This window comes from Pan paniscus, chromosome 4 (genome assembly GCF_029289425.2).
Source record: "Pan paniscus chromosome 4, NHGRI_mPanPan1-v2.0_pri, whole genome shotgun sequence".
In the NCBI taxonomy this organism is placed as follows: domain Eukaryota; kingdom Metazoa; phylum Chordata; class Mammalia; order Primates; family Hominidae; genus Pan; species Pan paniscus.
The window spans coordinates 70,061,895-70,133,983 of NC_073253.2; the positions used below are offsets into that span (position 1 = coordinate 70,061,895).

The 72,089-nt window shown below is 36.7% G+C and overlaps 1 long non-coding RNA gene and 1 other non-coding gene across 2 annotated transcripts; both read right to left on the reverse strand.

Moving 5' to 3' along the window:
- Nucleotides 1-8,627: 8,627 nt before the first annotated feature.
- Nucleotides 8,628-8,789, reverse strand: LOC112440010 (U1 spliceosomal RNA). The gene has a single exon (XR_003028220.1). It is a non-coding gene; the product is annotated as a U1 spliceosomal RNA (small nuclear RNA).
- A 1,897-nt stretch (nt 8,790-10,686) lies between these two features.
- Nucleotides 10,687-37,867, reverse strand: LOC130541523 (uncharacterized). The gene is made up of 4 exons (XR_008955581.1): nt 37,591-37,867; nt 36,472-36,593; nt 11,300-11,374; nt 10,687-10,973 (listed from the first exon to the last, which is right to left on the reverse strand). It is a non-coding gene; the product is annotated as an uncharacterized LOC130541523 (long non-coding RNA).
- Nucleotides 37,868-72,089: the final 34,222 nt, after the last annotated feature.

Below are 72,089 nucleotides of genomic sequence, written 5' to 3' on the forward strand. Positions count from 1 at the left end.
ATCTATATTCCTGAATACTTACCAAAGGTGGCAGATTGAAGGTGAGAATCAACAGCTATAGATTTGGCATAATGTAGGATGAATTTGCAAGATTACCTGTTCATTGAAAGTCATTGACTAGGAGACCCAGATTGCATTCTGGCTGGTTCCAGATAAATTTTCCCATTGTGGGCTTTAATTTCCTAACCATAAAACAAAGGCTATAGGGAGAGGTAAAAGCGCTGGTTTCTAAAGTTCTTTTTTTAAAATTTAATTTAATTTTAAATTTTCAAAAATTTTAGGCAAATTTCATTTGGATGGTTTCTAAAGTTCTGAGCTCTAAAATTTCATGATTTTAGGACAATTTTGTCAAAATTTTCTGTTTTGTTAGCTTGCCTCTGTATTTAAAATTCCACATTCAGAGGTGATTTTGTAAAACTTATGTTGGGGAGGGACAATAAATTATGGCAGTATTAGCAGAGGAGTAATTTTTATCAGGAAGCTAGCTACAGAATGCAGCAACGTGCAGGTGAAGCTTGGAAAAAAATTGAGCTCATAAAGTACAGTGGCAGGGGATGATTTCTCTATAATAACCTGAGCCTCAAGGTGCTGGGTGTTGAGAAATGAGTAGAAGGCTGAGAGATGGAAGTCCCCAAGGCCAAACCTATATTTATGTTTTTTCAAAAAGCAGTGTGATGCTGCAAGGAAATGGAACTTCCAGACAAAGTTGCTGTGGCTTAGATGACTCACTTCAAAGGTACAATGATCAGTTTCCCCAGGATTTATGCTACTTCTCGGAAGAGAGAGAATTTGTAGAAAAAAAGCTGATGAAAATTTAGAGATCTGTTCTATAAACCTAAGAAAGGAAGGAAGCAAAAGATGCTTATGATTTCATACTACCTTCTGTAGGTTTCACAGATTTGAAATTTGAATCTACATCAAAGAAGCTGAAAAGAAAAAATTAGTCAAGGCAGATGAGCAGATCATACCACACCTCTGCCAGCAGCACCAGAAAATGAGGAACATTCAAAGTGATACTTGGGCCCAGGAAGAAATCACTTCAGTGGGGGTCAAAGAGGAGAGGCTGTACAGGCAAGGGGCCTGGGCCTGGTATCAGATAGATTGGAAATGAAACCTCGCTCTCCCCTCTTAACTGTGCATTTAGGCAAGGGGCTTCACTTCTGTAAGTTTCAGTTTTGTTCTCTGTAAGATAGGGGTTGCTATGTACTCCTTAAAGTTGGGAAGTGAAATGAAATAACTTGAGAAGAACGAGATATCACTTGTTTTCAAAGAGTTGTTACTCATATCATTAGCAGGAAGACCCTGTCCTTAGGTGGACACGTTACATTTGAAAAATGAAAAAGTTCTTCCCAATAATACTGGTTAGTGTGAGACTAACACCTCAAGATTGGCTTTGCTAGCTTCAGTTCCCTCTCACTGCCCTCTTGACAGAGGAAGAAGTGAGCCATGAGCAGGATTTGCCAGTGTCTAACGTTCAGGCATGGAGAATTCCACGTAAGGGCCCAGGATCTCTAAGTTTCCAGAAAGTTCTGGGAGATATTTCACAATCTCAACATGATCCCTTGGGCACAGGATTCTCTCTCCCTTTACATGCGTTAGTGAAGTCCAAATTGTGGTCTAATATCACATACATAGGAAATCCCATCATGTGAGTTTTTAAAATGTGAAGGGGCAGAATTCTGAAGAATTATATCTTAGACTATGCACTCTTCAGTATGAGTGAGTCGCATGTGACAATGTGCTGACAGTGATGACCTTCCATTTGTGTGCTAAAGTGACTTCCTGTGCATTAGCAAGGTTGGAATTAGATTATTTGAGTTGCACTTTCTAAAGTTCTTTATGTCTTACACATGAATTGATTGTGCTTTCCTATACTTCTGAAGCCATTTACCCTACCCAAAAAATAATTTAAGCCAAGTGTTACTGTCTCTTATTGCAAACAGAACATACGATTTGCACAATGAGATTTTATTGCTTGGCGTACATGACTTTAGCGTGCTTTAGTGTGAAGTAAGTTTTCCAAGCCTAGAGGATTTGGCATGTATAAGAGATTGAAGTTTTCATTTTAGGTACCCCCTCCCCCAAGTGTCTCCAAAGATGAGGGAGATGATTGATACACTAACAGATGTTTTGTTAACGTCACATTTCCAGAACTCTTCTTACTCAGGCTAATAGCATTGCATCTGGTTAGCTGTACTTACCCTTTTCAGCTTGTAATTTTCCTTTCGCTAAATTATTATTGACATCAACAAGAGGCAGACTTCCTCAGTGTTGTGTAGAACACTGAAGCATGCCTAAAACAACACAGGGCATAGAGATATCTTTTCTATTTATTTAAATTTCAATCTCTTTTGACACGAGGTCTCACCTTCAATCCAAAACACTTCAGCCTTCCTGGCTAAGAGGGCTAAATGTGCCCAAGGCAAAGAAGCTGCTGTTTTCTTCTCTTCCGTGTTTCTCACTTCCTTCCCCTCTTTGATTCTATAGTGGGCTTAATGGTAGCCACAGAAAGCTGTGTCTGTGTTTTATGTCTTAATTCCTGGAACCTGTGAATGTGACCTTATTTGGTAAAATGGTCTTTGCAGATGTCATTAAATTAAGGATCCTGGGAGAGGGAGCTTATCCTGGGCTATTCAATCACATGTATCTTTTAGGGTACAGGTGCATAGGAGACACACATGGAAGAGGAGGAGGCAATGGGACTGCAGAGGCAGAGAGGACAGTGATGAGGCCAGAAATCAAGGATTGTCAAGATCAATCAGAAACTTGAAGAGGCAAGGGGAGGATTCTGCCCTAGAGCTTTTGGAAGAAGCATAGCTTTGCTGAGAGCTTGATGGTGGGCTTCTGCCTCCAGAACTGAGAGAGAATGCATTTCTGTTGTTTTAGGCTTCCCAGTTTGTGTAATGGGTTGCAAAGGATAGTAGTATAGCTCCTTTTCACTTTCTTTTCTGCCTCATTTCAGTTTTTCTATCCTTTTCTGCATTTGTCCATTTATCTGTCTCTCTCTCTCTCCCTCTGTCTTGTTGTACCATTGCCAAGACAAAGTACATAACAATAATTAATGCATGTGGGTATGATTGGACTTTTTTGCAAAGTTGATTTTGACTGTTAAGCCAACTGACCATGTTTTCAATATTAATGAAAATACAAATTACTTGGCAGTTTTGTTAAAAATGCAGAATCCCAATGTCCACCCTAACACATTTCTGATTTTACTGGTCTGATATGTGACCTGTGAACCAGTATTTTTTAACAAGAATCTGGGGGATTCTTTTATAGATGGCCAACAATCCATACTTAGGAAAGATTAAAGTAAGGCATGGTTCCCTTTGTCTGCTATCAAGAACTGATGTATATTTGTGGTATAGGGTTGTCAGTCTAAAATCCCATTACAATCCAGGAAGTAGTGCCTATAGAATACCAAATCCCAGGCCTCTGTAAAAATATAAGTAACCTGAAAAAGATTTAGTTAGACTCACATTTAACAATTCACAGTGGCTAATTCAAGGAAATGAGGGTGGTTCCTTAACCTTTGAGTAGAAAGCTTGGTTGGGGAGGGGTAGCATAACATTTCCCAGCATGTTCCTTATTGCCACTGCCTGGGAGTGGATTCTAGACAGGCCTGGCAGGCCCACGTTCCCACACACTGGGCCAATTTTTGTTCCTGGCTCAGGGCTGTGCTTACTTAGAGGGGTAATGGCTTTGTCTGTTTTGCTCCTCAGTGGGATACATCTCCCATCTATTTTGTTTAGGAACTCTAAACACAGTCCAAAGGGAAGCTCAGCTGTGGAACTCTGAATAGGATCTGGCTAGAAGCAGCCCCAACACACTTTTTTTTTTCACTCTTCTCATAGTCGTTTTCAGACCTGGGAGGTTTTTCAGAAGACTTGGTGCTGCAGGCTGTTGCCTGAAACCACTCATCAAGGAGCATGTCCACCTCTTACTTCTTGGCTGGCTGTAAACTCTCGTACATTCAGCACAGAAAGTGGAGGCTGAAGAGGGTCATCAATTTGTGCCTAAAGGAGGCCATTGTTTACCCCTTATGAAAGCAATGGGAAGCAGAGTCTTTTTCTCCTACTTCCCAGAAACAGAGTAAGCATACCCTTATGAATGAGAAATGCTGGTGTGTTAGGCAAGTTTCTTATAAGAACCCCATTTCATCTTGTCTTTACTCTTTCTGGATGCCTTCAGCTTATACTGCCCTTATCTCTTCCCTACCTCCTGATAGCTCTCCTCAGATATTTGACATGGTTTCCTGATGATGGCCTGTCTTGACTCATTGTTTAATTGCTGTGCAGTGCTCAAACTTCTCCTTCAGGCAAACAGAGTAAACACACAGCACATTCTTTACAAATTGATTTAAAGTCTTGGTCTCTATAAACATGCGTGTGCAAGTATCTTTTTTGCATAATGACATATTTTTCTCTGGGTAGATACCCAGTAGTGGGATTGTTGGATCAAATGTTAGTTCTACTTTTAGTTCTTTAAGACGTCTCCACAATGTTTTTCATAGTGGTTGTAATTCACAATTGCAAAAATATAGAACCAACCTGAATGCCCATCAATCAATGAGTGGATAAAGAAACTTTGGTGTATATATATGATATATATATCATATATATATATTACATAGGCTACCAATAAGTGTCTGCTGTCCCCCTAAATTATACAATTACCCTTTTAATTCCTACAAAATAAAGCTCATATACCTACTAGGATATATATATATATGATATATATATAACACATATATATGATATATATATAACACATATATATGATATATATATCATATATATATGATGGAATATTACTCAGCCATAAAAAGGAATGAATTGTATTCACAGCAACCTGCATGGGATTGGAGACTATTATCCTAAGTGAAATAACTCAGGAATGAAAATGAAACATAGTATGTTCTCACTCATAAGTGGGAGCTAAGCTATGAGGATGCAAAGGCATAAGAAGGGCACAAGGGACTTTGGGGACTCAGTGGGAAAGAGTGGGAAGGGGGTGAGGGATAAAAGACTACAAATTGGGTTCAGTGTATACTTCTTGGGTGATAGGTGCACCAAGTTCTCAAAAATCACCACTTACTCATGGAACCAAATACCACCTGTTCCCCAAAAACCTATGGAAATAAAAAATTTAAAAATAAATAAAGTCTTTGGTCTCTTAAGAAGCTGAACTTTAAAGTATGGTGTTTCCTACCTATTCATTAAACAGTGTTTCTCAAACTTTATTGGAAAGATTTGTTATAACAGATATCACTGAGTCACACTCCCTGAGTTTCTGATTATGATTCTGCTAGAATTTGCATTTCTAACAAGTTCCCAGCAGCTGCTGCCAACCGTGGAACCACCCTTGGAAAATCACTGCTTTAGGGAATCTATCTTTTTTACTTTGCTTTATACTTTCTGATACAAAAGCTTCTATTTTATATCCTTTGAGAAATAAAGATGTCTTTGTTTGCAACTCAATTACCCAGAGTGCAAAATGGGTGATAAGCCAAGCAAATGTGATAAGTACTTCTCTAAGTGTAATGATGCTTTAAAAACAGCCAACCATGACTGAGTGCTCACTTGCAAATGGTGGTTCCTTTGCAACTCGGTAGGCTGCCTCAGGTGTCATGCTCAGCTTTCCATCTCCTGCTTTTTGGCCTACAACTATTTTCCTATGGGCAGGCCCTCAATCTCAAGTTACATGTTCTGACCACATTCCATTTTGTTTTACTCCAATCCTCAGGGAGCTATCTTCAGCATACCATACCTAAGGACTCTCACGGATTTGAGAAAATTTAAAAATCGTCTCTCTTCCTCCCAGTGTCAACTTTAAAACACATGAGTATCATGTGCTTTAAAGTATAATGTATATATACTCATATAGTATAATGAGTGTCTTAATGTGTATTGTGCACTTTTAATTCCAGGCAAGACTCTTCAGGTTAACATTACCTTCTTATTCCTATCCTCATAAGTGTTTGTGAGCTAGATTGCAGAAAACTTGACATTCAAAAGCCCTTGCTCTTTGAAAGAGAAAACGTATTGTGAGAAAATATACATTCATTTTGATGAATGAAGCAGAATTGGATGAGATCAAAAGTTTTGGTTAATCCGTACTATTGTGGGACATAAGTACAACCCTCAAAGTTTCTACTATTTCCAAGTCTTTGTTCCTTGTTAGGCTTCTCAGGGCAAGTTTGATCCCTGGATGAACCTGTCCCCTCAACTTCAATGTTATCTGCTTAATAGATCAGACATTATAAAGTTTCTTCTTTTTCCTGAATTTCTATTGAATCTAATGCCTTTGTCACTCATTGTGCAATGTCTGGCTCTTCATTCTTTGCATGTGGAGACTGACTGGCCTACCTCTCTGCACATAGTAGGCTTCACAGGTATAAATTTGCAAATGTTTAGTTTTTTTTCCCTATCATAAGATTAAAATGATCAAATAATGAGACTAAAAGAAAACAGAGAACTAACAAAGAGAAAGACTAATATTGTAATTAGTAAGCAGAAAAGAAGCAAGAGTCTTTAAAAAAGACATCTTGCTTGGAATAGGTTGTGAAAACAGCTGCTCCAGAAACTACCACTCATATGTCCAGAACTAATAAAACTATTCTTCAGCTGTTTTTCATTGAAAAAAATGAGAAGAGGAGATTGCAAAACAAAAACAAAAACAAAAACAAAAAACTGTGCACAAGTAACTACTCCAGACGAAGCTCCGGGCATTCTAAATTCTTTGAAAGAAATACACCCTAAAAATGTCATAAACGAAATCTCATCTCCTCTTCCTTCTCTCAAATCCTTTACATCTCAAGATAAAGTAATACAAATTTCAGACTTGTAATGCAGGTTTTATTTTTATTTCTAATCATTTGTAATTAGGGAGATTTTTTTGTTTAGTACAATCTGTCCGGCCAGTAACTTCCATGTGCCAAGCATAGAGTGGCGTCCTTGGGCCTGTAAAAGGGAGTAGTAATTAGAACTGGATGAATCCCATTTGACAGAATGGTCCGATGTCAGGTCCACACCCTTGTTCTTGAAATTCAGAGAAAAGTTAAATTGGTACAAAAATAAATTCTCTTGAAACATTTCCTCCCTGGACTTGACATTTTGGTGCTCGGGTTCTTTTGATGTTTAGCACCGAACATTGAGGAGTAAATAACAATGGGAACCCTTCTGAGAACACCACATAAACATGGTAATTTATAAAGCAGATGCTGCTAAATGCCCAGCAGTCTGACATTTTAGACTGTTGTTGGAGGTTGGAGTGTTCTTTATGCTCTTGGGTTGCAACTGCAATGTTCATCACCTGCTCTGTTAACTGAGGGTCTGGAGTAGTAAAGACATATCCCGTCAAATGTGAAGGCTATCTTACATTTGGCACTGGTTGCACAGTTCACTAACAGAGAGATTTAAACTGTATATGTTTGTATGCCGCGTGTATATAGCTTAAAAATAACAATTACAAATATAATGTGCTTGAGGTCTTCAGAAAAAAAATATTTAAAAAGGAAAGAATGCCAGAGCTGGAACGCTCTTAGAGTTCATGCTTTTTTTTTTTTTTTTTTTTCAGCCAGTCATTATAGGTTAAAAAAAACTGATGTCAAGAAAAGGAAATGATTTGTTCAGGGCCTCACAGTTTTCTGCCACTTTCTATTTAGAACCCCAATGAGATATCAGTGACTTTCATTCTCTGCTGTATCATTGCCAACACTTTTTAAAAATGAGGCAGAAAAGAGGGCCATGAATCAGGCTGAAGAGTCCAGATGAAGAGGATTAGTTGTTGCAGAAAGAGCTGCATGTATCAGAAAGAACGCCTGTAGTAGTGGCACAAGGGTGCCTGCCCCATCCTGCTCAGCTGGAGCCACCACCAGCGATTGCTGGTAGAAACAATCTGCACTGTGTCCAGGGAAGCATTTCTCCTTCATCTCAACCTTATGCTTGTTCCCATTTACCAAGATATCTAAAGTTGTTTTTCCCTCCCCAGGGTCAGAAATGCTTACTCCCATTTAAGATGAGTTTTTAAAAGTTGACAACTCCATGTCCAAGACTAGATAACAAAACTCTTTCCCAAAGGTCAAAATCCAACAGAGCAAATCTTGCTCATGGCACAAGGTGGGATTCTGATTACTTTTTCAAAGACAGTGAACCAAGAGTGAAATGGAGGGAGGAGTCGTGCAAACCAAATGCAGACACCCAAAAAAATAACCAGACTGTCAGAACCACAATGTGGACCTAGAGCTTCATTCAGCAGTTTTCTCAGTCTCTCAAACCTTTGACATTTTTTTTTTTCTGACCAAATGTAGGAAAATAAGTCTCCCAGAACAGAGAGCAGAATATATTTTCCAAAACATTAGATTAGGCAGGCTGACTGGGGATCAAAGCAGCTCTTAATGGGATATGGGATTAATGATAAGGCTCTCTAGTAAAGAAAAAAAAATTAGCTGAAGTTGAATTCAAGGTCAAGATAACCTAACATTATCCTAGAAAAAGTTAACTTCCTCAATCAGTCTTTGTCTGAAAGGTTTTGAATAAAAATAATAGCATGCAATTAGTAAATAGATATTTTAGGAATCCCCAAAGATTTGAAGACATGAAGTTTCTTTTTTATATCAAAAACATTAGGGTAGAGTGCAAACTCAGGTCCCCACTACCATAAATTATGCACTCCAGCATCTCACATTTGGGGGAATATCAGGAATCAGCACCTCGGAGGCAATGGTTAAGCCTCACTCTGGGAAAACCACCTTTGTGATCATGGGATCTCTCCTGCCAGGTAAATATTACACATGAGGTGCCTTGAAAAAAGAAAATTTAAGAAATGAATGGAATCAAGTACCTTATCTCGTAAAAAACTATAATACTATTGAGTGGGAGGAGGACAAGAACTGTGTAGAAAAAACATTCTTAAGTTGGGAATATTTTAGTATGATGGCAAAATATGAATGAAACTTAACCTTGATAAAGAAAATGAAACTACGATAAAAGAAAATATTTTATTTTTCTAGGGTTAGAGTTCACAGAATATAGCAGGCATCTGGGAATATCTTCCAGTAAGAGAGTTCATGGGAAGTATGTATGCAAAGTGATGGAAGTTCCCATTTACTGGCACTTGCTGTGGGTCAGACTCTGGGTTACGAGTTTACAAATGATACCTAATTTAATCCTTAAAACAACCCAGTGAGTCAGGTGTTTTCACTTGTATTTTACAGGTAAAGAAAATAGAGGTTTAGAAAGGTGAAATAACATGTCTAAAATATTACAGCTAGCGAGTATAGGAGCTAGAATTCTAGTTCTTATCTGTCTAGCTCCAAACTTTTTACTTTAACTGCTGGGTTGCTGTGTCTGTATCCCTCGTCTTCTTTAACCATTTCTTCTTTAACCAAGTTCAATCCAAACACCTATCAGAAATATCTGTAAATCTGGAAAGTTAAACCAATTCTTTATTTTATTTTATTTTTGAGACAGAGTCTCACTCTGTTGCTCATGCTGGAGTGCAGTGATGGGCAACACTGCAGCCTTCACCTCCTGGGCTCAAGTGATTCTCCCACCTCTGTTTCCTGAGTCGTTGGGACTACAGGTACACCCCAATATGCCTGGGTATTTTTCAGAACTTTTTTTTTTTTTTTGGAGAAACAGGATCTCACTATGTTGCCTAGGCTGGCCTTGAACTTTTCAGCCCAACTGATCCTCCTGCCTTGGCCTTCCAAAGTACTGGGATTAGAGATGTGAGCCACCATACCCAGCTAAACCAATTCTTTTACATTTCTCTGGGCTGGATTTGATAGTTACTAATCAAAACACTGTAACCCTGAAATAGATTGAGATTTAAAATACATTTAAATTACACAATGTTTTGCATATATATGTAAAAATATGCATAGCTTACCATTTAAAAAATACAATCCATCTAAATTTTAAAATTTTCTAGCATAAGCATATTTATATGAGATTACTGTTTTTAAAACTATGTCATGCTTTTCATCCAGCTTTAGTGTTTGCTAGCATAAGCATATTCATATTAGATTAACATTCCATTGGGTTCAAACACTTGCTTCAGCTTCAGTAAATGCCTGTTAGTCACATTAGAAATCTGTTTTTGACATTTGCTATTTAACAAGCCCATTATTTGGCAAGTATTTTCTTAAAAGTGGCCAGTTAAAGAACGTCTGTGATTTGGGTAGCTTGTCTGAATAAATGAGGTTATGATATTGCCCATAATCAGCTCAAAACTAAGCTTATATTTTATTTACAAGTTGGCAGTTGACACCAGTCTGATGAGAAAAATGCTTCCATTGGAAAAATGTGGGCCAAATATTGAAGAGAAGCAGTTTTTTGTACATCTCATTTGGATACAGCTTGAACTAAAGGGCTCTCATTTGGCTCTGGTGATGGGGGTTCATGGTTCACCTTTAAAACTGATATGGTCCTTACCAACCTCATATTCTTTACAAAATCTTTGATCAGTTTGCAATCCCACTGCATACTCAAACACATTGGTAAGCTGACTATCATGCAAGTACATCATAGTATTAGAAAGATGGGTGATGATTTGGTCCACAGCAGCGGGTAACTGTGTCCCCTGATAGGTACTGGGTAAAGGATTACAGAAAAGGTGTTATGTGCTCTGGGTTTGAAGGCTTTGGAACACGCATCAGGAGAGCAAAGCCATGCATCAGAATTTACTTTTGAGCAATTTTAATTACGGTTTTTGTTTACTTTTCCAGTAGAAATTAACTGTTATTTGTCCTTTCCACACAGAAAACATTTTATCCACTTTCCCCACTTATAGAATGTATGTTGGGCATCCCCGGGCCTTGTCTCTCAGGCTTTTCATTCTTCAGACATTCCAAGCTGCTGGAGACTTGACTGAGGACCAGGCAGGATGAATGATCTGTGCCAGGAGGCAACATCTTCTTTTCACGTGGCCTGATTTCAGGAGAAAAAGCAGATTCTGAAGAACTGGCCCTGGAAGTCAGCATACTGCAAGTGAGAATGATATTGTTAAATCCACTGACAACAACTTAGCTCTCTTTCCATTCCTCAAGTCACTTCTTATCCCTAATGAGCTCACCATAGCCATGAAGCTAGACTGTGGGTACTAGATTATCATGTTTAGCTTGATTAAGCCTCAGAGCCTAATGATGACTGCATACTTCTACCCCACCACTACTGGCAAGGGAGATCCTGTGGGCACATCCATACTCATTGTATTAGTCAGGGTTCTCTAGAGGGCAGGGTTAACAGTATAGATGTATATATGAAAGGTAGTTTATTAAGGTGTATTGACTCACACAATCACAAGTTGAAGTTCCACAATAGGCCATCTACAAGCTGAGGAGCAGGGAAACCAGTCCGAGTCTCAAAACCTCAAAAGTAGGGAAATCGACAGTGCAACCTTCAGTCTGTGGCCAAAGGCCTGAGAGCCCCTGGCAAACCATTAGCATCGGTCCAAGAGTCCAAAAGCTGAAGGACTTTCAGTCCAATGTTCAATGGCAGGAAGCATCCAGCATGGGAGAAAGATGGAGGCCAGAAGTCTTAGCCAGTCTAGTCCTTCTACGTTCTTCTGCTTTTATTCCAGCTGAGCTGGCAGCTGATTAGATTGTGCCCACCCAGATTGAGGGTGGGTCTGCCTCTCCGAGTCCACTGACTCAAATGTTAATCTCCTTTGGCAACACCCCCACAGACACACCCAGGATCAACACTTTGCATCCTTCCATTCAATCAAGTTGACAATATTAACCATCACACTCATCTTGTAGATTAGAAGGGCACACTAAGTTCTGGATTATGGTTTGAGAGAAAGATCACTGTTATCCTATTAGGTATATGAACTTTATTTTGTAAGAATTAAAAGGGTAATTGTATAATTTAGGGGGACAGCAGACACTTATTGGTAGCCTATGTAATAAGTTTACAATTTGATTTTGTGATGGAGGGAAAAACATTTTCCAGTTGGGCTTGCTTTTCCTGGCAGGACTACGCTAAGGGATCTCAAAGCAGTTGAGATTTACCTAACAACTGTGGTTCTTTGCCTTTTTTCTACTGTAATACATATGCTCACATATGAAACCATTTCATAGGTGAATGTGGATTTAGACAGTTAAATTACTGTTGGAATAAAATAGATTTTGGATAATGCATAAATGACATCCCCTAGCTTCTAATTTTTTTTTTCCAAAATTCCTTTGTCACACACCTGTGTATCTCAACTTCCCAGATGAGGAGAGATAAATGTAAAACAGTAATGGTCTTTTTCTTTGCCCACATAGTGTTTCTGGCCTAGTCTGACACAAATTAAAAGATCAAGGACAGATGTCCAGTGACGTAAGTGGAGGAGATAGAGTGGGGAGGACACATTAGTCAGTATGTGTTTTCTTCTTGGGATGAAAGTTTTTGAGAAACTAAAATGTGAGTTGGAGGGTATATTGAATGATGCCTCTTGCTAGGTGTACCCATGGAATTCTTATTGTACATATTTACATGTGAGGTGTAGCAGAATAAAAAAGGTGGAAAATTACTATTAAATGGATTTGCTTTACAATGACCATAATCTCAAGTAGTGATGTTACAGTTTTGTCTTTCTGGATTTGTGACAATTTGGGCTTGTCTTTAGTAAACTATTGATGGGTCTGACTTGGTCTTGTGACTGGCATCTGGAGAACAACGTAATTTCAGACATTCATGAGAAAAGAAAAGATGTTGGAATTATATATAAAAGCAGCCTGAGAGTTTGACATTCTTTTTTCCTGTTAGTACATGGAAGCATAATTATTTGAAGAACAATATTTCAAATATATGGTCCTTTGAGTAGGAATGCTACTGTGTTACCCATAATTTTTGAGATTTTTTAAAGCTAAAATTAGCAAAGCTTTTTGGTTTTTGTTTTCAGCTACTCTGAAGACAAGCTAATTTTTCTCTTTCAACATATATTGCATGTTTACAAAGGCCTTACCTAGTATTGCATAAATATGATGAGAATTGGAGTTGAGAGTCATGAAACCTGAATTTTATCATTAATTTATTTATCAATTATTTATTAAGCCCCTATTATATGTTCTGTATTGAGAAACAAGGATGGATTAGACTAGTTTCTGTCGTCAAAAGTAGTAAAACCTTGTGGATTATAATTATCTATAATTGTGAGACATCTGCCCACCTCATATAATAAATAAATATGCATAGGTATGGGTTCATAAACGCAGTTTTGTTTTGTTTTAAGCTTATATAAATAGTATTCTGAATTTATCATTTTGAAATTTTGTTTTTGTACTTATTTTAAATTGCTGTTATTGTTTGTTGTTTAATTATTGTGAATTATCCCCTTATAAAAATATATAAATATATATTTATTTCTTTTTTGATTAGTCGGAATTTTGATTGTTCCAGTTTTTGCTGTTATCAACAAAGATGTCGTGAATATTCTTGTCCATGTCCCTTATGCCTATGTGTGTTAAAGTTTCCAGGAAGAAACTTACGTGGTCATAGGAAAAATGCATTTTCAACCTTATCAGCTAATGCCAAATCCAAATTGTTTACCAAAGAGCATGTACCAATTCACGCTAATCAGTAGCGTAAGAGAAGTAAAATAGCCTCTTATTGCCAGACTTCTAAATTTTTTGTCAGTTGAATGAAAATCAACTAGTGTCATATGATTGTTTTAGTGGTAATTGTCCTGAATTCTTTAAGTTTGAGTTGCGTTTAACATATTTATTAATACTTTTAGTTTCCTCCCCATGAATAATACTGATCTTTTGGTCATTTTATTTGCTTTAGATCACTCTTTTATTACTTATTGATTTGATCCTTATTCTTTATATAGTAATCTAAGTATTAATTCTTTGCAATTTGTGGATAAATATCTTTTCCTGGTTTATTATTTGTCTTTTATTTTTGTTTATAGTTCCCTATCCTACTCGATTCAGTATATTTGAATTTATCAATCATTCTCCTTTGTTTTGTTCTTTTTTCTCATCCAAAAAATATGTTACTACTCTAATTCATAAATTATGTTCTCCTATATATGCTTCTGAAATCTTTAGAATTTTAGTTTATATATTTGTTAATAACTCACCTGTAATATTTTTAATGTTTGGTTTTTATGCTACTTTTTTCATATGTTTTACTTCTACACATATTACAAACTACATAATGGATTATTATTTTTGCTTTAAGTGGGTAATTATTTTTTAAAGAAATTATTAACTAAAGTCTTTCATACTTGCCATTTCTAATGCTCTTCAGTTCTTTCTGCAGACCTGTGTTTCTATCTGGTATCATAACTTAAAGCTGAAGTACTCTCTTCACCAATTTTTATAGTGCCAATCTGCTGGCAATGAAGTCTATCAGCTTTGTTAGTCTGAAAATGTTTTTACTTCACCTTCATATTTGAAGGCTATTCTACTGAATATAGACTTTTAGGTTAGCAGTGACTAAAAAAATTTTTTTTTAGCTCTTTAAAAATACTGTTTCATTGTCTTGTGGGATGCATTACTTCTCATATGAAGTCAGCATTCATTCTTATTTGTATTTTTCCCCTTTGGTGCATTCTCTCTCTCTCTCTCTCTCTCTCTGTCTCTGTCTCTCTGTCTCTCTCTCTCTATATATATGTTACACACACACACACACACACACACACACACACACACACACAGAAAAGCCAATGGTGTAGCTCTGGTATGAGTCTGAACATTTGACAATTAGTTGTGCTGATGGTGTAAGTCCCAGTCTAAGGGCAGGAGAAGACTGATGTAGTAGTTCAAGCAGTCAGGTGTAGAAAGAAAATTCTCTCTTCCTCTACCTTTGTGTGCTATCCAGGCCCTCAGTGGATTGGATGATGCCTATCCACCTGGAGAGGGATATCTGCTTTACTCAGCATACTGATTCAAACATGAATCTCTTCTAGAAATACTCTCACAGACACACCTGAAATACTATTTAACCAAATATCTGGGCATCTTGTGATCCAGTGAAGTTGACACATGAAATTAGCCATAACACATACCCGTTCTCTTTTTCTTCTCTTTGGTTATATTTGAGGGTTTCCTCTTTCCCATATCCAATCTAAATCCCTTCCTTCTTTCCTTCCTTCCTTCCTTCCTTCTTCCCTCCCTCCCTTCTTCTCTCTCTCCTTCCTTCCTTCCCCCTTCTTTCTCTCTCTCTTTCTTTTCTTTCTTTCCTTCCTTCTTTTTCTTTCTTTCTTTTTCTTTCTTTTCCTACCTTCCTTCCTTCCTTCCCTCCTTCTTTCTTTCTTTTCTTTCTTTCTTTCTTCCTTTTCTTTCTTTTCTTTCTTTTTTCTTTCTTTCTTTTCTTTCTTTTCCTACCTTCCTTCCTTCCCTCCTTCTTTCTTTCTTTTCTTTCTTTTCTTTCTTTCTTTCTTTCTTTCTTTTGTTCTTTCTTTCTTTCCTTCTTTCTTTTCCCTCCTTCCTTCCTTCCTCTTCTTTCCCTCCCTCCCTCTCTCTCTCTTTCTTTCTTTCTCTATTTCTTTCTTTTTTCATCTTCTGTCTTTCAAAGGAATTTACCCTGTTGGTTATATTGCTTTTCTTTGAGAATTAACACTTTATTTATTTTATTTATAATTAATTAACACATAATAATTATATATATTTACTAGATACAATGTGATGTTTCAATGCAAATACACATAGTATAATGACCAAATTGGGGTAATTACCACATCCATCACTTTTAACATTTATTATTTATTTTTTGTGACAATATTCAAAATCTCTTCTAGCTATATGAAATAGGCACTGCATTGTTATAGTAACCCTGTTGTATTTCTTAATGATATTCTTACTGGCAGCAATTAAATATCCTCAGATCTATTCAACTCTTTAAAAAACACATTTTACCCCACCACCTCTTCCCTCTGTTATCTTAGTTTTCTCTCATTTCCTAGCATATCTTTCAAGAGAGTTGTATCTACTTGCAGTTGCTATTTCCTCAACCCTCCACTCACTCCTTAACCTATTCCAACCTGACTGGCTAAAGTCACCAACCACCTCCATGCTACCAAATGCAATGGAGATTTAAAATTATTTATAAGTGTCTCAGCACAATATGACATCATTGAATACACCTCATTTATTTAAATGATCTCTTTATTGGTTACTGAAATAATATATCTTTCTGGTTTCCTTTCCTACCTCTTTGGCATTTAGTCTCTTGTCTTCACTGGGGGCACATTCTCTTCATATTGGCCATTAATTACTGGAATTATTTGAATTTCATTTGTAGATCTTTTTTCTTTTCATACTCTTTACTTTTATATTAGAAAATCTCATCTTTTGTTTGTTTGTTTTTTGAGAAGAATCTCGCTCTGTTGCCCAGGCTGGAGTGCAGTGGCACCATCTTGGCTCACTGCAACATCTGCCTCCGGGGTTCAAGTGATTCTTTTGCCTCTGCCACTGGAGTACCTGGGATTAAAGGCAGGCACCACTGCACCCGGCTAATTTTTGTATTTTTAGTAGAGATGGGGTTTCACCATGTTGGCTGGGCTTGTCTTGAACTTCTGACCTCAAGTGATTCGCCTGCCTCAGCCTCCCAATGTGGTGGGATTACAGGCGTGAGCCACTGCACCCAGTTGGGAAATTTTATCTTTAACTATAGCTTCGATTACCATGTACTTATTTTTTATAGCTCTTGGATTTTTTTTCTCCAGTACAGAATTCTTTTCTGAACTCCAGACACATATTGGACTATACACTCAATATTGTCTCTCAGATATCTGAAAATATTCTCAAACTTCAAAGGTACGATATCAGTCTCATGATTTTGTTACATCAAATATAATCCTTTTCAATTATTTTTTATATGATGAATGGGACCATTATTCATCCATTCTGTCACGTCCAAAATCTAGGGGTCTACTTTTATCTTCCCCCTACCCTTCAACATAAATCAAATTTATTACCTAGTTAATTTTAAAATAGATATTCAAACTATAATATCTTTCTGTCCAAGTCTATTTATATCAACAGAAGCTTAGTTCAAGTTGCCATTTTTCCTTGTCTGGACCACTATAATTATTCCCTGACTGTTATCATCTATATGTTTAACAGTATGTACATTGAGACTTTTAATTGTTTCAGAGTTTTTGCCATAGCTCCAAAGCTGAGAACAGTAGGTAAAAGATACCCCTTAATTGTGATGTGCTGCTAGTCATCTTTGTAATTTATTAGATAAACAAATTTATGATTCCATATGGCTTATAAAAGAGAATTCTGGAGTTTACTGAGAAAATTTAGAGAAGAAGAGAATGTTTCCAAGGCCCTGGTACCTTCAATAAGGGGACATTTCCTATAGATTTTAGGGTTGATGAATTCTCAGTACATTTAATCTGGCAGGGGCACTGCAGATTTTTAAATGACATTGTGGTTATTGTAGAGCTAGTTTTATTTGCTTACCTCTTTCCTGAGACTCTTGCCCTTTCCTTTGACGTTAGGCTTTATCTGACACTTAAAGTAGAGATTTTGCTGAGTTTCAGCTTCTGAATTGTCAGACATTTCTGTACAGAGATTAGCATAACTTTACAGGCAAAATTCTGTAGCCCTTTTTCACACAAAAGTTCCCGTATCTTCCAGAAATAATTTCAAGTATTCTCCCTCCAACTATAACAGATATGTACGGTTATGAAAGGAACTAAGGGAAGAAATCCCTTTCAATGTTTCAATTCCCTTGTACATGAGCTGTCTGGCACTTTGCCTATGGGAACTGCCAACGCAGCTTGTTTGCTGACAAAATATAACTTTGCAGAATTATCACACAGTTTCATGGTTTAAAAGTCAGATTGAAATACATCTCTTCTGTACCTAATTGCATTCTTGTTGTGGTTACTGATCGTTTGACAATATTAGCAAATTTTTCTGTCATCCATATTTCCAGCAGGGCCTCCAATGTGAAGCTAGATTCTTAATTCCACAAAACTCTCCCAGATAAAAAGGGTAATGGTCCAAAACTACAATTACTTTTGCACCAATCTAATATAATAGAATACAAAAGACCTACACTTTAGCAACCCCCTACACTTTATGTTATAAATGAAATAATTAACATCTGTTTTATGTATATCTGTTAACAAATTTTGTATTTATAGTTATTCTTAATACTTTTGTCTTTTGCTTTTATACTAAAATTAAAAGCAATTTACATACCAACAACAACAACAACAACAAGGGCAAAATGAGATACGCCAAGCAAGAACAAAAAGATAGAAAATTAATGCTGATTCTTTCAGATAGCCTGTTCTTTTTTTATCATCTCTACTAAGCCAAGTGATATTTTGTGTCAGAATTTTTCAGAAAGCGCTAGTATCAAAGACATCTACAGATGTGGGAGTCTGTAACATGATTGTAAGTGTAACTTTTTCCATCCGTAGAATTGTTCATAAATTGTAATAAAATACCTCATGGAGTATATTTTGCTGAAACATGTCACTTTTATAAGGGTCTGTTTTATATTTATTTATTTATTTATTATTATTATTTTTTTGAGACAAGAGTCTTGCTCTGCAGCCCAGGCTGGAGTGCAATGGTGCGATCTCTGCTCACTGCAAGCTCTGCCTTCCGGGTTCACGCCATTCTCCTGCCACAGCCTCCCAAGTAGCTGGGACTACAGGCACCTGCCACCACACCCGACTAATTTTTTTTTGTATTTTTAGTGGAGACGGGGTTTCACCGTGTTAGCCAGGATGGTCTTGATCTCCTGACCTCATGATCCACCCGCCTCGGCCTCCCAAAGTGCTGGGATTACAGGCGTGAGCCACTGCGCCCTGCCTAAAAGGGTCTGCTTTATAAATTAGACCATGTCAAGTACTTTGGGAGAGACAATGGAGAATGCCTTTCAAGTGTTATTTTGGCTACCCAAAGGTATTGTTGAAAGCATACAAAACCAAAAACTCTTAAGAAATTATTTTTGTCTTCCAAGAAACTTATGTGATGTGTCAGAACAGAGCAAAAAGGCAAACAAAAGAATGTATGGATCCATTTCACTGCCACAAGAGGTGTTGCCTGAAGAAGATGAATCACATTACAAATTATCTAATTTAAAGCAATTCAGAGATACATCAGTGTGAAATTTAGTATATTTATAAATTTGACAAATGATTTATTATGAAGTCTCTCATTAATTAAAATAGTGCCAATTGAAATTAGAATACTGGATGTTTTTTGGGAAAAAGACATAATTTCATCAGCTAGGTTTTGCTTCTAATGAAGAAACAACTATGTAAATAATTTCTATTAATATTTTAAAATAGCCTTTATATTCTTGTTTTTGTAACTGCAAAAGAATCATACTTCATACTCAATTTCTATTAAGTCTTTAGCTCATGCTAGGTGCACAGTAAACTATTAACTAGAGATTTTAGGCAGCATAATTAGAATAATAATTTGTATCTAGAAGGGGAGGGAAAAACACTTTTCTTATCAATCATCAAGGAAATTTAAATATTTTTTTAACCTGAATCAAGACAGTTGGGGAATTTAAAACTGATCATAGGACTTTAGTGAAAATAACAGATTAAAGATTTTTGAAAATTCTCTCTTCCATAAAAGCAAGGAGAAAATTGGCAAAAACTTGTTAAAATCAAAACTTCCAGAACTCTAAAAACTAACAAAAGGCTTGCAGCAACATGAAGTGCATTCACCGCCCCCCTACCCCACCCCAGGAAAAGTGACAGAATCTCAATAAGAACAGAAAGCTTTGCGACATTTTAATTTATCATAGTTCCACTTTCTAGCATCCAGCTCTGTGGTAGCCTTGAAAACTGACAGTCTGCATCAGAGTGAAAACCGGCAGCCTGGCTGCAACTGGAAGTAGAAAGGGTTTGGAGCTTCTTCAAAGACCCTTGCCAGAGCATTGCCATTACTTGTCCTGTTTGATGGTTTACTTAAGACCTCACTTGCAAGGCTGTCTTTATTTGACCTCAGTCAGAGCTACCAGTGCAAAAAGCCTCTTCTCTGAGGGTGTTTGCCAAAAACAATCACAGGAAATTGCTTAACTTCATGTCTGACTGAAGCCATGAATGACTGTTGAGGCAAACAGTAGACAAACCATGAAGCTAAAAGGAAAAATCAGGTAAACAAAAATTCAGTAGGAGTTTTGGAAAAGCCCTAAGATATTTCTGGGATTTTAAAACACTACAGGCATGCATGTGACTGTAAGCATACTCAGAAAAAAAGTGAAAAGTCCTTAAGCTCTTACTTCTCATTGATTTTGCGACTCTGTGCAAACAGAAAATGAAGACTAAGAAGGGGTGATCAACTATATGACCAAGTATTGAAAAATGTTATGGGAACCTAGTGAGAATTAGAGCCATAAAGAAGGTGCCACCTGAGGAGAGCTTTAACCTCCCTTTAGCCAAACCTAGCAGGAAGCCAGCTGGTAAGGGGACCTAGGATTGATGCAAAATCTAAGAAAAGAGAACCCAGAGAAGTAGGTCTAGCTCTTGCCTTGAGAGTAGTTATTTATCAAGAGAAAATAGTGGCAAAACTTCTACTGGAAGATTGTCAGGGCCCAGGGAAAAATAATAAACATTTCCAGAGAAATAAAATGATCAGTGGTTTCCAGGGGCTCGAGGGTAGGAGGAGAGAGGTATGATTGGTTACCAATAGACATAACGAACTTTTGCCATAAGGAAAATATTTCTTATCTGGATGTGATATTAGTTAAACAGGTGTATATTAAAACTAATTCAACTCTACACTTAAAACAGATATACTTTAGTGTATATAAACATAACTCAATAAGTTAGACTTAAGAAACAAATGCTTCCTGAATCATAAGACAAAGATAAACAGCCCAACTAAAAATAGGCAAAGAAAACTGAAAGGCAATTTACAGAAGAAAGAACTTTTGTGATCCTTCCTCGCCCACCAGAAATAAGGTGCTCAAACTCTGGAAAATTTAGTAAACTATAAATTTATGTAACACCAAGATAAATTTATACAACACCGATAAAATATAAATTTATACAACACCAATAATTTATACAACACTATCCTCCTGTAGAGATATAAAATGTTTCTACAGTGTATGTCTAGAAATGAAATTACTGGGCCATACGGAATGGACTTGTGTAACTTTCAAGACCTTCTTATATTGTTTTCTAAAGTTGTTGTTACAGATTACATTCTTACCCTGAGGTCTCCACTTTCCCACATTTTACACAACAAGTGTTTAAAATTTTTGCCAATAGAAAAAATCTGTTTTATTATTTATTATTTTATTATTTAGAATTTTTTTCTAAATCTATTTTTTTCTATTGGCAAAAACTTTTTCCTCCTAAGGCACCATTATAAACATGCAGTCAAATAGCATGCAAGGCTACTAAGTTTGTTCCTTCCCTTTTGAAGGAATTGCAATCTTCCACCTCCTGTGAAGCCACAGCGACACAGGGATAGTGTGGAGAATGCTTCTGTGGGCATCTGATGCTCTATCCTACGACTCAATCCCAGAGCCTAGTATAAATTTAAATAGTCACAACTACACTCCCGTTGACTCTCATAAAAGGGGCTCTATAGTGAATTATGCAATGATTTCCAACCTGCAGAAAAAACTTTATAAAATAAATTATAATGAAAGTATCAAGTTGTTATAGTTTGATCTGCGATTGTTTTAATGCTCTAAGGAACTGAATGCTCTACAGACATTGATGCTGAAATTAGAGTTGTGAATGAGTTTCGAGTCTTGTGTGTCTGTCATTAGCCAATTAACAGAAACTCCTTCGTATGTGCCTAAGCATGCTGGATCATAGTTAAAGGACAATGAGTCTACTAAAAAGATTAGCTGTTCCAAAATAAGTTTTTCAAGAGGCTTTTGAGCCAAGCTAGAAAGACAGGACAATCTCACTTTATTGTGAAATAATATTCCATTAACTAAGGACTGAAGCAAAAATCCAACCATTTCCGAGCTAAACATATTGAATGAATCAGTAGCCTAGATTATCCAAAATGCAACAATTATTTTTAAAAGATGTTACTTTTAAAACTTGTCAGGAAGTCAAGGCATGAACCCTGAGCAGAATGCAGTGGGCAAACGTCAGAAGGTTGGATTCTCAGTCCTAAGTCTGACCACAAGCTGACTGACTCTTGCAACCTGTTTGTCTCTAACAAGCTCTAGCTTCCAATAGGAGTTTGATTGCACCATATGTCTTTGAAGACCTCATCCAGCTCTCAAGTTCTATTAAGGTGTACCATATAAAATTGCAATATTTGATCAATTTTGTCTTCAGAAATGGTTAGGTCTGTGGTTAAACCTAAAAAATTCTAATCCGAGAAACTTTATGGATGCTTGTAAAAACCTATGAGATTTTTTTGACAAAGAATATTGAATATCCTGATTTCTGACTACAAGTAACTTCAAAATATCTGACTGGAATTTTGGCATATTCAGTCCAATAAGGTTATTTTTATTGGAGAGAAAAGCAATCAATTAAGCATGTTATTTAATTGATTCAACTGAGCAATTGAATCAAAAGCCACTCTACTGCATAGATTATGCAATTCAAACTATGTGGTCCCTCCCTCATTAGGTGCTAAAATACACATATCATATTAAATAGATTATTTATCCACATATTAAATCTCATTGGAAGTTTTATATTTTACTGCTATACCTAACAAAAGCAAAGAACCATTTTTAAGTGAATATGTATTTTTTCTAAATAGACTGAAATATTAATATGTACTAATGGAATTCTTATCAATCTCTTGTAAGTATAGCTATCCTCAGGGGTGCCTCATGAGCAGCAACGTGATTTGAATGGAGTTCATATTTTTTCCCATTTAAAATTGTCCTACTTCATCAGATTAAATATGTAGCTTTTTTCCTAGAAACTTGTTTTTAAAATGTACATTTTGAAGGAGTGGGGAAGATAATCCATTTAGTTCTAAACTCTTGATTTGGTTTAGTTGTGGGAGCATGGAATTGGGAAGGTGTTACTGTGATCCAGCCTTCACCCTGAAACCAAAATCATCTGCCCTACATTGCTTGGACACTGAGAACCAAAACTACCTAAGTCCTCATCCCCTCCAAAACAAAACAAAACAAAATAAAGCAAAACAACTAAACCTTACTGTCTATCTTACTGGAAAGATCTTTGAATCTTTTGTGCCAACATCTTTACCTTGCTATTTCCAGCAGTCCAGAAAAGTTGTTAATTCTTATACAATCCTAATCAAGTCCTCCCTTTCACTTTTCCTCCATCTTACACAAAATTTCCAATTCTTAATAAATTCTGTCCTTGCCCTATTCCCTTCATGACACTGCTGAAACTTTGTGGAGATAGATGGTGTTATATATTATATTAAGCAATAAACTAAATGTCTTAACAGGTGGTGTTAGTGATATTTGAAAGCTGGCACTCAACAGCCTACTTTACAAATTCACCTGCATGGTTAGGATTACATGCTGAACATTCCTGGCCTCAATTTGAAAAGCCATAAAATTCAACCAGAGGATTGTAATCTTGCAATGCAATTATAAGTTATAATTTCACTAATTTGTCTTTATTTTGTAGGATTATTAAGAAAGTCTACTTAAGGACTTAGGTAGACTTTATGTTTATTCATTAAACATACAGTGTGTAACTAATTTGAGGCAAGCATTTTTCCAGCCTTTGGGGATTTAGTGGTAAACAAGGTGGTTATGTTCTTAGTGTTCATGGTGTTTATATGACAGGGGAAGGAGATAGATAATGATCACGTGAACAAGTGAATAAGCAAGATCACTATGTGCTGTACTACTATAGAAAGGAAATAAATAGTTGAGGACCTAGCAAGGACACCTAGGATCAGACAGACTGAATGAGAAAGACTTTGTTGGGTAGGAGACATTTAAGCTGAGGTCTGAGGGAGGGAGATCAGCCATCCATTGAAGGGCTAGAGGAAAATCTTTTCAAGTAGGGAGAATAATGGGAAAAAGGGGGCTTAGATTATTCAAGAATAAAGAATGGTCTCTTGGTTGAAGTGCCAAGAGAAAGGAGTAGAGAAAGATGTGCATTTATTGAGATATATTTTCAAGTCAACACTAGTAGGGTTAGGTGAGAAGAATGAGGAAGTAATTGGGATTCACGCCTGATGGTCCCTGCCTGTCACCAAGTGGACCTCTGGAGGAAATGGGAACTCATCATTACCTGAATCTGGCACCTTTCCACCTGATTCTCTACTCATTCATACTCAAACTCAGCCTCACTTCCTCCAGGTTAGTTGCAATATTTTCTCCCTTGGGTCAGGTAAGATAGGAGTTATTTTATTTTTATTTATGGGCCTTCATTAAGAAATAATTTAGCTAGCAAAAAGTACAAAGCCAGAAGCATCACAGCACCTAACTTCAAACTGCACTACAAAGCAACAGTAAACAAAAAAGCATGGTACTGGTACAAAAACAGACACATAGACCAATGAAACAGATCCCAGGTTCTGGGTTCTGGGTTAAAGAACCCAGAAATAAAGCCACACACCCACAACCATCTGATCTTCGACAAGCTCAACAAAAACAAGCAATGGGGGAAAGGATTTCCTATTCAATAAATGGTGCTGGGATTACTAGCTAGCCATATGCAAAAGATGAAAACTGAACCCCTTCCTTTCACCGTATGCAAAAATCAACTCAGGATGAACCAAAGACTTAAATGTAAAACCTAAAACTGTAAAAAACCCTAGAAGAAAACATAGGAAATACCATTCTTGACACAGGTCCTGGCAAAGATTTCATGACGAAGACACCAAAAGCAATTGCAACAAAAACAAAAATTGACAAGTGGTACCTAATTAAACTAAAGAGCTTCTGCACAGCAAAAGAAACTATCAGCAGAGTCAACAGACAATCTACAGAATAGGAGAAAATATTTGCAAACTATGCATCTAACAAAGGTCTAATATCCAGAATCTATAAGAAACTTAAATCAACAAGCAAAAAATAAGCAACTCGATTGTCAGGCCTCTGAGCCCAAGCTAAGCCATCATATCCCCTGTGACCTGCACGTACACATCCAGATGGCCGGTTCCTGCCTTAACTGATGACATTCCACCACAGAAGAAATGAAAATGGCCTGTTCCTGCCTTAACTGATGACATTATCTTGTGAAATTCCTTCTCCTGGCTCATCCTGGCTCAAAAGCTCCCCTACTGAGCACCTTGTGACCCCCACTCCTGCCTGCTGGAGAACAACCCCCCTTTTCCCTTTATCTACCCAAATCCTATAAAACAGCCCCACCCCTATCTCCCTTCACTGACTCTCTTTTCGGACTCAGTCCACCTGCACCCAGGTGAAATAAACAGCCTTGTTGCTCACACAAAGCCTGTTTGGTGGTCTCTTCACACAGACGCACATGAAATCTATTAAATAAATGAGCAAAGGACATGAACAGACACCTCACAAAAGAAGACATACACGTAAGACCAATAAGCGTATGAAAAAAATGGTCAACATCACTAATCAGTAGAGAAATGTAAATCAAAATTATGATAAGATACTATCTCATGCCAGTCAGAATGAATATGATTAAAAAGTCAAAACATAACAGGTACTGGTGAGGTTGCAGAGAAGGGGGAATACTTACACACTGCTGGTGGAAATGTAAAGTAGTTCAGCCATTGTGGAAAGCAGTTTGAAGATTTCTCAAAAAAACTCAGAACTGCCATTCGACCCAGCAATCCAATTAATGGGTATGCACCCAAAGGAATATAAACCGTTCTACCATAAAGACACATGCGTGCGTATGTTCATCACAGCACTATTCACAATAGCTAAGACATAGAATCTACCTAAATGATCACCAATGGTGTACTGGATGTGAAAATGTGGTACATATACACCATGGAATACTATGCAGCCAACAAAAAAATGAAATCATGTCCTTTGTAGTAATGTGGATGGAACTGGGGGCCATTATCATATTAATGCAGGACCAAAAAACCATATACCATATATTCTCACTTATAAATGGGAGATAAATACTAAGTACACATGGGAACAAAGAAGGGAAGAGTAGACACTGGAGCTTGCTTGAGGGTGGAGGGTGGGAGGAGGATGGGGATTGAAAAACTACCTATGGCATTTATGCTCATTACCCGGGTGATGAAATGATCTGTACACCAAAGCCCCATGACACACAATTTACCCATGCAACAAACCTGCACATGTACCCCCGAATCAAAAATAAAAGTTGGAAAGAGGAATCAAAAGAAACAATTTATCTTTTAAAACTGTATATGTGGATGCCATTTGGAAAGAAGCCTACTTTCCCTGAGATGTTGCCACAAAAATACTTGTCCTCCCTGTACCTGTTGAAAATCCAGGCTGTCATAGCCAAAGGGGTACTTGGCTAACTTTCCCAAAGCATCTTCATTTATATTAATTTACACATTACTTAATATTCCATTTCACTAAGGACTTGCCTCCTTTGGCTTAATACTATTAAACCATCAAATAATGTAAGTAATGTTCTCCAGTTTCATCCTAACCAAGCCACTTTCAGAGTATTATTTGGTTTCCCATTTAGAATGAATACTGAGTATTTAGAAGACAACCAAATAGCCCTTAACATCATCATTTACTTTGTGTGAATTTTCCTACTTAGTAATTCTGTAATTTGCATGAAAGATGTGTAGGTATATATACATGTTTTAGTTCTGGCTGCTATGACAGTCTTAGACTGGGCAGCTTATAAACAACAGAAATTTATTTCTCACAGTTCTGGAGACTGGAGTCTGAGATGAGGGTCCCAGCGTGGACTGGGTCTTGTGAGCATTCTCTTACAGGTTGCAGGCTGTGACTTCTCTTTCTTTGTATCCTCACTTACAGAAAGAGAATGTTACCTATCTGGCTTTTTCTGTTTTTAATTTATTTTAATTTTTGTGGGTACATAGTAAGTGTACATATTTAGATCCCATCATTTGCAATACCCTGGATGGAAATGGAGAGTGGACTATCTCATGAGTTATGTGAGATAGTTTGATACAGGCATGAAATGTGTGGTAATCACACCACAGTAAATGGGGTATACATCAACTTAAGCATTTATCCTTTGTGTTTCAAACAATCCAATTATACTTTTAGTTATTTTAAAATACACAATTAAATTATTTCATACTACAGTCACCCTGTTGTGCTAGCACATACTAGGTCTTATTCATTATTTCTGTGTTTTTGTATCCATTCCACATCCCCACTTCCTCCCTGCCCCCACCCCCCACCACTCTTCCCAGCCTCTGGGAACCATCCTTCTACTCTCTACCTCCATGAGTCCAGTTGTTCTAATTTTTAGCTCCTACAGATAAGTGAGAACATGCAGTGTTTGTCTCTCTGCCTGGCTTATTTCACTTAACATAATGACCTGCAGTTCCATCCACAGTGTTGCAAATGACAGGATCTCATTCTTTTTTATGGCTAAATAGTACTCCATCGTGTATATGTATATGTACTACATCTTCTTTATCCATTCTTGTATTTCTAGGCCTCTATGTGGCTTCCAAATCTTGGCTATTGAGAATAGTGTTGCTAAAAATATGGGAGTGCAGCTATATCTCTGATATACTGATTTTCTTTCTTTTGAGTATATATGGAGAAATGGGATTGCTGGATCATATGGTAGCTCTATTTTTAGTTTTTTGAGGAATCTCTAAATTTTTCTCCATAGTGGTGGTAATAATTTACATTCTCACCAACAGTTTATGAGGTTTCCCTTTTCTCCACAGTCTAACCAACATTTGTTATTGCCTGTCTTTTTGATAAAAGCCATTTTAACTGGGGTGAAATGATCTCTGGTAGTTTTGATTTGCATTTCTCTGATGAGAAATAATGTTGAGCACCTTTTCATGTACCTGTTTGCCATTTTTATGTCTTCTTTTGGTAAATTTCTATTCAAATATTCTGTCCATTTTTGAATTGGATTACTATATTTTTTTCTATAGAGTTGTTTGAGCTCCCTATATATTCTGGTTATTAATACCTTGTCAAATGGATCATTTGAAAATACTTTACCCCATTCTGTGGGTTGTCTCTTCACTTTGTTGATTGTTTCCTTTGCTGTGCAGAAGGTTTTTAACTTGATGTAATCCCATTTGTCCATTTTTGCTTTGGTTTCCTATGCCTGTGGGGTGTTACTCAAGAAGTCTTTGCCCACTCCAATGTCTTGAAGAGCTTCCCCGAAGTTTTCTTTTAGTAGTTTCATTGTTTTAGGTCTTAGATTTAAGTCTTTAATCCATTTTTTATTTGATTTTGTATATGGTGAGAGATAGGGGGCTAGTTTCATTCTTCTGCATAATGGATATCCAGTTTTCCCAGCACCATTTATCAAAGAGACTCTCCTTTCTCCAATGTATGTTCTTGGGACCTTTGTCAAAAATGAGTTCACTGTGGATGTATGAATATAGCTCTGGGTCCTCTATTCTGTTCTACTGGTCTATATGTCTGTTTTTATGCCAGAACCATGCTGTTTTGGTTACTATAGCTTTGTAGTATAATTTGAAGTCAGATAATGTGAGTCTTTCAGTTTTGTTCTTTTTGCTTAGGATACCTTTGGATATTCTGGGTCTGTTATGGTTCCATAGAAATTTTAGAATTCTTTTTTTCTATTTCTGTGAAGAACATCATTGTCATTTTGATAGGAATTGCATTGAATCTGTGTATTGTTTTGGCTAGTACGAACATTTTAACAGTATTGTTTCTGCTAATCCAGGAACATGGAATATTTTTTCCTTTTGTTTTGAATCCACTTCCATTTCTTTCATCAGTGTTCTATAGTTTTAATTGTAAAAATCTTTTACTTCTTTAATTTAGTCCCTAAGTATGTAATTTTATTTGTAGCTACTGTAAATGGGATTACTTTCTTGATTTCTTTTTCAGATTGTTTGCTGTTGACATATAAAAACGCAACTGATTTTTGTATGTTGATTTTGTATCTTGTGACTTTACTGAATTTGTTTATCAGTTCTAATAGTTTTTTTTGGTGGGGTCTTTAGGTTTTACCAAATATAAGATTATATAATCTGGAAACAAGGATAATTTGACTTCTCCCTTTTTTCTTTCTCTTGTCTGATTGCTCTAGCTAAGACTTCTAGTACTTTGTTGAGTAACAGTGGTGAAAGTAAGCATCCTTATCTTATTCCAGATCTTAGAGGAAAGACTTTCAGTTTTTCCCCATTCAGTATGATACTAGCTGTGGATCTCTTGTATATGGCTTTTATTGTTTTGAGGTATGTTCCTTCTATACCCAGGTTTTTGAGGGGTTTTATTATGAAAGGATGTTGAATTTTATCAAATGCTTTTTCAACATCAATGAAAATGGTCATATGTTTTTTGTCCTTTATTCTGTTGATGTGATGTATTACATTGATTGATTTATGCGTATTGAATCATTCTTGCATCCCAGGAATAAATCCCACCTGGTCATGAAGGATGATCTTTCTAATGTATTGTTGAATTCATTTTGCTAGTATCTTGTTCAGTATTTTTGCATCAATATTCATCAGAGATATTGGCCTATAGTTTTCTTTTTTAATGTGTCTTTGTCTGGTTTTGTTATCAGGGTAATACTGGCCTCATAGAATGAGTTTGGAAGTATTCCCTTCTCATCTATTTTTAGAGTAGTTTGGGTATGATTGTTATTAGCTCTTCTTTAAATGTTTGATAGGTAGAATTTATCAGTGAAGCCTGGGTCCCAGGCTTCTATTTGCCGGAATACTTTTTATTACAACTTGAATCACATTGCTTGTTATTAGTCAGTTCAAGTTTTGAATTTCTTCATGGTTCAATCTCAGTAAATTGCAAGTGTCTAGAAATTTATCCATATCTTCTAAATTTTCCAATTTATTGGCATATAGTTGCTCATAGTAGCCACTAATGATCCTTTAAATTTCTGTGGTATCAGTTGTAATATCTCCTTTTTCATCTCTGATTTTATTTATTTGAGTCTTCTCTTTTTTTTTTCTTAGTCTGGCTAAAGGTTTGATAATTTTGTTAAACTTTTCAAGAAACCAACTTTTTGTTTCATTAATTTTTTGTTTCATTAATTTTTTGTATTGTTTTCTTCAGCTCAAATTCATTTATTTCTGCTCTGATCTTTATTATTTTTTCTTCTACTAATTTTGGGTTAGGTTTGATCTTGCTTTTCTAGTTTTTAAAGATGCATTGCTAGGTTGTTTATTTGAAGCTTTTCTTCTGTTTTGATGTAGGTATTTATAGCTATAAACATTCCTCTTTGTACCACTTTTGCTGTATTCCACAAGTTTTGGTATGTTGTGTTTTCATTATCATTTGTTTCAATAATTTTTTTGATTTTTTTCTAAATTTCTTCATTGACCCACTGGTTATTCTGGAGCACATTGTTTAATTTTCATCTATTTGTATAGTTTGCAAAAATCCTCTTGTCATTTTTGTTTTTTTATTCTATCCTGGTCAGAGAAGATGCTTGACATTATTTTAAATTTTTGAATGTTTTCAGGCTTGTTTTGTGACCTAACATATGGTCTATCCTTGAGAATGATCCATGTGCTGAGAAAAAGAACATGTATTCTGCAGCCTTTGGATTAAATATTTGGTAAATATCTATTAGGTTCATGCGGTCTATAGTGCAGACTAAGTCTGATGTTTCCTTGTTGATTTTCTGTCTGGAATATCTGTCCAGTGATGAAAGTGGGTTGTTGAAGTGTGCAGCTATTATTGTATTGGGATCTATCTCACTCTTCCACTCTAACAATATTTGCTTTATATAACTGGTTGCTCCAGTGTTGTGTGCACATACATTTATAATTGTTATGTCCTCTTGCTGAATTGACTGCTTGATTATTATACAGTGACTTTCTTTGTCTCTTCTTACAGTTTTTGTCCTGGAATCTGTTTTGTCTAAGTATAGCTACTCCCACTTTTTTTTTTTTTGATTTGTTTGTTTCCATTGGCATGGAACATCTTTTTTCATCACTTTATTTTTAGTGTATGTGTGTCTTTACAGATGAAGTGTGTTTCTTGTAGCAACAAATCATTGTGTCTTGTTTTTCATCCATTCAGCCATTCTATGTCTTTTGATAGGAGAGTTTAGTCCATTTACATTCAATGTTATAATTGATAAGTAAGGACTTACTCCTGGCATTTTACTATTTGTTTTCTGGTTTGTTGCGGTCTTCTCTTCCTTCTTTCCTTCCTTCCTGTATTCCTTTTAGTGGAGATAATTTTCTCTAGGGGTATGATTTAATTTCTTGATTTTTATTTTTGGTGTATTTGTTGTATTTTTTTAATTTCAGGTTACCATGAGGCTTTCAAATACTATCTTATAAACCATTATTTTAAGCTGATAACAGTTTAACAGTCTTTGCATAAAAAACAAATAAGCCAAAAAGAAAACTAATACAAACTCTACACCTTAACTTCATTTTCCTGCTTTTTAACTTTTTGTTGTTTCTATCAATATTTTATTGTTCTATGTCTTGAAAAGTTGTTGTAGTTATTATTTTTGATTGGTTCATCTTTTAGCCTTTCTTCTTAACATAAAAGTAGTTTATACACTATAGTTACAGTGTTATAATATTCTGTATTTTTTCTGTGTACTTACTATTACCAGCGAGTTTTTTTTTTTACCTTCACATGATTATTACTCATTAAAGTCCTTTCTTCCTGATTGAAGTACTCTCTTTAGCATTTCTTGTAGGAAAGGTCTGAAATGGATGAAATCTCTTAGTTTCAGTTCATCTTGGAAAGTCTTTATTTCTCATTCATGTTGGATGGATATTTTCACCAGATATACTATTCTAGGGTAAACATTTTTCAGCACTTTAAATATGTTATGCTACTCTCTCCTGGCCTGTGAGGCAGCAAGTTCTCTTCTGGACCAGAGTGTGTCTAGATATGTTGTCTGGGAACTACAGCCTGGAATCCCCGGCCTCAAAACTCTGCCTGGTACCCTATCCTACTGTGGCTGAACTGGTATCCAAGATGTAAGAGGAAGTCTCTTTGCTCTTTCCTCTCCTCTCCTCAAGCAGAAGGAAGGAGTCTTTTTTGGAGCCATGAGCTATGCAGACTAGGATTGCGGCAGGGGAGTCACAAGCACTCCCTTAGCCATCCTTTCAGGTTTCTCAGTAGGTTGTGTGCCCTCTCAGTCCACTGGCTTTGAGTCTAGCTCAGCAATAGAATTCTCCTAGGAGTTGCAGTCCTTGTGGACTAGACTGCCTTTCAAATGTATTCAGAGCCCCACAGCACTTTAGCCTGTGGTGGCATGGCTTGCCAGAGCTCAAGGTTCAACCACTGGGATGGGTAATTTCCTTCTGGCTAGACCCAGTCCAAATGCTCCTTCTGTGGATGGGCATCAGCTAACTACAGCTCAGTTCTGCTTTCTGCTGTGACGGCAGAACCAAGTTCAATGCAAAGTCTCACAGTCATTGTGTTCTTCTTCCACAAGTGCACAGGTTCTCCATATCACACAGCCACAGGGGTTAGGGGGAGGGGTGGCTTTAGTAATTCAAGACGGCTTTTTCTCCGCTTCTCAGTGCCTCTTTCAGTAACATGAAGTTAAAACCAGGTACTGTAAGTGCTCACCTGATTTTTGGTTCTTAGGAAGGTGCTTTTCTCGTGTAGATAGTCGTTAAATTTGGTGTTCCTGCATGGTGGGGACAATCAGTGCAGTCTCCTATTCTGCCATCTTGCTCCACTTCTGGTCTCTTCTTTTAAGCTCCAATGTCATGACCCAATTACTTCCCAAAGGCCGCCTTCTAAATACCACCATGTCACAGGTTAGAATTTTAAAATAAGAATTTTGGGGTCACACACACACACACACACACATATATATATACATATAGATGTACATTTATAGTCAAAATTCATTATTCACAGTTTCTATATTTACAAATTCACCTACTTGCTGAAATTTATTTATTTGTAACCCAAAATAAATGCTTGGGACACTTTTGAGGTTATTCACAGACACAAGTAGAGTGAAAAAATTTTGACTTGTTCAATGCACATATGCCTAGCTGAGGTTAAACAAGGCAGCACTCTGCCTTTTTGTTTCATGTATAATAGTGTAAACAAGGGTCCTTCCATAGTCTATTTATTGCCGTTGTTTTTACTCGTGTGCTTCTTGTTAGTGATCTCACCGTTTAAAATGGCCCAAAAATGTAGTCCCAAAGTGCTGACTAGTGTTTCTAAGCACAGGAAGGCTGCAATGAACCTCATGGAGAATATATCTGTGCTTGATAAGCTTAATTCACATATGGCCTATAGTGCTGTAGGTCATAAGTTCGATGTTCATGAATGAACATTTATTTACTTAGCAGTTCTTGAGTCAACCTTTAAGAAAAGGTATCTTTAAACAGAAACATTCATAAAACAAAGTTATATATTGATCTGTTGATAAAAATGTGACTAGAGGCTTATAGGAACCTCTTCCTGTCTTTTCTCTAGGAAGAATGTTTCAGTATTTACTAATTCAGTGCTCACAGCATTTTTGTAAACATAATTCCATGAATATTGAGAATTAACAGCATAGATTACATCCGTAGATACATAGTAATTCTGTGAGTTGAAAGGAAGTTTCTATCTATCTGTCTATCTATCTATCTATCTATCTATCTATCTATCTATCTATCCATCTATTCATCTATCTATCTGACATCAGGTGTGGGATATTTCGTATTAATAGAAGCCAAGCACATATTTCCACAAAGTTAAAAACCACTGAGATCTAAGCACTAGCATAGACTTAGCATAAGTCTTAGCCAGTTTTGTGTTTCCATGTGTGTGCTATTTTTATTTTTAAAATACATTACTTGGCTGTATGCTTTACTGCTCTCCTTCTTTTCTCCCCATATCTGGTATCTTAGCCAAATGTGTCTGACTGCATATCGTTGCCTCACACCCATAGGGTATTTTGTTTTGTTTTGTTTTGAGACAGAGTCTCACGCTGTCACCCAGGCTGGAGTGCAGTGGTATGATCTCGGCTCACTGCAACCTCTGCAACCTCTGCCTTCTGAGTTTAAGTGATTCTTGTACCTCAGCCTCCCAAGTCGCTGGGATTACAGGCGTGTGCCACCATGCCCAGCTAATTTTTGTATTTTTAATAAATACAAGGTATCACCATGTTGGCCAGGCTGGTCTCGAACTCCTGACCTCAAGTGATCCTCCCACCTCAACCTCCCAAATTGCTGGGATTACAGGCGTGAGCCACTGCAACTACCATCCATAGTGTTTTTCGAGTTTATGCTTAGCTCCTATTATTCTTTTTACATCAACTACTTTGCTCTCTTTACATGCACAGACCTGAACTATTTTCCTTGAAGTATTCCCCCATTCTCACTTCCCTACCTCCAGACAGCTATAATCTCTCACTTCTATAAATACTATGGTCTCTTCATCTCTGTGGCAGTAGCATATTGTACATTTGATTTTGATGATTTGGGTACTTGTCTCACTCATTTTGTGTTTCCCACTTTGCCTAACCCAAGGCCTTGTTCAATATATGTTTACAGAATAAAAATATTTAGTTCTCAACAATTTTAGGTCACAAACCTCTGTAAAAATGATTAAAGCTTATTCTCAGAAAAAAAATGTAGTACAACTTAAAAGTTGTACTGCATTTCTGAGTATTTGAAGCTCTCTTCTCCATCAACATCACCTCTCCAAGTCCACAAAGTCTTTGTTAAAAACTTCTTATTTACTTCAGTCTCCTCAGAATGACAATGGAAAGTTGATGTCCACGGAAGTCAAGTAACTTGTCTCAGGCTAGTGGGAAAGCTAAGACTGGTGTTGGCATTTTACAATTTTCCGAATAGAGGTTTTTCTATGTGGGTGACTTAATCTTGACCATAATAATGTTCTCCTGTTTGCTCCAAATGAGGAGACAGACAACTAAAGGAAATTTTGTTCACTCTTAACCACAGACTACTGTGCTGATGGATGCTGTTGAAGTCAACAAGGAAGTAAGTATTATGTAGAGTCAACAGAAAGCAGTGGACAGAGAAACAGGAAATTGATTACAACCCTCCAAACCTGCCATTTACCATTTCTGGGTCTCTACCTCAGCCAAAAAGTTTTGGGGAAATAGAGTCTAATTACCCCAGGGAATCGACATGTGTTCTTCAGAGGAGGTCAATAGTCAAACACTAGTCTAGTTGGTTTCATCCTATAGCAGAAAGTCAGGTAAAGTAATTAGTCTCAACATCTCGGGGGTGCTGACTCATTTCCACTTCCTTTAGAGGAGCCACTCAAACTCTGTCCACGTTTTTTCTCCATAGAAATATGATAAAGATCACTTCTCTGGAAGCATTCATATTTCAAGAAGCTCTGTATGATATACATTAAGGTAAATATTCCTAATCCTTGTCTCTAGGGTTAGAGAAGGTTGGGCTGTACTTTGCTGTTTTTAAGCCAGCAGCCATACTGAATTCACTGTTTTTCCTCAACTCAGCATACCAGATGACCCTTGGTTGCAGCCGTAACCAATCCTTTCTCAAGGACCAAATCACACTTGCCTCTCTTGTCCTTTCCAGGCTCTGAGCTAAAGTCTTGGCATCTTTCTTGTATGCCCTCCAAGTATTAGTCCAAAAAGATACCAAAACTCATATTTTATGGAAAAAGATGTTTCCTGTAATATCTTTTGTCTTGGCTTTAACAGTATGCATTTTAATAAAAATATTGACTTAAATATTGACTTAAATTTATGTGTTTGTTTATGTTGCTACTCACTGAGGACTTGCTTGATTGGATTAGGCAAATTTTTTTCCAATTGGATTGAGGTACTAGAATTTCAGGAAGTCTTCAGTTTCTTTCTTTTCTTTTTTTTTTCAGCAGCAGAAATTTTGGGTCAAAATGTCTAGGCTCTCTAGTGCTCAGTGCTGTAGAAATTAAAACATTTAGATGTTCTGGATGACCCAACTTTAATTGTGATAAAATATATGTTGGATATATTTTGACATTTTTTCTTATCTACTGAATTTTATTTTAACTGTTTAACACAAAATCTCCCCTATTGATTGAGAATATACAAAATTATAGTTTTTATTGGATTGAGTTGAAATATATTCTGATAAAAAGCAGAATTTAAATGTTATAGGTTGCCAAGAAGGGTAGAATCACAACTTGATAATAAACCTAAACGTAAATTTAGAAATTAAAACATTAAAAAGTTAAGAATAAATAGAAGTTTTTTTTGTCTTTTGTTTTCTTCCTTTCAAGTATAAAACACTTCACAAATGCACTGCTATAGTAAATATTTAAACCGTATAAAAGTATATAGATAAAAATAGCAACATTTTCTTTTTCCTTCAAGTATCACTCAGTTCTCTAATTTTAACCAGTAGGTGATATTAACATTTTTAAAGGCTAAAAATAAATAATACTTAGAGTAAAGGGGAGAATAAATTTTCTAATAGAAAAAAAGTGATTTTAAATAAAAACTGATGTTGAAATCAATGAAAAAATATTGAGAGCATGAAGATAAGGGATAAACATTAAAGTAACTAATGGCGGGCACCTGTAGTCCCAGCTACTAGGGAGGCTGAGGCAGGAGAATGGTGTGAACCCAGGAGGTGGAGCTTGCAGTAAGCCAAGATCACACCACTGCATTCCATCCTGGGCGACAGAGCAAGACTCTGTCTAAAAAAAAAAAAAAAAATGAAAATACTAAAACTTAGAAGTCATTAGAATTTATGCAAAAACAATAATATACACTAAAAGATATATAAATTGATAGATAATATTCTGATTATATATTTTTGTGAAATACATAATTATACATAATAATAATACATATATCTGTATACTATAAAACCTGATGACTTAAGCAAAACCCATATATTACATCTCACAAATTCTAGGTTATGAATTTGGGAAGTGTTTAGTTGGCAATTCCTTTGTTCCACATGGCATTAATAGGAGTTACTTGGTATTCATCTAAGGCCAAGCTGGTCAGGAAGGTCAATGTCAGACTCAATGATATCCAACATTTTGGTAGGGATTACTGGAAGGCTGGGTTCAACTGGATCTCCCCTTTTCCATATAGTTTCAATTCCTCTCTATATAGTCTCTCTAGAAGGGTAATTGGACCTCTTGTATGACTGCTTAGGGCCCAAGAGAATATGTGGGCCTGCCCAGAACTGGCATAGTGTCAGTTCCACATTCTGTTGATCAAAGCAGTCATAATCAGACCCAGATTCAAGAGGAGGGTGAATAGATACCACGGCTAGATGGGAGAAGTTTCAAAGAATTTGTGGCCATCTATAATCTGCCACAGATGGTAAAGTAAATGTGTAAAGTGTGGCAAGAATGTAGAAAAAAAATAAAAGGAGATGAGCAAATGGAATCAAAATCTTCCATCAAAGCGGAACCAACAGCAGTTTAAAAAATAGAATATCCGTATCTTCAATAACAACAAGGAGCTCAAATTCATCAAACAAACAAAACTGTAACTTAAACTAGCCAAGTGGCATGGATCCTCAGTAGAACTAACTGAAGAGAAACAACATGGCAAGGCCAACAACCCAGGACCTTTTATTTGTTTTTTATATGAGGGTATATTATTGTATTAGTTATCTATTGTTACCTAATAAACTAACAGCCCCCTGCCCCACCAGAAAAAAAAAAAAAAACTTACCATGTTGCAGTTTTTGTGAGTCAAGAATCTGGCAGCAGTTCAGCTACGTGGTACTGGCTCAAGATTTCTCAAGAAGTTTCAGTAAAGACTGCCAGCAGGGTTGCAGTGTCATCTGAAGGCATGACTGGGGAGGGTCACTTCCAAGATGACTCATGCAGTGCTTGGCAGGAGGTTTTTGTTTCTGGCTACATGGGCCTGATCATAGAACTACTCATGACACAGCTTCCCCCAGAGTGGGTGATCCAAGGGCAAGAAGGTGCTCATCTAAATAGGAAGATGCAATATTTCTATAATCTGATTTTGGAAATGACATATCATCACTTCTCCTGAATTCTATTGGTTACAGTGACTGACCCTCGTACAGAATAAGAAGGGGGTAAACCAGGGTGCAAATACCAGGAGGCATGAATTATTGGGGCCTCTTGAAGGCATGTAGAGGAGTATCCAAAGAGTAAGGGAAACCTTTGCCTTCACTCTCATGTCACATCTGAAAGCTCACATCTTTTGCAAGAAATAGTTTTTTCTACAGTTTTATCTTAAATTAGAAGATGCAATCCCTCTTGGAAAGGAAAGACACAGGGGCTCTTAAGACAGACTGTGCATACACAAATTTTTATTCTATGCCAGCTTCATGGTATGGTTAACTGCATTCTACAAGTGCCCACTGCAAATACTATCCTAAGAGAACAATGGACCGGTAAATATCCAATGGCTTGCTCTTTATGAAGATAAAAGTATAATAAAACTTGCAGTGCATTGCAAGTGGGTTTTGGAAGACATTTCATTATGGCCATAAAAAGTATACAAAATAGATTTAGATAATGCTTTTCACTCATAGCAAAAATACCAGCTTACAAAAGATATAAAAGAAAATGAGGTATGTATCACATCAATATTTAGGCCTGGAAGTAAGATTTAAAGGTCTGCTAGCCTAATACTTTTCAATTTGCTAACTTTGTTGAGTTATTTTTAATTGCTAATTTGTATACTATGAAATTTTCTTTGTGGAATACAGTTCTATGGCTTTTGACAAATGCATAGAGCCATGTATCTACCACCGTACTTGTGATATGGAACAGTTCCATCACTCCCAAATTTTTTTTGTGTGTGGTCTCTTTGTTGTTAGCCCTTTCCATCCCCCAAACCCTGGCAACCATTAATCTTCTATCTGTCCTTGGAGTTTTGCTTTTTCCAGAATATTCTATAAATGAAATAATAAAATATGTAGTGTATTGTGGCTGGCTTCTTCTACTTTACAAAAAAATTGAGATTATTCCATTTGTTGAATAGATCAATAGTTAGTATCTGTTTGTTTTTATTTTATGCCAATAAAATCAGTTCTGGCCTTCTGATCTCTTTTGCACTTCATTGTCACTAAAGTAGTTTTTGATTTGGCTTTTCTCCCCAGTTTTGGTCTTGGTCTGTTTCTGGGTTAAAACACCTTGGTTCTGTTCAGGAATTTGGGAAACCTATGTTCTTAACAGTTGTACTAAAAGGAGAGATGGATAACTATTGTCCTGTAAATGATCCAGTATATATTTTTGTGTCAGATCCACATTTTGTTGATCAGGTATTGCCACAATAATGCTACATAAAAAACCACTCTAAAAACAAGTGGCTTACAGAAACTGTGTTCTTTCTTATGCCCCAGGATCTGTGCATCAACTGGGGTTTGGCTGATCTGAAGTCAATTAAGCCAGGTGGCTCTGCTTCAGGCTGAAGATTGGATGTTTTTTTCTAGGCTGTGGGTTGGATATAGTTCTGTCCCCTTATGTTTTCTTCTGTTTTCCTTTCTAGTCTGAAATAAGTTGCTGTCTGGGACATGTTCTACTCATGTCGGATCACTAGAGTCTAAAAGTCAAGCCAAGTCATGCAAGCATGTGAGGGCTGTACTTACATAGTGTCTCCTAACATTCTGCTGGCTAATGCAGATCTCGTGGCCAAGTCTAATATCAGTGGTGCAGGCAGATATGCTCTAAGCAGAGTGGGAAGGAGAGGTAGAATGAACTTTTATTGAACAATAATCCTAACTACTATATGTGCTCAGCAGTGTACCTAATTGAATTGACACAAGATAAATCAGAATTCTGTATTTTCCCGGACTTAATATTTATTTGGTACAAGATCACAAAGCAAGTTACTGATTCAAGACTAAAACATTACACAATTATTCCAAGTTTTTGTTTGACTCATTGGCTACCTCACTTCAACACATTGACTCTAAGCAGACACAACGGGGCAGTGAAACTAAGAGTTCAATCCTGAAACCACTGTCTTTGAGAACCATCATTACATATGCACTGGACTTTCATAGGCTGCCTGATGCCAGTTTAGGTGCTGTGATGTTATATAATTTAAATTGGGAATTATTACTTCTTTTGGGAAGTTTACACTCAGAACAGACTAAGATGTCTGTTCTAAGATGGTATTTAGTCACACAAATCAAATACAAGTAGAGAATAATAAAATGTACAGCTGGAAGGAATTTAAACCACTACTCTAATTTCAAAGATCAGAAATTAGAGACCCAGAAAGACTAAATAATTTTCTGAAGTACAGTTGATGTAAGATTTAAGTCTAGAGTGTGGAATTTTTTTGTACTGGTGATTAGAAGGTGAAAACAGCATTCACAGCTATCAGAATTTATTGAAGGCTGGGGAGTTCCATGCCCTTAGTTATTTTTCTAAGTGGGGTAAACTATTTAGCAGTTAAGGCACACTTGCTACACTGACAGAAGATTTCAGACAATGCAAAAATGGAAACAATATGTCTGAATGTTCAGGTACATTACAAGAACTCATAGGCCCATTCACTGAATTAGTCTGTAGCCATGCTTTTGATCAGGGGGCTAAACTGGGTCCGTGGGATACAGTTTATTACAAGTAACAATGGCAGAGAGAAACTCAGATTTGTGGTATTTTATCATAGGAAGCAGATATATTCTCATGGTCATGAGGGCATTCTTAGCTTTTGGAGTGTTTGTGAGCGAGCTGGGGTGCTCTTACTCTCATTCTGATACTGCCAGCTTCTAGATTGTTCTTCCCTCTCTGCTGCCACTAATTATGAGCCCAGGAGAGGGAACTCAGAAACTATTCCTGAGTAACTTTGCTCTAAGAAAGACCAGTTGTGCAGACTCCTGACTACCTTCTTCAACCAAGTTTAATGTCTTTCTTGATCAATCCAATCAGAAGATTATAAGTAAAATAAGCACTCATGTTCATAAATGAAAAAATCAAAAGAAATAAATATGCCTCACACAATTTTGGGGGCTCTCTATTATTTGCCATGTATCATAGTAATTGATTCAAATGTGCAGTTGACCATTTACAATCAGCTTTTCAAAAAGCACCAGTTATTCAGATTGTATTTTCATTGCTCCATTGTTAAAAAAGATAACTGTGTAAGAATTCATGAATATGTATGCAAATTCATTCTTTTCTCTTTTTTCTTAGCATTGTCCCTGATAATCTTTATAAATTATAACTTACAAATTTAGTTCTTTCCTTCGTCGATTTGAGATAAGAGTTCTTAAACTTATATTGAAATCAGAAAGAGATTGTACATGATATTAAAATGACCTTAAGAGCACTTTTCCCATACATGTCTTGTTGCTTTTGTGGTTTATGTCCTGTATGAGGGACTTGCTTATGTCCCTCATTGTTAGGTCTTTTTATATCTTTAAATATTTTGTGATTATTATTCCATTGTGCCCTGTAAGTCTTGTGGTAGCTGTGCTTGTATGGAAAACAGAAACAGATGTATGTACCAAACTCAATAAATGTCCTTTCACTTGTTCACAAAGATTAGCTTAGTAAAATTAATTGGGATTTGATGGAAGTGCAACTTGGTAAATCAAAGAAGACTTCCAAAAGGATATGGATTTTAAACTATTTCCAAGAAAACCAGAGGAACATGGAATTGCAAGAATGGAGAGAGTCAAGATGAGGGTGAGAGCCACAATTAAAACACACACACACACACACGCACATGCACACATGCAATAGTAAACATAAAAAGGAAGGAAATAGAGTGATTATAATTTTTAACAAAGTATTATTTGACTGATAACAATGGTAAAATTTCCATTCTCCAATTACATGCTGTCTTTATCTTAATAATAGCATCTAAATGTAGTGTTGGTTAAAGTGAAATAAACAAAAAGTCGTTTGGGAACACGTGAATACAAACCACAGGATGATTCATTTATATTTACATACGGGGCTTCACTTACCATAGCAGGACTCCAGAATTTACCAGAAATCTTCTGGAATTTTATAGTTGTGGACTACTGTAATTAAAAAAAAATGTTTTCAGCAAGGGATAGGCCCTATCTACATGCCTCTTGGAAATAGTATGAACTGTAACTTCATTGCTAAATTACTCTACTAAAGGGAACATGTCTTGGCTTCTAGTGTATAAGCTTCGTGTAGTTTTGCAGATTTTGAACACAGAGGGCAAGTGATGCCCTTTGCCTGGTGGTTCCTATCTTGAAACACTCAATGTAAGACTCTAAATGTTGAACTAGAGGTCACCTGGTGTTTAAATATTAGGTTGATGCAAAAGTAAATTACAGTGTTTGCATTGAAAGAAATGGCAAAACTGCAATTACTTTTGAACCAACCTAATATCTTAATACAAAACTCACCCTACAAGGTAACATTGGCCCAGCAAAATCTAGGAAATATATTGCACTGTTTGCTTTAAGATGTAAACGAAATTCCGAATGTCTCATAGTTTGTACAACAGCACAGCATTTACACAGGAATGAACACCACCGGAGAACCTGAATCACAAAAAACGTGCATCAAATAGAGTCCATTCAGAACAAATAACATTACTTGTGAGTTCTTTGTGACCAATATTTATTGATTATGCTCCCTCTGTCACTGAATATAAGTAGGAGGGCTTGTTCTTGGGATTTAGCTCTCAGTTTTCTGAATGCACTGAAGGGAACTTACTAAAAGTGATACCACCCTCCAGAAAGCAAGGAAGGTAAAAATCATTTTCTGCAGGCTCTCAATGCTGCAAACCTCACCTCTGCCCCCATCTGGGGCTTCCTGAATCAGATCTCTGAGGGAGGGTAGGGGCGGTGGACTGAGTTGTGCAAGCTCACTGGCCACCTTGTTGACAAAAGAGGTTTATTGTTTGGGGACTATTGTCAGTTGGCAGTACCAATGCCCAGACCCAACTTAGAATTGAATGGTCCACTCTGTAAAAGCTGGGAGCTAGCATGGTGAAACCCTGTCTCTATCAAAATAACAAAAAAAATAAAAAATAAAAAAAATTAGCCGGGCATGGCAGCATGCACCTGTAGTCCCAGCTACTCAGGAGGCTGAGGAAGGAGAATTGCTTGAACCTGGGATGCGGAGGTTTCAGTGAGCCAAGATCGTGCCACTGCACTCCAGCCTGGAGACAAAGCAAGATTCTGTCTCAAAAACAAAAAAACAAACAAAACAAAGCTGGGAATTTCTCCCAAGTTCTACGCCATGATAGTACTTTCCAATAGAACCTTCTACTTATTCTATGGGGAAAATGTTCTATAATCTATGCCATCCAAATAGTGTAGCCACTAGTTACATGTGGCTATTGAGCACTTGAAATGTGTGACTGAGGAACTGAATTTTAAATTGAATTTATTTAATTCTAAATGTACACATCCATATATGGATAGTGGATACCATATTGGAGAGTGCAGGGCCAGGCATGGTGGCTTATACCTGTAACTCTAGCACTTTGAGAGGCTGAGGCTAGAGGATTGCTTGTGGTCAGGAGTTCTAGACTAGCCTGAGCAACATAGTGAGATGCCATCTTTACAAAAAATGAAATAGAATACATTGGCAGAGTGTGGTTGTGCATGCCTGTAGTCCTAGTTACTAGGGAGACTGAGGCAGGAGGATTGGTTGAACTAAAAAAATCAAGGCTGCAGTCAGCCAAGATTGCACCACTGCACCCTGCCTGGGTGAACAGAGTGAGACTGCCTCTAAAAAGAAAGTGTAGATTTTTCATAACACCTTGACATCCACATGACCCTGACCCAAACTTACTGAATATTGTATAGGTAGAAACATTGTGCTTTATAGTAAAAACATTAGTTAAATCACAAGCTTTGTAAAGTAATTTGGACGTTGATATAAAAAGATTTATTTGGGAAGCAAAGCACTGACAAAGAAATCTACAAGAACAGATTCCAAATATTAATTCATTAATTACATATTTACTGGGAGGCCGTTAGCAGGATGCTGTGGGCTATGTGTTAAAAATACAAAGATGGGAGACTTTTTGCTTTTAATAAGCTTCCAATCCAGTGGGAAGAAAGAGACAAATAAGGGGATATTTACAATATAATGTGATAAGTGCCTGGATGGAAGAATGAACTGCAGCTAAGGCAAAATAAATGACTTTCATGATGTAGGGTGTTCCATTGTCTATTGTGTAATTATTAACAGTTTGGACATAAGTATTAGAATGCAAGGTGTTAAGTTCTATTAGGATGCAAAAATGAATGAGCTAATCTATGCCTTCAAGAAGTTTTCACTCCAAATCCTCACCAGCTGCAAGCTCCTTGACCTTGGACTTCTCAGCCTCCAGAACTGTAAAAAATCAACTTCTTTGGTGTATGTGGTATTCTGTTACAGCAACATAAAATGGACAAAGACAACAGGTTAGATAAGTTCTGCTCAACAATTAAATTGTGTGAATGTTTGATTTATGCTTAGAATAACTTGTAAGAATATATTACCATGTGTGCATCTCAGAATATATCCTGAATTTCTTCATTCTTCAGTGTCCTAGGATGTTCATCCCCACAAGTAAACTGTATTTTTTAAAAAGTGAAATCTTTCTTATTGGGTATGACCCCTATCTGGATGGATAACATCCTGGTTTTAGCAAACCAAAAAAGACATCATTTAAATGTGAATTCATTATGACCTCATCCATTCATGAGAAGGCCTGACCAGAAAGGAAATCAGTAAATACTTTTGTGGCCACTTTGATTCTTTCAAGAAGCACTTGCATGTTTTCATTTTTAAATACATGAAATTTCTCTATCTCTCTTCTTTTCCCCTTTTTCTTCATTTTTCTTGAGAATGTCATCCCACTTTTTGTAGTTATTATTGTTGTTGTTGCTTTCCAACAATTATAATAATCTCATTCTTTTATCATTCTTAGTGGCCCCAAAATTGATAGATGGCCATGTGTCTACTTACTGATAGCAGCCTTCATATCTTGTTTCAGAAAATCTGGCACAGACCTGCCTTCTTCTTTCTCCATTAATATTTCACTTGCTTTGAACAGGAAAAAACATTATCCAAGGTTAATGAAGTGATTCTAGCCTTCTGGAGATGAAGACAGGATCACGTCATCTGCCACTTCCATCTGCTTCTTAAATTCAGTGGCTAAAGAATTTATTTACTTCTATTGAACTAGAAATTTAAATTTCAAAATAAGACATTTTTCTTAGTCAAAGTCAAGAGTTATCACTGAGACCAAAATGGTGAAAGTAGCAATAAGGTTTCTGGGTAAGTTTTACTCTAACAATCCACAAATACATATTAATACATTTTATATACATTACAAGCAACAAATAATCCACACCTTATTTCCTCCTCCCAAATCATAATTCATTAAAATGTTTTGTAGATGACTTTTAGCCAATTCTTTGCCTAATACTTTTTCCTGTAAAAATTGAAGGATGTGGTGGGGCGCAGTGGCTCATGCCTGTAATCCCAGCACTTTGGGAGGCTGAGGTGGGCAAATCACGAGGTCAGAGTTCAGAACCAGCCTGGCCAACATGGTGAAACCCCATCTCTATTAAAAATACAAAAAATTAGCTGGGCATGGTAGCGTGTGCCTGTAATCCTAGCTACTCGGGAGGCTGAGGCAGGAGAATCTCTTGAACCCAGGAGGGGGAGGTTGCAGTGAGCTGAGATCACACCACTGCACTCCAGCCTGGGCCACACTACGAGACTCCATCTCAAAAAACAACAACAACAGCAACAACAATTGAAGAATGTATTTTATGGCTTATTTTCATTTCTTTCCCTATTAAATTATGCATTCTAATTTTCAGAACTATTGTAGCTTTTAAAAAATTAGTGTAGTGAAAAATTTTATCTAAGGAGGTGTGTGCATGCGGATACAATGTAAGTGTTAAGTCTTGACTAATACTAACTTCAGAGAAGTAAAAAGATGTGTAAGAATCAAACTAAGTAATAAATTCACCAAGAGCTGTCTTCGTAAAATCTTCTGATATGGAGTCAAAGGAAAGACAGAAAAAAAATGTATCTACATTCATTTACGAAACATTGTTTTTCAGGTTATACAGATAACATGATATAAACATAAAAATTAAATTTTTAGGATCTCACTGTATACAAAATTAGAAACTTGTTTAATATTTTCATATGCTATCATTTTTACTTAACATTATAAGAGGCATAAACTTTACAAACAATTTTTAGATATGGGTCTCACTCTGTCACTCAGGCTGGAGGGCAGTGGTGCGATCATAGATCACTGCAGGCTTGAAGTCCTAGGCTTAAGCAATCTTCCTGCCTCAGCCTCTTAAGTAGATGGGATTAAGGGCACACACCACCACGCCACAGTAATTTTTATATGCTATTATTATTTCTATCATATAGACTTTTAAAATATTATATAGTTTTTAAGCTGTGCTATTACTATTTCTATTACTATTACATAGTTTTTGTGTATGTGTATGTGTGGCTTGTTTTTGGTATTGTTCATGGTATGGCTTTGTCGTGTTTTGCTATGTCATTCCCAGGATGGATATTAAGATGGCTTCTTCCTTCCTTGCTTTTATTTATTATTAATTAGACTCTCATGATATCTCTCTACATAAATATTTGACTACATCTCATATTATTTTATTAGAAAACATTTCTAGATGTGGGTGTCAGGAATCAAAGTGTTCAACTTTTTATGGTAGTTGATGCGTGTTGCCAGATAGCTCTCTACAAATTCCTTGCTCCCAAGAAACCTGTTACTGCGTTCATGTTACTACAACTTCACCAATATTTAGTTTTCTTCTTTATCATTACCAACTTGATAGGGTGTCCCTTAAACATATTTTATTGGTTAATTTGCATTTCTTTATTAATTAGGTTTTAACATTTTTCACATTTCAAATTTATATTTCTGTGGCTTTTTTATGATTTCAATCTATTTGTGTGTGAGCCTCCATATACTTCCTACCAATTTGTAGGCTCTATTCCAACTCTAAGGAAATTGTAGTAAAAACATTTTAATCATGTGTCATGATTTCTCATCTGGCTTCATTTTTTTTTAATTCCTCATTGCTATATATGGTACTTTATGTCATAGTCCTTTTAACTTCTAGGAAGTTTTGATGCCTCATCCAGAAGAAATCAGCAGATACAGTGTCAGTACAAGAACAAATGACTAGATTTAATGACTGTAGTAGCATTAAACCACATAGGCAAAGTCACACAGCTGGTTTAGAATGGAGTTATGGCTAATATCCAGGTTTACTAAATAATGTTTGTTCATGTGTTGGTGGCAGACTCAAACTTCTTACAGAGCCTGTACTTCATAAAACAAAATAATGATGTGTCAAATATGATTAGATCAAGTACATACTACTTTACTATGGAAACTACCTCATTCTGCTTTTCTTTTCCTTTTTTTGAGATGGAGTCTCGAACTGTCTCCCAGGATGGAGTGCAGTGGCGTGATCACAGCTCACTGCAAGCTCCGCCTCCCACGTTCATGCCATTCTCCTGCCTCAGCTTCCTGAGTAGCTGGGACTACAGACGCCTGTCACTATGCCCAGCTAACTTTTTGTATTTTTAGTACAGACGGGGTTTCACTGTGTTAGCCAGGATGGTCTCAATCTCCTGACTTCGTGATCAGCCCACCTCGGACTACCAAAGTGCTGGGATTACAGGCATAAGCCACCACACCGGGCCTGGAAATTACCTCATTCTGAATGTGTCATCTTTTTTCTAAGATAATCATTTTTCTTTTATTCACGTTGTTTTAAATAGAGTGCTTTGGATACAAAGACTATTAGGAACTGTTCATAAATTGTTGGTTTTGAAGTTTGAATTGTGCTGTGAGTATATATTTGTTACATATATATAATTAGTAATACATATCATCAATTACTGTGTAAAAAATTACAAACTTAGCAGCTTGAAACAACAAATGTTTATTTTACAGTATCTGTGGGTCAGGGGTATGGACATGGCTTAGCTAGATCTTTGAAAGCCTCTTATGAGGTTGCAGTCAAGTGGTTGGCCAGACCCATAGTCATCTCAAAGTTACACTGACAGTAGGTCTTCTTCCAAACTTCCTCACATTGACCTGTCCACAGGGAGGCTTCAGGAAATGGCAATTGGCTTCCTCCACAGTGAACCATCCAAAGGGATAGAGAGAGCACTCCTGGAGAGAACAAGAGAATGCCCGAGACAGAAGCTGCAGTCTTTTTGTAACCTAACCATGGCAATTTCCACCAGGTGTGCTGTATTTAATTCATTAGAAGCTAGCCATTCAGTCTGGCCCACACTCAAGGGCATAAAAAGCAGGAGGTGGAAATGACTGTGGAGAGGTCATCTAAGTGGTTACTTGCTCATCTGTCATTAGCTTACTTCTCTCCATTGACAGATAATCACTCAAACTCTCTCTCATACACACACAATGTGAGAGGCACATAAAGAACTATCTACAGCCCAAATGATTTATACTTCATAAATCTCATAAAACCCGATAAATGATTTTTACATTAGTTTGGCAGTTTGCATAGATTTAGACCATTCAGATCCCATCATTCTATCAAATTATCACTTGGCCTGGCTAAATGGAGTTTTCCTGAGATGTTTTGTAACTTTTCAGAATACACGCAGCCTGGAAGAAAACTCCAGAGCTCTTAGACTCCTGATTTATTGCCTCTGTTCCTGTTATATTAGGGAGTACTAGAAAAATATGGCCTGGTATTTGTAATAATGTCCTGCAGAAAGCCATATGCTGTAATGTGACTGTTGTGTGTATGAAAATCATAGCTATTTAGGTGGATTCAAGATGTTTTGTTTTCCCTAGCCTCTCTATTAAAAATAAACATCAAGAGTGTTGGCTTGGTGGCTGGGGAAGGAGTAGGGAGGAGATGGGTACTGGTTAACATTTAACTTGTGTAGCAGCGTTACTGATATGCCACTGGGAGATGGTGGTCCTGCTCATACGAACACAGGGAAATACGGTAAATGAAGACCCTATAGGAAATAGGTAATAGTTTTAAGATATAGTCTAATTGGGGCTTGACAGGTAGAAAGCCAGAAAAAAGTCTTTTGAAAGTCTAGGCAGCTTGAGAAACCCCAAACAGAAATTACATAGAGGCTTCAGACTGAGCAAGTGTTAGGCTGAATAATGGTCCCCCAAAGATGTCCATATCCTAATCCCAGAAACCTGTGAATATGTTGCTCAACATAGCAAAAATGACATTGCAGATCTAATTAAAGTTACAGACCTTAACATAGGGAGATTATCTCAGATCATTCAAGTGAGCCCACTTTAATCGCAAATATTTTTTTAAATTTGAGGAGGCAGGAAGGAGATGCAGCAGAATGAAAAATCAGAGAGATTCCAAGCATAAGAAGGATTTGGTGCACTGTTGCTGGTTCTGAGATGGAGGAAGCCATGTGCAAGGACTGAAGAGAGGCCTGTGGAACCTGAGGATGGCCCGCAGCTGATAGCCTGCAAAGAAATGCAATCTCAGTCCTATAACTGCAAGGAATTAGACTCTGCCAACGTCAGTGAGCTTGGAAGCAGATTCTTTCCTAGAGCCCTAGTCAGGGACACAGCCTTGCTGATACCTTGATTTTAGCCTGGAGAAATCTGTGTGGGACTTCTAACCCACAGAAGTGTTAGATAATAAACGGATGTTTTTCTTAGCCGCTGAACTCGTAGTAATCTGTTATGGCAACAATAAAAAACTAATACAAAGTGTACGAGATACAAATCTCTTGTGTTTCTTTTTTTTTTTTCCTAATACACAGGAGTGAGGCAGGCAGCTGGTTATGGTGATAGGTGAAATGCTCCTTAGGAACCAATATGTGAGGGGAACTCCAAGGTGTCTAGAAGGCTCTATCAACCTAAGGAATTTAGTGCACACAGAAAAGAGCAAGAGGGATGTCCACAGAAGGCACTAACTCATCCCCCACATAATGTGAAGCAGGCTGCTCAGCTGAGTCTAGTTTATACTGCACCGCCCCCTGACTCCACCACCACCCCTTTCTCACAGACTTGGGAGAGTTTCAGCCCAGCCCAGCCCAGCCCTCAGGCCCCTACATGGATATTGAGAGCAGCTGGGAAGGGGATGGAACAATAAAGAGCTGACATTTAGGTAATAAAAGAGGGTAAGCATAGAAGCCAATAAACTAAACAAGAATAGACCTCATCAATTAACCCCCACTAAGGCAGAGTCCCAGCATGAAAATAGATTCATCACAGAGGTATATAATGCATGAGATAGGCAGAAAACATTTAATAAAGCAAAAAGAAAAAAACTCCACACTATATTAAAGCAACAGGTGCTTCAAATTAGTGATGTAACAAACATATTCCTTAGAAAAATGAGAGTCATTCTCTATTAATGTATCTTATGTTTAACATTACCTTAGCAAAGAAGGAAAAACAATTCATAAGATTCAGTTGAGACTGGAATTTTTCTCTAATATGTGGTGGGAAACTTGGAAATTTCTATTGCAATGGCCCAACAGTTATGTAGAGTGATGAATGAAAATGTTTCAACACTGTTTATATTTGAAATGTTTCTTCTAAAAATGCGGTTGGCTTTTATCTCATGGTTATTGTGTATCTTGGAACAATCATATTGCCTCATTGGGTCCCTGGGATGCTCAGAACTAAAATACCAGCCTATCAATGAGGCTTGCATTTCTATCCCTAGAGTCACCCGGTTTTCTCACCTTCATTTTGATCCTATACTGATTTCTTCATCTATTTATTTCTGTTCTGTTGCATTCTGTGCATTCGGCCATGGATTTCAGACTCCTTTTGGAATGAGAGAGTAAAGGAGAAATGGAAGAGAAGGGAATGGAAAAAACATACAGGCATTTATTTCCCCTAACAGATGGCTGGGCACAGCCTTAATCTGGGTACATGTCTGCTATAGACGTAACAGGAAAAAGTTCAAGTGTGTTAATTCCTGGGTGTACAGCCATTCGTAAATATTAAAGGTCATTGACTGGTTTGAAAATTTCAGCTGTGACATTTCTGCTCCTTTGGCTGACTGAATTCATTTGTTGATCTGGTGGAAAGTCTTGCTTGACAGAGCAACTGCCCCTATTGGCTTTCTTCCTAAGTTCTGTGTTTTGAAAATGTTCTATGCCTGGTAGCAAATCAGGCACATCAGGTGCTCCACACATACTTACATTTTGAGATGGTCTTTCCATCTTTTTGAAATTTATGCAATTAGCCTATGGTAACACTAGTAAAAGTGGATAGTAATAACTTTCTTTTTATCACATGTATAGCTTATAATATGCTTTCAAATACATGATTTTATTTGATCTAAACAGGCTTAGAATGAGGTATGTTTAACAATTTATAAATCTGAATCACAGCCAATGAAATTTCTAGCCAAATACGTTCTTACATCTTAAGAGCTCCAAATTTCATTTTTCTCATTTTCCTTTCCTTTTACTTACTCTATTTAATACTTTTTTATTCACTCACTGATTTTCTTATTTGTTTATTTTTTTCTTTCAACTTTTTTTTTTTTGTGAACAAGCTTACTGTGCTTTAAAATGAAGGAAGTCATTCTCCTATACCCCTTTCCCTTCCTGTTTCATGGACTAACAAGAGGCTGGTGCGGACATCTACTTTCTGTTTTTCCTTTTTGTGGCGAAAGCATGGTGTGGGCTTCTGTTCTGTCCCAGGTAAGAGGTGCAAATGCAGTCTTTCTTGGTATGTGTTTTTGTCACATCCTTCTCACCCTGATGACTTGCATCAGAGCAGCCTTTGTCCAAAATGCAAAGAAAGAATTCTTAGTTACCTTGGGAGGGGAAAACCATGATAAAACAAGATATCACCACTTAATCTCCTATTGTACTCTAAGACCTTCACTGAAAAACTCTGCTTTTGGCTGTTTAGGGCACTTGCCTACTGATTTATGAGGAAGAATATTTTTAGGTATTAATTGACATCCTCTTCTCACAGTTTCTTGCATGTATCTTGTGACTGTACTCCATACCCAGGAAACTACGGCAGTCCACAGTTAGACTTCAGGGAATAAAATGAATAACACTGCTGAGTACTACTGTTTACTTTTCTGGTCTTACCCCTTGACCGTCTCCTACTTCCTTGCAATTTAATCTTCGGTCAGACTGAATTATACATACTCTCCCTACTTCCAAGGTCACTTGCATAAGCCATGGCTTTATTAGGGACACCATCTCACTCCCATCTCCTTCATTCTTACCTCAATAATTCCTGTCCATTTTCTAGAATAGGTGATACTTTCTCAGTGTCACCTTTCCTAACTGTTCAAGCTGAGTTGATTGGTCCTTCTGTGCATCTTTTCATGGTCCTACACATCTCTCCTTCTTGATGTAGATGTTAGAGTTTTACTGTCTTCATGGAGCTCTTTGTGGCTTGTGTCCACAGCCTATTTCTACTGCCTCTGGTCCCAGGATCAAGTGATGTAGTAGCAGAAGGTCTAAGTGCTTCCAAAACCCAAGATCACACAGGTTTACAAATTAAAACCCAGAGTTCCTAACTTGAGTATTGGCTTCTATCAGACTAAAATAGAAATGTGTGTGTCAGTGTGTATGACCAGCTAAATATTTTTCCAGGTCTCTATTAGATTATATGTATTAGAGGGTGATATGGTTTGGCTGCATTCCCATCTAAATCTCATCTTGAATTGTAGCTCCCATAACCCCCACGTGTCATGGGAGGGACCTGGTGGGAGGTAATTGAATCATGGGGGCAGGATTTTCCCATGCTGTTCTCATAATAGTAAATAAGTCTCATGAGATCTGATGGTTTTAAAAAGGGGAGTTCCCCTGCACATGCCCTCTTGCCTGCTGCCACCTAAGACATGACTTTGCTCCTCCTTCAACTTTCACCATGATTGTGAGGCTTCCCCAGCCATGTGGAACTGTGAGTCCATTCATTAAACCTGTTTTTCATTAAAAATTACCCACTCTTGGGTGTTTTTTTTTTTTTTTTCTTTTTTTTGACGGAGTCTCGCTGTGTCACCCAGGCTGGAGTGCAGTGGCGATCTCGGCTCACTGCAAGCTCCACCTCCCGGGTTCATGCCATTCTCCTGCCTCAGCCTCCCAAGTACCTGGGACTACAGGTGCCTGCCACCACGCCTGGCTAATTTTTTGTATTTTTAGTAGAGTAATTTTTTGTATTTTAGTTTCACCGTGTTAGCCAGGATGGTCTCGATCTCCCGACCTCATGATCCACCTGCTTTGCCCTCTCAAAGTGCTGGGATTACAGGCATGAGCCACCATGCCTGGCTAGGTGTGTTTTTACTAGCAGCGTGAGGATGGACTAACACAGAAGAGGTCCTACAATCTAAGTATTGTAATAAATGTTTCTGGAAATGGATAACACTAAAAATTCACATACTTAGAAATTAAGTTCACTTTACCCATCCTGTCCTGGTGTCCTTAGAAAAAGAAGAGAATTTGAGAAGAATGAGCCTCTCGGGATGGGAGGAAGTTTTGGCTTGCTTAGCAACAACATGACTCAGCAGTGAAGTTAAGCTTTCCAAAGGGCACCTGTGACTTGACTGAAGGCATCATACAAGGACTCAGAAGAGAAAATGAAGCAGACAATTCAACCTCTCATCAAGTATTAAATAAAACATAATTTTCAACAGAAAACATAAAGTGTAACCAAGATTTCAAAACAAACCAGAAGAGTCAAAATTACCCAAATCACATAGTTTGGGTATAAATGAAAGTGTAAGAGTTATAGTCTCCCTATGTAGTGAGTAGAGTGTGTACGGAGTGCATAATGTCTGCCTACGCCTGTGTGAGGGGCATTCCATTAAGATTTCAGAGAAACCACCATGCAGTGAATTACTGGACATATACTGGCACTGTGTTCTCTCAGCTGCTTATATTGAGTTGGTAAGATGTGAGTCACCCTACTATACAGTTGATCATCGGAAGACCTCGTGCCACAAAAGCAATGAGACTGGGATTGTTTCTAAGTGAGTATATGGTCCAAAAAGGGATGAGATGCGCAAACTACAATATGGCAAAATGCTCCACCAGCTGCAAACATTAAGCCTCAACCAAGATACTTAGGAAGTGGGGCAAGTCATTAAATTGTATTTTGTGGTCAGCTGTGGCTAATGTGGAAAATCCCTTTTTGTTTCAAAAATGTTATTCAAAGTTCTTCTGAAATGCATTAAATCACTCTCCTGCCTTTGAAGCTTATGTCTTTAACACAGAGCAGAATCAATGCAGAAGCTTGGGAGACTACTCTGAATGTATTCTCATCTCTAGATTTATGCTGGAATACGCTTTTTTGAGTCTTCTAACATGGTCTGATTTTTTTGCTTTCTTATGCCCCCCTCCTAAAAAATAAAATACTAAAAATACTATTAGTTTAGGGATCCAGCACTTTAGGTTCAGTTAAATGAAATTTTACTACATTATGTTTACACGGTGAAAATACTGTATGTTTTGAGAGGCTTGCAATTATTTTGTAGTTCAGGCTTGTAGGTTTGTTTTTTAAAAATTTATTATTATTTTTTTAACACTATGACTTCCAGTTACTATAAAACCATCATTAGTATTAGGTTTATAAGTTGGCTATATTCTCCTACACCCACCAATTCAGATTCCCCCAAATGAATTAAATCAGGGTTATAAGCAGCATTTTTGTCTATGTGATTATGCTTTTTAAAAATATTATAATATTATATTAAACTACTTAAGTATAAACATCTAAGGAGGCTATACTTAAACAGAGAGTAAGATCTAGAGAAACAAAAGGCTACAATCAGATGTCTTACTCACTGAATTCAACTTGTTAAAGTGTTACTTGATCTATTATTTCCTCCACCCTTCCCCCATTTCTTCTTAGGCTTAAACAGGAACAACATATCCAAATTCAGTTCCTGGTAGTGAGAGTGGGGGGAGAAGATATTTGATTCAAAAATGAAACATGTTCATGTGCTTATTGTCTTTGAAACCTCTAATAATTTAATTATCGTTATATATTGTGATTTTTAACTTATTTCCCCATTGTACATTGAATACTTAACAGAGAGTATAACTGGGAAAGCCCTTCCAGAAATGTCCCCTCAGGTGGTGCAAATCCTTTTAACTACTTCCTACCAGACAAGATCTGCTCTGAGTTCTGTTTTCACAAGGCCAGCTCTCTGCTAGTTACAGTTAATTTAAAAAAACAAAGCTGGAAGATAGCTAAGCTAGAATATGAATAGAAGCTGAGGCATGAAGGTTTTATCAGGACCAGACATAATTTGTTTTAGCCACAAACTTTCTGGGTAACTCCAAAGCAGCAATATTTAATTAGGGGAATCAAAACCTAGGCTGGGAGCAAGGAAGAAGTTTGAGGGCAGGGGATCCTTGCAATGCCCATTATCCCACGTCTTTGCATGCGGTTGACTCTTGCAAACTCAACAACTCAGGATCATTTCCATGAGGAAACTATTAGAAAAATAATCATACTTCCCCAAAGAAATCTCTTCCCAGGCCGGGTGCGGTGGCTCGCGCCTGTAATCGCAGCACTTTGGGAGGCCGAGGTGGGCGGTTCACGAGGTCAAAAGATTAAGATCTTTCTGGCCAACATGGTGAAACTCCGTCTCTACTGAAAATACAAAAAAAAATTAGCCGGGCATGGTGGCGCATGCCTGTAATCCCAGCTACTTGGGAGGCTAAGGCAGGAGAATCGCTTGAACCCGGGAGGCAGAGGTTGCAGTGAGCCGAGATCGCGTGGCTGCATTCCAGCCTGGTGACAGAGCAAGACTCCATCTCAAAAAAAAAAAAAAAAAAAAAAAAAAAAAAAAAAAAAAATCTCTTCCCAAATGATAACAAAATCATGCTTTATACTAATGAGGATAAGATAAAAAAAAATTGGTTTTATGATTTGTGGTCTCCTAGACTCTTTGTTGTGAAGTCAAAAATAAAAGCCAACTTTGGTGGGTAGAGGTGGCTTCTATGAGACAGTAGTTCTACAGTAGTTCAGGAAAGTCTGCTGTGACCGAAGAACTTTTCCCAGAATGCCTCACCAAGGGAGAAAATGGAGGGCAGAGTTCTATAAAAAGAAAAAAGAGCAAAAATTCTTTTTGTAGGTTTCCCAAATAAGAACCACAGCCAGGTTATGTCATCCCTTTGCAATTTCAACACCACAACCAAAGACAAGTGATTCACCGTGATATAATAATGTCGCTCACATCCATGTCATGCCTGAGGAATTAGGCTCAGGAGTCCCTGGGAGAGAGAATTTCCCAGAAACATGGCTGAACAGTGGGATAAATGCTGAGATGGGATTTAAGGAATACCTGGAAGACTCTGCTTCTCCACTTCACTTGATTAATTCCCTCTATCCATGAAATCTCTGTTTCCTCCCAGAAGCCATTCCTGATCCTCAGGACTATGTTGGATGCTTGGTCCAGGTGCTTCCATGGCATCCCGGGCTTACGTTGTGTGTAATTTTAGTTATTTGTCTTCACCAAAAGGCCATGTGCTCCTTGGTGGTATGGAGTATGCTCTTCTTTACCATTTATCTCCAGCAAAGGCCAAACTGCTTGCCACATACTAGATGCTTAATAAATACTTGTTAATGGGGCAAACCATTTGAGCAAAATAAGGTCATTTTGGCTCAGTAGCATCACACAGTATCACATGTCCACACTGATTAGTAGTGGCTACCCAAACGGATGGGTTGAGGACTTTAAGGCTGCAATGAAACTTTGTGGTAAATAGTACCAGCCTCAAATAGTGATGTCTGAGGTGTTTGCTCTGCTCTGAAACTTGTCTTTTGATTTTGTTCTTCCTGAAACACTAACGTTGAATTCTATGATGTAGTTGCTTATTGTTTACACTGAACTCAAAGCCATACTGGAAGTAACAATAAACAAACAAAACAATAAACAACAACAAATTAAACTTCAAAGAGGACAACTTTGAGGAAAATTTTCACTTACAGTGGCAGCTCAGTTATGTATAATAATTCTCTCAACTTCTAATTAAAGACCTATAAAGACACATGCATGCACACACACACATACATGCACCAAGGTTGACAGCAATATTGAAGGCTAAAGAGAAAACCATAAATGTAACTCATAGGGATTTGAGGATCACAGCTTTGATGGGCTTGACAGAGTAGCCGAATCAGGGAAACAAAAGAGCTGAAAGATAACATGAAGTGGCTTTGGCTTAAGTACAGTCTTTGACCACTGATAGAAACTCAAGCAGCTGACTTCTGAGCTGGCCAGAGTCCTGCCTTATTCTCCCATCATATCCCAAACTACATGGCTCTTTTCTTTTTCTCCCTTTTGAAGACTTTACATCTAAGTAGGTAGCACAGTGGAGAGGAAACAATTGTAATGACTGTAACTCTTGGATTCGTAGTGAGGGATCAAGGAAGTGCTTAAGGAGCAGGGCATTTGTGAGTGTAGTAGTCTTTCTTTATACACACAAAAAAGTACTCTGCTCTGCATCTGGCTTGCTCACACAGTGGCAAAATTCACAGATCAGGAGACAATGCCATTTCATGCTAATACAGCCATATGTGGCAGAGACTGCTATATCTTCATAAAACCCTGTTTCCTTTTCATCAGGGACAGAGAGCTAGACCACATTTTTCCAATTTCTCACAGGTCGGTGCAGCCTATGACTATATTCTGGTCAATGGAAAGGAGTCAAAAGTGATGTAAGCCACTCAAAGGCTTAAGTGTCAAACCTTCTGCACTATCTGCTACCCTCCCTCTGTTTCTTGGCCTGCTGCCCAAATGCAGAAGATCTAATGAAGAATTTCAAGCACTAGCACATTGAAGAACCGCTAGATGAAAAGAGCCTATAGTGCCTAACAGACTGTGTAGCAGAGATACTTTTTCAGAACTTCATTTGACTGATATGTAAAGGAGAAATAAATATTGTGTTAAATGAGTGAAATTTGTGATTTCATTCCAGCAATTAGCCTGTACCATAACAGATCATTTTTGTTAGCCAGCAGAGATTAAGGAGGTATTCAGAATCCTGTGCATTGAAAAGTATTAGACCCGGTGTTCTGGTAATCTGTTGTTTTGATCTACCATGTATTACACCAAATTTTAGGGATTTATAGCAACAATCATTTTATTATATTTCATGATGTTGTGGGTCAGGAATTCAGGCAGGCATTGGTTAAGCGAATCTTCTCCATGTGGCATAGCTCAGGGTCACTCAGCACTATTTAGCTATTTAGCTGGAGGCCAGAAAGAATAGATTGAAATAAAATTGAATGAAAGGTAGTTAATTGCATAATTAAAGAACGCCCTCCCGAAAAGAAAGCAAAAAGAAAACCCAAAATGCAATTGCATGATTAATAGCCTCATTAGTCACATTGAATATTAGAAATGATAATGGAGAATATCTAATTACTTCAGGGCATGTAGATGAACAGGTTCTATCATCTGCTTTTAAGCCTAGTTTAACAGAATTCATTTCTGAGTACTTCAGGACAAATTATCCCTTATTTTCATTATTTCAGCTCTTGTAAGATAAGATCAATTAACAAAAATGTTATCTAAATCTCTCCAGTCTCTACTCCTCCATAACAGCTCCCAAAAACATAATCTACCATTTGTTCCTTTACCATTCACTTGTAGACTATAAAACTCATGTTGTCAATGACTTGAATATTGGGTCTTCAATGAGGTGATACAATATTCTTTGTCCCCATGAATCCTTTCTGATGAATGATGATAACATGAATCTATTATTCTATTATGGAAAGCAGTTTATTTGAAAATAATGAGATCTGGAAGCAGTCAAAGTAATCAAAGAGTGCTTCAAATACTTTCCTTCTCCACCCATGGGAAAGAAAGATGACTGGCCAAGTTACCCAAACTAAGGCATTTCTGTCATGTATTCACTATCAATAAAACTACAGACAACCTGCAGAATAGGAGAAAATATTTGCAAATTATGCATCTGACAGGGGACTGGTATTCAGAATTTATAAGAAACTCAAATAACTCAACACAAAGGACATAAATAAGCCCATTAAAAAGTGGGCAAAGTACATGAACAGATATTTTTCAAAATAAAACATATAAATGGTCAAAAAATATATAAAAACATGCTCAATATCACTAATTGTGTCAGTCCATTTCACATTACTATAAAGAAATTCTTAAGACTGAATAATTTATAAAGACAAAAATTTTACTTGTCTCGTGGTACTGTAGGCTGTATAAGCATGGCACTAGTGTCTGCTTGGCTTCTGGTGAGACCTCAGGAATCTTCCACTCATGGCAGAAGGTGAAGGGGGAGCTAGTGAGTCACAAGTCAAGAGAGGGAGCAAGAAAGAGAGGAAGAGGCACCAGGCTCCTTTAAATAAGCAGCTCTTGAGTGAACCATGAGAGAGAACTCACTCATTACCATGAGGAAAGCACCAAGTTGTTCATCCACCAGGCCCACCCTCGATACTGGAGATCACATTTAAACATGAGATTTGGAGAGGACAAACATTCAAACCATATCACTGACCATCAGAGAAGTGAAAATTAAAATCGCAATGAGATATCATCTTACACCAGTCAGAATGGCAATTATTAAGAGGTCAAAAAACAGATATTGGCAAGGATGTTGAGAAAAGGGAACACTCCTACACTATTGATGAGAATGTAAATTAGTGCAGCCTCCTTGGAAAAGAACTAAAAACATAACTACCACTCAACCCGGCAATCCCACTACTGGGTATCCATCCAAAGGAAAATAAATCATTATATCAAAAATATACCTGCACTCGTATGCTTATAGCAGTAATATGCACAATAGCAAAGATACGGAAACAAACTAAATGCCCATCAGTGGAAGAATGGATAAAGAAAATGTGATAGATAGATAGACAGATAGATAGATAGATAGATAGATAGATAGATAGATAGATAGATCAATCCACCATGGAATACTATTCAGCCATAAAAAAGAATGAAATCATGTCTTTTGCAGCAACATGGATGGAACTGGAGGCCATCATCTTAAGTGAAATAACTCAGAAATGGAGTCAAGTACTACATGTTCTCACTTATAGAGGGAAGCTAAATAATGTGTACACACGGACAAAGAGTGTGCAATGGTAGACACTAGGGACTCAGAGGGGTGGGTGGGCAGAAGCAGGGAAGATGATGAGAAATTACTTAACAGGTACAATTTACATTAGTTGGGTGATAAATACATTAAAAGCCAAGATTTCACCACTTAGCAATATATGCACATAACAAAATTGCACTTGTACCCCTTTAATTTTACCAAAAATCCCTATGGTAGTGCTCTTTTATTTGTGGTTTCACTTTCCATGGTTTCAGTTACTCACAGTCAACCACAATCTAAAACTATTACATTTAAAATTTCATAAGTAAACAACTTATAAGTTTTAAGATGCACGTCATTTGGAATACTGCGATGAAATCTCTCATCGTCCTGGTGCGTGTCCATCCATTTGTACAGCATCTCCAGGCTGTAAATACTCCTTGCCCATGAATCACTTGGTAGCCATATGAGTGATCAGATTGACTGTTATGGTATCACAGTGCTTGTGTTCAAGTAACCCTAATTTTACTTAATAATAACCCCAAAGTGCAGAGTAGTGATGATGGTGTTTCAGGTATACCAAAGAGAAAATGCTTCCATTAAGTGAAAAGGTGATAGTTTTCGACTTAATAAGGAGAGGGGAAAAAATTTATTTTGAGGTTGCTAAGATCTATGGTAGGAAGAAATTTTCTATCCGTGAAATTGCAAAGAGCGAAAAAGTAATTTGTACCAGAGTTGCTGTCACACAACAAAATACAAAAATTACAGCCACAGTGCATGATACGTGCTTAGTTAAGATGGAAAAGGCATTAAAGTGGTAGGTGGAAAATGAACAGAAACGTGTTCTGATTGACAGCCATTGGGTTTAGTACTATCTGCTGTCTTGGAAGATCTCCCCGAGGATGGGGGGACTACTGTAATTTGACTATGAAATAACTCCCATTGTAATGAAGGTTAAGAATGAATAAACATAACAGCTACCAACACATAGAAATGCAGTCTATAGTTTGCCCATGCACCTGGCTGATTCTCCTATTTTGCTTTTTTTGGAGAACTTACATTTAAGCACTGACGGTGCCTGAATTTGTCTCTTGAACTCCACTAAAAAAATAAAGTGTTATTCCACTTAGCATTTGAGTGCATATACTTTTGTAATGTTTTCCAGTGGTTTTTAAATGTTTTCATTTTATTTTTCTAAGCAAATCCTTAAAGGCAGGGACTTTGTGAATTCTCAACATTTATCCCAATTCTTGGCAATCAGTAACTAATTGCTGAATAATTGAGAATTAAAACAGCAAATGCCACTTCCAATCTTCGGTCTTGCAAAAGCTATACTTGGAATGTATGACATTATTGATTAAAATGAGGTTTGGGGACATCTTTGTCTTCTCATTTTCCATGCTATTTTTATTTTCAAGGAGGCAGTATGGTATAAGGCTAAAGATTGGCTACTTGAGCCTGGTAGGTATATGTATCAGCTTCACCACTTTCTAGAATTCCAACCTTTTGTAACTCAGTTTCCTCATCTTTACAATGGAAAATATAATGCTATGTACTTTACTACCTAATCTGTGGTTGGCAGATTAGCTAAATTAATAAAATAATTTAGAAGAGTGCTCAGTACATATTAAGTGTTTTTTTGATAGGCAGAATAATGACCCCGTGCCAAAGACGTCCACATCCTGGTCCCTGGAACCTGAAATACGTCAGAGGGAAAGAAATATTGCTAGGGAAGCAGAAGTTGCAGTGAGGCAGGACCATGAGCCAAGGAGCTCAGGTAGCATCTAGAAGTTGGAAAAGGCAAGAATTTGATTCTCTCTTAGAACCTCCAGAAGGAATGCAATTCTGCTAACACCTTAATTTTAGCCCAGTGAGATGCACTGTGGATTTCTTACTTTTAGAACTGTAAGATAACAAACTTGAATTGTTTTAAGCCACTGAATTTGTGGTAATCTTTCATAGCAGCAAGAGGAAACTAATACAATACTTAATAAATGTACTATCAGTAACCCTCACAACCACAAATAATTGAGAAAGTCTACCTGAGCAAGATGAATATACAAAACTACACCAGAACAGATTACAAAGCACACAGCTTTAATTACACTTTGCTGTGAACGGTACAGCCTCATATATCAAGGCAAGAAAACAAAAAGAAAAACAAGAATTGTAATAAATATTCCAGTTTCCCTGCTTTACTTTTGAAAAATAAATGTTTTTGAAAAAATAAATCAAGCATGTAAAGTTCCCTCAATTCCCACTTTTAAGCAGAGAATGCCCATTAGTGAGCTTGTGGTTATGCTGTTTGTATATTTTCCCCCTCTTGCTAAGAATCTTCATGTTCCCACGAGAATGTAGAGGTACCCAAGTCACATGGTGTTCTTCCTGTAATATTTTGTCCTGTACAAACAATAGGATGCCAATTATCCAGGGTTAACATGAAAAACAATAAGAAATTACAATGATTTTATTCCTGTTGAACTGATCATAGGAAATTAGAAGTTTTGACAGAACTGTATGCCTGAAAATCATCCAATTTCTCATCTCTTTTCAGAGGGTTCATTTCCACACCAACCTTAAGCACCCAAGAAATCAACTTTTTTTTTTTTTTCCTTAAGAGACAAGGCTATAATCTACTTCAGAAATTCTGCTTTCTTTCCAGTCTTCCTACTTCCCTATACCCACATAATTTTTTTTATGTGAACTAAAACTCGAACACATGATGCAAAGGCTTAAACATAGTTTTTTCACTACATTTTAAGATAGTTTATTCTTTATCCTCAAAGAAGAAATAATGTGGGCACTTTTCCTGCTTGTTCTATTACAGATATAACTATGCCACAAAATATATGGTAGGTAGAGGAAAGGACAGGTAGTTGATGGAGAGTCTCTCCTCAATGGCCTTGTGTATAAGCAGAGGGATATAATCTATTCTTTAATTTTAGGTTTTTCTTCATTTGTTTTCAGTTGGCAACTGTGACATACCTAGATGATGCTTCCATTAGATATATACAAATATGTATGTATGTATATACACAGAAATACTTACATCCATATGTTCTAATAATGCCTCTATTTCCTAAAAAATGATTCAGGCTGAAAACATGTGGCCAGGGAAGCTATCAAAGACGGCTAAGACTCTGTCAAAAGGGCTCAGGAGCCAACATAAATAGGCTTCCAATAATTCATTAATTCTGAGCATCGAAATGGGTTATAAATAAATAGGTTAGACACAAAGATTTTTTAATCCATTAATCCATAGTGATACTTAAAAATATAAGCCATTACTGTTGTAGGATGCTAGTGAACTAACTATTATATTTTGAAAACCTGTAAATAAAAGAATCACAATTTTATTCTGTCTTTTCTATGTGAACTATCTCTTGGAGTGGTGGCCAAATAGTGGCGAGAGGAATTATAGAAGCATTTCAGTTAATAAATGATGAAGCAATGATAAAATTAGAATATCACCCCTTTGCGACTCCTAATGGAATAATGGATCTAGGCAATAGTCACTGACGGCTGCTAACGTCATGAAATAAAAGATTATTCCTCCTTATTGACCTCCTGGTGGGAGCACATGTCACAGCCTGTAAAGGACTCGCCAAGGAAATTGAACCTGAATCTCGTGAAGCATCCATATCTAACTACAAATACACAATAAGCAATATGAATGGAGGGATATGCTCAGTACACTGTAGGAAAACAGGCAGTAAAATTCAAAGTGTAGAAAGTACAGGACAAATAACCTGGCTTTATAAGGAAACTCTGTAAAGAAAAAGCAAAGAAATGAAAAGGAAACTATAGGTTGAAATCCACATTCTTCTACTTTTTAATTATAGTTTTTTAATTAACAAGTAAAAATTGTATATATTGATGTTGTACAACATGATGTTTTGTGGAATGGCTCAATCAAGCTAATTAACACAAGCATCACCTCACATACTTACTGTTTTGTGGTGAGGCAGTTTTAAACCTGTAGTTTAAGAGACACTTGGTAGATATATCAACTGAGCAAAATATATGACTTTATTTAAATCACATTTAAAATTATTTTTTAAAACCTCCAAAATATAAAACATTTTTAAGACAAATAAATCTGAATACAACTGGATGTTAATTTTAATTATTGCATTTATCAATTTGGGAATATACAATTCTTTTTCTGAGGAAACAGATTTCAGTTCTCTGATTAAATTTTCATTTTTGTTGTATATATCCATGAACATATTGATCATGATTATTTTAAAAGACTGTTTTTAGTAACACCAATATTTAAAACACCTGTGATCCTTTTTCTTTTTTGTTTTTTGTCATTTCTTGGCATGCCTGGTAATTTCTAATTGACTGCTTGATATTGTGCATGGAGAATTATAGATACTCTTTCTTTAGAGAAGAGATACCCTATGCTCTGGCTAAATACAGACAGATCACCCTAATCTAATCAGTTTACCTGTGATTTATCCCCCGTTACAGTGTAACCCTCTGAGGTTCTGACTGAGAGCCTAGGTTGTTTATCAGGGTCTGATACAGCCCTGGACTCCAGCTTTTTTGACTCCCAAGCATTGAAAGCTCTGCTTTTAGCTGCTTTTTGTTTGAGCTCTTGTTTTGTTTTGCCTTCTTTTTTTTACTACACATCTAAAGGTGTGGCAATTACCTCAAGCGGAAAATCAGCAGAGTGTTGGGGTCATTTTCTTGTGACTCTCTTTAGTCAGGGATTTTAGCTTCTCAAGCCCTGCTTGTCTTAGCCAGGCTAAACTCCAGCTCTTCTGTCTCCAGATGCCAGTGCGTACTGGCTTTTTGCCTCTTAATAGGGGCACACTCCCTAGCTTCTCAACCTCTCACTTTTGAGGCTGAGGAACTGGCAAGTGCTGCAAAAGAAATAACAACGTAAAGAGTTTCAAGCTTCCTTCCCCCTAGGATCTTGACATTTCAAATCCTTCCTGCCTCAAAAACATCTTCAAGCATCAGAGTTGTGTCTCATTCATCTTTTCTAGTTCTTGGATCTGTCTTGTTCTGTTACAAGCTACATTGTTGTAGCTAGAAGTAGAGGTTTTCATTGACTGGATATTTGATATTATTAAGAAACTCTTATTTAAATAATTTTAATATTACTATTAAAAATAGTAAATATCTAATGATAATATTAAGGTTACGTATGTTTTAAAAGTATCTTTATGCCAGGCTTGGTAGCTCATACCTGTAATCCCAGTGGTTTGGGAAGCCATTTTGGGAGAATCACTTCAGGCCAGGATTTCAAGACCAGCCTGGGCAACATAGCAAAACCCTGTCTCTATAAAGAAATAAAAAATTAGTTGGGCATGGTGGTGTGTGCCTGTAGTCATAGCTACTCAGGAGGAAGGTAGGACGCTTGCTTGAGTCCAGGAATTTGAGATTACAGTGAGCTATGATTGTATCACTGCACTCCAGTCTGGGTGACAAAGAGAGACCTTGTTTCAGAAAACAAACAAACAAACAAACAGTTTTGAAATACATCATAATATTTTGCTTCACAATAATGGCAAGAGGGTGAGTAAGTAAGGAATATACAATAGATGCATCAAGATTTATCTTGAATTCATAATTGCTAAGGTTGAATGAGGGTACATGATGAGTTACAGAATTCTGTCTCCTTTTGTATATGCTTAAAATTCTCTATAATATAAAGTATAATAAATAAAAAACATAGGACCTTTGTATTCTTGGTTTTCTTCCAACAGGTGTAAAATTATCCTTTGAGAAATAGGCTAAGTAAAGGAACTTCTATTAAAAAAAAACCCAACGACTAACTATATATTGAAAATAAAGGTATATACTTTCTTAAACAGAGCCACAGCCACGAAGAGACTGAATGCTTTGCTTGTTAGCTGCACTCAAGCCAGATTTATGACAAAAAGAATAATATGTTGAAGGCATAAAGGACAATGTGCATGACGGCTTAGGAGAGAGCACACATTAATGAATTCAGGAGGCAGTCCATGCTGAGTAGAAAAAGCACTGGGTTGAGGTTGTGTTCCAGTTTACTGAGGGTCCTCATGGGCAAGACAATGAGTCAGGAAAGAAGATTAAAAAGTAGGATAATTCCTGCTCTAGATTTGTTTAAAATTTAATCCCAGTTCAAGGTTATGCTAATTTATAACATTATAGTTAGAAAAGATACAACATCACATTCATTTCTTATCAGTGAACTCTACTTTTCAGCACTTTTAAAACGGGATTTCAAAGATTTAAAAAATGCCATTGGGACATACAGAGCTCAGGACAGATTATCTTGTTTTTCTCTGCCTTCAAGTTGCCACAGCATGGGATCCATGTAAAATCAGATTAAAGCAAACACCAAGAAGCTTCCTTGATGGCAGAATGAGCTAGTTGAGACGTTATTCTCCTCACTGGTTGGTTTACTCAGTCTCTACTCATCTACCTTAGCAGCAGTAGCATGCATGAGGTCCCCCCAAGACTGTGCTGGGGCGATTGTCCTGGTTCATTATATCCTATGTGTGGATAAACCTGCCATTTTTCAAATCACACAGGGAAACTCATGATTTATACAGAAATGCTTTGAGTTTTTTTCTCTTTCTTTCTTTCTTTTCTTTTTCTTTCTTTTTTCAGGGTCACACTCTGTTGCCCAAGCTAGAGTGCAGTGGCATGATCTCTGCTCCCTGCAACCTCCACCTCCGAGATTCAAGCGATTTTCCTGCCTTAGCCTCCCGAGTAGCTGAGATTACAGGCGTGCACCACCATGCCTGGCTAATTTTTGTATTTTTAGTAGAGACAGGGTTTCACCATGTTGGCCTGGCTGGTCTCGAACTGCTGACCTCAAGTGATCTGCCTGCCTGGGCCTCCCCAAGTGCTGGGATTACAGGCAGGAGCCACTGTGCCCGCCCTGCTTTGAGTTTTTATGGATCCTTTTTCCCAGATAGAAATTACTCATTTCTGAGAAGCTGTTGAAGCTATTTACAGGTTATTGTATTTCAATTGCCTCTCTTTTTTCTGTTTAATTTTACTATTTTTTATGGGAGTGATGCTAAAAAGACCTCCTTGAAGGAAACAATAGATTGTAGAGTAAATACAAAGCCAGTTATTTTGTATCCTCATTTCAGATGGGGATTGTCATACTTCAAAACTTAAGCAAATGTAAGTGGATTTAGCTAGTATTTCAAGCTTCAACATGAAAAGAAGTTGCATCAGCTAATTGAAAATACATTATGAGTTATTGTTTCAATTTCTCAAGGCATCTCTACTTCCAGTAAGTGACTACAGATAACTGTTGAAAAATGTGCCTATCTTCCAATATGCACACATATAATACATAACTTTGTGTATGCGTAGGCGTGTATATATATGTATATGTATACTTATTTGAAACATTCTTTTATATTCTAGTGAATAAGTTCATTGAGAAGAATGTACACAAAAGGCCCATGCTAAGGCAGCTATGTATACTAGTAATTCTAACAATTTGGAAAATCATTTGTTTCTGGTACACCTTTGGAGATAACTGAAGGTATCCAGAAAGCAGCAATCTGTGTCAAAGGCCCTGGATTCTACTGTAAACTCTGCCACTAACAAGTGGTCTTAATCAAGTAAATCAAGTAAATGGACTCTCTGTGCTTCAGTTTTCCATCTGAAAATTGAGGTTTTTAGATTAAATCTTCCCTAAAGTTTAATTTTGGCTTAAAATTCTGATGTTATAATGTGACATCAGTGGTTTTAATAAAATAACTGCATATTTCCTTACAACTACAAAATAGTGCCACAGAATATTCTAGATTTATAAAGAAGGATTAAGGTAAATTGAACTCTAATACTATTGTTGAGCAATAATAATTAAAAATGTCTAATCTTTACTGTATGATTACAAACAAAGAGGAAATAACATAACAAGTAGTATAGTTTCCATTCTAGATTAGCTAAAAATGCAATCCATTTCAAGGTTATGCTTAATTTATGAAATTATAATTAAAAAAGATATGGCATCATATTCATACACTAGGCATCAAGCTACATGCTTTACACACTCATTTGACTTACGACCTTGTGGGATGGATACTATTAATATTTCAAATTTACAGAAAAATGGATAAAGGTAAGGATATGCAAATTATCTATAATCACTCAGCCAGTATATATTAGAGCTGGGATTTGAACCAAGGTAGATTGTCTATAGATCTCATGCTTTTAAACCATGCCTGTTTCCTGACACTTTACAGTATTTCATTGTCTATGATCTTTTATTATTTTCTCATATACGTTGTAAATGTTTATACCATGGTTCTATCTAAAATACCTGATGAAAGTGTATTTTGTTTTCAATGTGCCCCAAGATTTACAAATTTTTATAATACTCTTTGTCTTTTCATATGGTCAAAGAAATCCTGGAAGTTAGAGTTAGTATTATTGTTATTTTTTATATGAAATAATAGAGACTCAGAGAAGTCTGCCAGGCTTTCCATTGTACTACTTATATTATAAACATGCCATTTTCCATGGTTAGGATGAAAGAAACAAACATAAAATTTGTAAAATAATCATATAATTGCGTTTCTCAGGTATTAGTACATTTGACTTGTGGTGTGGTTTCCAATTATGTTGAAAGAAACAAGATTCTCTCCCTTGATTTTGGAAGATCAAAGCCTTCCTGCATTGGTTAATTTCAGAGATATTGAAACGTGTTCTGCAGGTCATGATAATAAAATGGTACTTATGTGGTTTTTTTTCATTAACTATTTATGTAAAATAGAAGACGCATAGACTAAGAAGGATATTGAATGATTTTCTAGTTGCCAATTCAAACAAGTACGTAGTGCACAGTAGCTATGTTATACCCAAGTAACAGGTCAGTTAAATGAGTGGAACTGCCAGTTGTTTGCACAGATTCAAGAGGCAAAAATCACAGATCTAAGCTGTCCTATTACTACAGGCCAGAGGTAATAAAAGCTTTCTGTAGTCAGTTGACTGGAATGTTCTGGAGTAAGTGGTTCAGTCCCATAGCTTCTCCATTTGCTTTCCTCTTGCAGTAGTGGCATCATTTATTGAGTAGTTTACTGAAAGCTGACAATATGCAAGTCACTATGCTGGCAGTGAGAACTTTAAAGACATAAAAATACAATCCTTGCCCTAGAGGATCATTTAGTCACAAAAAAAAAGCCAATCAGCCAAGATATGCAAAGTCAGAGGGTTCAGGAGAGATTGTTTCAAAATAATCACATTGATAAAATTATTAATGTGCTGAAATGTATTGATGAGGTATTTACAAACTTTAGAGAAAACTTGGGTCTGAATTGTTAAAAAATGTACAAAGAAATTTCAGTAAGTAAAAAATTAAGACAACTATAATCACTAGAGAAAAAGCAAATATGCAGGAAAAAAGAGGTAATCACTATGTACTACTGGGCACAGCTGTGAATAGCATTTACATGTGCTTAATAATGTAGGAAGTGAATACTTATCTATCCAATATTGCAAAGTAAATGTTAGCAAGATAGAGAGAAAGCATGTGTCTGTAGATCAAATCATATCTGCATCAAGAATTACAATTCTATTAAACGTGTATTGAACCTTACATAATGAGATTTTGAAAAGCATTCTTAACAATCACTCTTCTTGTAGACATGCCTTGTTGCTTACTTTGGTCACTTTCTATGTCGATGTACTGCTATTAACTAGAATGTAATGTTTTAATGTGAAAATATACAGAGTTAGTAAAACAGTGAGCTACCAGCAATCACATATTTTAATGTTTTGACTAAATAATGTGGGAAAATATGAAAACAATATTTTGATAAGACTATCCAACAGCAAATAACAATATATTGGTATTACTACTATTTTATAGATGCTTTTGAATTAAAAGAGGTAATTTCCCTTATTAAAAAAGTTTTCATGTGAACAATTGAATCTAGGTGCTGGGTATACAAGTATTCATCGTATTGTTCTTTCAACTCTTCTGTGTATTTGATGAGTTGAAATTTTTCACAATAAAACGAGGAAAAAGAACTGCAATCAAAAAAACAAAAAATAAAAACGTTTTCAAATTTCATTTTATTTTTAATTGGCAAATAATAATTGTAGATATGTATGGAGTACAATGTGATGTTTTGAGTCATGTGTACACTGTGGAGTGATGAAATTAGTCTAATTAACCTATCTATCACCTCACATATTTATCATTTCTTAGGGGTAAGAATACTTAGAATCCACTCTTTCAGCAATTGTGAAATGTACATGATTATTATTAACTATATTAACTGTGCTGTGCAATAAATTACCAGAACTTATTCCTACTGTCTAACTGAAACTTTGTACCATTTGACAAACATTTTCCCTTTTCCTACCCATTTCCTGCCGCCTCCTCTGCTTCTGGTAACCACCATTCCACCTTCTACTTCTTTGAATTTGACTTTTTTAAGATTCCACAAAAAAGTGAGATTATGCTGTATTTGTCTTTCTGTGCCTGGCTTATTTCACTTAGCATAATGTCCTCTAGATTTATCCATGTTGTTACAAATGACAGAATTTCAATTTTTTTTTTTTTTAGATGGAGTTTTTCTCTTGTTGCCCAGGCTGGAGTGCAATGGCGCGATCTCAGCTCATGGCAACCTCTGCCTCCCAGGTTCAAGCAATTCTTCTGCCTCAGCCTCCTGCAGAATTTCATTTTTTTAAAGCCAAATAGTATTCTAGCATTTACCTATACCGCATTTTTAAAATCCATTCATTCATTGATGGGTACTTAGGTTGTTTCTATATCTTGCTATTGTTAATAGTGTTGCAATAAATTTAGGAATACAGGTATCTCTTTAACATACTGATTTTAAGTACTTTGGATATATACCCAATGATTGCTGGATCATATGGTAATGCTATTGATATTTTTAGTGTTTTGAGAAACCTCCATACTGTTTTCAAAAATGGCTGAACTAATTTACATTCCCACCAACAGTATCCAAGGTTTCCTTTTCTCCACATCCTCACCAATACTTTTCATCTTTCATCTTTTTGATAGTAGCCATTCTAACACGTGTGAGGTGATATCTCATTGTGATTTAATTTGCATTTATCTGATGGTTAGTGATAGCATTTTTTCATAATCTGTCAGCTACTTGCATGTCTTAAGAAATGTCTAGTCAAAGAAAAAAGTTTAGACTTGTGCAGAAATAATGATGATACTAAGAATTATGAGATACATACAACATAAGAGATTCCCACATGGAGTCTTCAAAAATCAGAAGAGAGATAAAACCTTCACAGGTTAGATGATCAGGGAAGAGTAGATGGGGTAGGTAGAATTTGCATGGCTTTGCACCTCTACAGTGCCTATAAAAAGCTTTCTATTACCTGACATACATTTGTGATGCTGTCTGCACTTAGTAATGTTTACTCTCTTTCTGTTTTAAATACATTTTGTTTTCGATGTTTTACTTTCCACTATAATGTTTGTAATATGGATTCTTTTTATTTCACTATTTGGGATTTATTGTCCTTACTAAATCTACAATTTATATACTCTTTATCAATTCTAAAAAACTTAGTCATTGTCATTTTGAAAATAATCTCTCTGTAGCTGCCATGGAGAATTCTAAACAAATGTATTTGAAAGTATTTTATTCTTATCTTTCATGCTTTTAATTTTATAATTTCACGTTACGTCTCTTGGTTTCGTTACAGGAATCTTCTTTCAGTTCACTAATTGTATCAGTTTATCACTGCTGCATAACAAACCATTCTGAAACTCAGCAGCTTAAAACAATGAGTATGTATTACTATTGCTCATGAACCAAGTCAGCAGGCTGATCCTTGTGATCTCAGTTAGATTCACTTAGGTGTCTGAAGGAAGCTGTGGGTTGGCTTTGCAGATTTTGGCTGGTTTTAGCCAAAATGTCTGGGGTCTCAACTAAGATGACTCAGCTCTTCTCTGGGTACTCTCTCCTCAGGCTAGCCTAGGCATATTCTCATGGTGGTTATGGGGCTGTGATAGAGCAGGACCATTGAGGCCAAGACTCAAGCTCCTATCAGGTTTCATTATTATTTTTGCGAACCCTACATATGTTGCCTTTGCAAACATCACTTCATTAAAAAGTATAAAAATTATGTTTTACAACGGTATTGGTATAAAGATTAATATGATCCAAGCTACACTTATTACTGTAACCTCATCTTTTTTCTCCTACTTAATTAATTATTATTATTATTTTTGGAGACAGGGTCTCACTC